Source organism: Onychomys torridus, chromosome 6, assembly GCF_903995425.1.
Source record: "Onychomys torridus chromosome 6, mOncTor1.1, whole genome shotgun sequence".
NCBI lineage: Eukaryota > Metazoa > Chordata > Mammalia > Rodentia > Cricetidae > Onychomys > Onychomys torridus.
This window is the reverse complement of record NC_050448.1, coordinates 59,075,842-59,143,733: the sequence shown is the minus strand read 5'-3', so window position 1 is coordinate 59,143,733 and position 67,892 is coordinate 59,075,842. Positions and strand designations below refer to the sequence as shown.

The following is a 67,892-nucleotide window of genomic DNA, read 5'->3' as shown; positions in this document are numbered from 1 at the left end:
TAGAAAGTCAGCATCTGGTTTTGTGATGGTGGTGTTCCCTTTAAATGTTTCTTTTATTACACCAATGATGTGACTCATTTGATATTTTGATCTGAGACCACTTCAAATACTGTGCATGTTATTAATCATTGTATTTCCTAGCCACATGCACATCTATTGTGAGCAATCCGCATGGCCCACATAACTTTTGTTTAAATCTTTACTTACTTGTTCGTGTCCAGTTCTTCAAATTTGATGTTCCTATAAGAAAATAGAAAAGTCTTCATAAATGGACAGATTTTTTTTTTAATTTGAAAATTTAAGTAAAAGGGAAAATGTGATAATCTCAAATCCACATTTCTTCCATTATCAGGGCAGATTCGTTGCCATCATAATTAAGTTACTTTCATGATGTATTACTGTGCTAGTCTTAAACATAGCAGTTAAAATCAAGACAAAATTTAAATGGCAGATGTAGGACTTAATCTAAGATATTCCTTAAAAAGACTGCAGAAAGAAGTGTTTTCAAGCTTTACAATTTTTTTAAACATATGATGCCAGAAAAAGAAATTGTAAGTGAATCTCATGGAGTTTGAAGAAAATTGCTTAGCAGAAAATGTCTGTATGTTGCCCAAGTCCTAAAAAGTCTGCTAAGATGTTTGTTTACTCTGAAATGCTGCCAAGCCCTTCTCTATGGTAGAAAGAATTATGAGGTAACTTCAGAATAAACTAAAACAAAACAAAGCAGAAAACTTCACTATAATAGAAACCGAGCAGAACAATGTGCTGGGCAATGCACATGGTAGAAGAAAAAAATGCAGCTCACAGAATAGTTATGGTGACAGTGGTTGTGGATCCTGTGCCTTTATAAATATTTTATTAACATTATAATATAATATAATATAATATAATATAATATAATATAATATAATATAATATAAATACTGTAGTAATTGCCAGTGACTAAGGCAGTGTTCCAGGCAGTGTTTATTCACAACAGCTACCCACAATTCCCAAGTATGCAATACATTGTTACTTATTTTGGAAACTATTGGTCCCTAATCCTTAGGCTAATACAGAGAGACACATTTATGTTGAGGCTGCCCACTATGCGAAGAAACCAGACATGTCAACCACCTTCGCTAGGTCATTTGAGTCGCAAGTGTATAAGACGTATCTGTGTCTAGCAGAATCTGAGACCCCACAATTTCTCCTTTCCTGTCTATATGTCTGTCATTACTCACTTGATGACTCTCTAAGATGCTCCATCTCTTCCCTACTCATCATTCACACCCCACATCACACTCTTCTAGAACGCTCTGCATACAACATTCTCGGCTTCTACTAACCTGTTCCTCCAAATTCTTTCATTCACCAATCCAAGTCTCTGAATTACCTCTGTATTTCCAGGTACACTTAAAGTAACTGTTCCAAGACTTGGTTCCTGACATCATCACAACCAAGGAGGACACAATGAAGAGAAAAAGTTAGTTAGCTCAGTTCAAAAGCTGAAGATCAAAGAACACAATGCTGACTGTGCTGTGGCCTCATGGTGAACATGGAATGTTTTTAGGGACAAGAGGACACACAAAAGTTAGGAAGCTCTTTGTAAAATTTTATTGATTTCACCTGTATGGGTATTTTGTCTGCATGTATGTCTGTACACCATATATGTGCCTGATGCCTAGGGAGGGCAGAGAAGAGTGTCAGATTCTGTTGGACTGGAGTTACAGATGGTTGTGAGCAGCTATGACATGACCTTCATAGAACTGAACCCAGGTAATTTAGCAGAGCACTCAGTGCTCTTCTCTACTGGGCAAGCTCTCCAATCTCTAAGATTTCTCTTTTGAAAACAGCTCTTTCTAAGAATCAGCTACAGGTTCAATAAGATCATTCTTTGTCTTCCAAAGGCTTCATCCCCAAGCCCTAAGGATCTCCCACTTGTCTCTACCTCTTAAGAGTACCATCTCCTCTCACATCACCACACTGAGGCCCAAGTGTCCAAAACATGAATCAGTTTGAGGACCACCAAACTACACACTGTCTAAATCTATTGACCATTCCACTTGGTCAAAAGCATCGTTACCAGAGCAGCATGATGTATTGTCAAATACAGACTATCTTAATCAGCAAGAGGAAAATCTAGTCTGATTTTTGTTCATTGGGTATTTAACATCTCTCTTAATTCCTGAAGTTTTCACACTTCCTTTCTGTTCGCATTCTACAAGCTTAGACTAAGTGAAATGAGCACCTTTACTGTGTAAAATGATAAAAAGAAATGGGGCCTATACAGTCTGCATCATAAATATTTATCGAAAGCTTACTCTTTGCCAGACATTGTTCTACACTTTGTACATTATTTCAGTGGTCCACATGTTCTTGAGATTGATGGGCTTTGTTCAGACGAGGTCCAGTTGCAGCCAAGATAATATACATACATATATATGTGCTGTCTTACTTATATACATATATAATATACATATACAATACACATATATACATACATGTTCATGCAATACAATATTATACATTATTTATGTATCATTGCCTTCAAACCTCTACAGAGAGAGACAGAAGTTCTTTCTTCTCAAATCAGGCAAACAACTTATATGCTCTCTGGTTTGTGTCTGTTAGTTGGTGCACGTATTTCACACAGCATGGAATCCATTAGCTCCAGGGAAAGAAGACACACACCCAAGTGAAGAGCAAAATGTACCCTCCTTCTAATTCACTTGAGTTGTTTACAATGAGGGTGGAAGTGCATCTCTGAAAAGGCACACAGAAAAAAAAAATGCTATCTCTTTGCAAAAGCAGGGACACATTTCTTTCCAACAGACGTAGACAGGGTTGTCACCCATCATTGGCTTCAGCATGAGTTAAGAAGGGACTGTGGGGTTTCCTCCCCCACTTCCCATCTGCTTAATGGAGAATGAACCTGCTTTTAGACAACCAGCTCTTGAAGTCTGGCTGCCTCACCTTCCTAAATGCACACTGAAAGTAACTTCTTTTCAGGAGGAATTTGGCATACAGAATGGGAGTGTGACCAAGCACATTTTAAGAGGTTCTCATATGCAAGAACTGAAAATACTCTGTAGAATCTTCTTGTAGCTGATCCAGCATACCTAAGAAACTAGGAGAATCTCACCAAAATCTCCCTGTGTATTGGATGATACTCACTTTTCATTATTGACATCAAGTGAGAGGAAGACAGGAGTGTGAAGGACAGGATGTTACATGAAAATTAGACAGTTACCTTACATTTGATCCATTTGCTTGGAAGTCATTGCCAGAAGAGGTATGGCTGTTAAAGCAGCCAATTTTTAAAACCCATTACCTACCTCATAATGAAAACCTGAGTGGCTCACAGAAGTCTGCCTTTTAAATCATATTCTAAAGGAGTTTATAAAATCAGTTTTAGATCTCAGGAGTCCATTTTAGTGTCTCTTATCATGGAGGAGCACTCATCTACTGGATGGCAAGCATGTTGACTGCTGATAGTTCCATAACTATGTGTATTGCCCAGAAACTTAGACTGTGAGTGTATTAAGTGGGGCATGGGACATCAAGCTCCTTAGGTGCTTTCTGTCTTGCTTACCCACTCACAGACTTTGTAGGTTATGATAAAGATAATCAAAGGTCAATATGCAGAGGGTAGAGTAGAAGAGATAAATATGCCTCCCAATGCCATACCAGACCCATAGAGCTACTCTGGGATAAAGCTCAAGAGTCTGTGCTTAGCTAATTGTTGAGCTATAGGCTTTAAGAGGAATAATAGCGGTGGCATCTAGAAAAGGCAATTGATTGATTGCTCATTTTCTGCATTTATACTAATCTGTTAAATGTTCAGTGTCACACAGAACAAGTGACAATTCTCATTTTCATTCACAGGTTTATATCTTGGAAACATACCTCATCACCCCAGGATGATTTCCTGTCCCAGAAAGGACTCCTTACACATGACTGCCACTTTCCCCCCAGCCTTTCACTTCATTATTGGTGTTTGTTCAAACCTAATTCTCAATTCTGGATGAGATATTTTCCTATATTCTTAACATTCACATGTAATGAGAAAAATAATGAATTCTAAGGAAACAGACAAGTAATTTTGGTGCTGAAAAGATGGCGGAGAAAACCTTTAGACTCTATAATCTACCTACTGTCACAAGAGAGATGTGTTTATAAAGTCCCCAAGTCAAAAAGTAACTATTAAATGATATAGATATAATAGGATGAAAGGGTAGATTAAGGATCTTACTTCTAAAGAGCAACAACTTGTTTAAAATGTTTTACATTGGTATAGATTTTAGTCTATTGATACAAACTTAAAGTTAATTTTGTTATACTGTGTGTATATTTCTACCCTTGTTTAAGGTATTATGTTTGTATAGCCCATTTTAAATTAAAATGGATAATTAAAAATAGATTAATACTTAGTCATCTATGATAATCATACTCATAGCCATGTTAGTTAAGTCTTCCAGATATACATAGAGATATTTCAGATATCTAGGTAATCTTCAAATACTTCAAAGACCTACAGAATATGGCATTTAAAATACTTTTAAAATTTAGACTTTCTGGACAGTGAGACATGTCTGCTCCTGGCAGCACCAGATTTATTTCAGAGAGGAGGATGGGCATCGAAGACACTTCATATGGAATTTATCTTCACCTTGGCAAAAATAGCCATTTGGGCAAGAAACTGTTCTTGCCTGGACTGCTTGATCTACTGGGCATGCAGGACCCATAGAAAGGTGACCACTGAACTTTGCTTGACAAAATGGTCCTTCAGGTTCCTGCTTCACAGAGGAAACTGCCAGACATTCTACAGGACACTGAAAAAAGTGACCAAGAGACTCTAGCCCTGCGGGCTGAAGACAAATGCCCCAACTTTACAAAGGAACATTAGGTGACTATCCAGGCTGCCAGCTATCTCTGTCTACCCTGCAAGACTCCCAAAAGTTGCTTGCATCCTTCTCCTGGTTCTCAGGTAATATTATATCCTTCTGGGGTCTTTGATATGGTTGAAGACTAGATAGTTATAATTTTCTCAGTTATGATAAAAGATAAGTTAGATATAAAACCTTGGACTCACAAATATAAGATAGATAGGATATCTTCTTTAATATTGTAACTATAATTCTTGCTTGATAATTGTTTTGTTATATATAATTTTACTATGTAAAAGTTAAAACCTTCCTTAAAAAAAAAAAAAAAGAAAGAAAAGGGGAAGTGCTGTGGATATCGCTCTGTGTAAATAAAATTCTGATTGGCCAGTGGCCAGGCAGGAAGTAGGTGGGACAAGAGAGAAGAGAATTCTGGGAGGTGGAGGCTGGGACAAAGAGACACTGCCAGCCACCACCAGGACAATAAAGATATAAAGGTACAGGTAAGCCACAAACCAAGTGGCAAAGTATAGATTAATAGAAATGGGTTAATTTAAGATAGAAGAACTAGATAACAAGAAGCCTGCCACGGCCATACAGTTTGTAAACAATGTAAGTTTCTGTGTGTTTACTTGGTTGGGTCTGAGCGTCTATGGGCCTGGCAGATGAGAGAGATTTGTCCTGACTGGGCCAGGCAGGAAAATTCTAACTACAATTAAATATTACTGTCTCCTCATAAAATGTCACTCCCTATTGTAATCCACATAACACGTTGACCTGATTTTTTTATTTTTATAATTTTCATTGAGAGAAGTAGAATTTATATACAGTTTATACTTCTCTCACTGTCTTTTCAGTCTACCAGATGATTTTTTAAAGCTACCTAATAATGTTAATAATTTCTAGTTGTTGTTCTATTTTATTTGGTTTTCTTTATGTTTAAGTTAGCCACTGTTGGTTTCTGTCTATTGCCATGTAGAACTATCATGGAGAAACCAAAAACTTCTCTGATTATCCTGGGGAGACACACAAACTTTAAAAAATAAAATAAAATAAACTTTGTTTCTCTATGACAAAAATGGCCTGTGGTAGACCCAAGCTACTGTTGGCATGGTCATTTCCTCAGGAAAACACAAGAAGACAAACAAGAGATCAAGAATTTAATATGACTATAGACTTATGCATGGAGAATTTCTGCTGCTACTGACATTTCTGAAAGATTTAGCTTAAATATAATCTGGACACTGGTCTTTGCCAGCTTAGACTGTAGCTACAAATCATATCATCTATAGACACCCTCTTTCTCACTAGGCTTAAGGCTGGAAGTCCAGGACCATGCTGGCAAATTCAGTTCTTAGTGAGGGCCCTCTTCCTGACCCAATGTGCTGCTGGTTTAAGAAATATCCACCATAGGCTCACATTGTGAACATTGATTCCCTGATTGGTGGCACTGTTTGGGAAGGTTACAGTGTATTCTTGCTGGAGGAAATACATCCCGGGGAGGGGGGAGACAGGTTTGTGTTGAGAGTTTATAGCCCCACTTTCAGTTCACTCTTCCTGCTGCAAGTTTATGATTGATCTGTCTGCTTATTGGTCCAGCTACCTCCTGCCACGCCTTCCCTGCCTGCCATCATGGACTCTTGCTCTGCAACCATATACATTCTTACCTCTATAAATTGTCTTGATTATAATATTTGTCACAGCAACGGAAAAGTAACAAATATACCTGCTTGTTCATGTATCTTCCCTCACACACAGGGAAGAGAGAATTCAGCCATTCTTGTCTTGTGCAAACTCTTGCTTCTCCTTGTAAGCCCTACTTTCACACCTTTCTTTTAATCAAGTTACCTGCCAAGGGCTGTGGAGATGAGGATGTGAACATTTTATCAGGATAGAGTGTATGCTTTCTCCCATACAATGTGTTGACTCAGTATTGCCCAACTCATTTCTGTCAACACTGCTATTTTTCTACAGGAGAAACTCCTTGCTTCCCTGAAGTTAGTTCTACCTTGATTCAGATGGAAGAAACCACTGGTTACCCAGTCTGCCTAAAGAGTAATTCTGCTTTTAAAGATGTGTTATTTGTGGATATTTCAAATAGTCTCTTGGCAAGAATAAAAACTGAAAGTAATCAATTCCAAAGAAAAAAGAAGTAAGAGCAGTTCCATGAACTGAATACATTTAACTTGGAAGATAATGAATTAAGAACTCAGAACTCAGAATGGACTATCTTTATTTCACATGAATTAATGGATTAACACACTTCTGGGGCCATTTTATTCTGATGACTGGCTATTGTCTGTTGAGCTCAAGTGAGAATAAAGGAACAGACTAGGAATCTGGCTTATAGACACTCTATAATATGGGTATGAGATTTAAGTAAGTAGTTTAAACTCAAATGCAGCATGTGTGAACAATAACTATTTGTATTTTTAAGACTCACATAGCTTAAATGGATTATAAAGCTCATATTTGATGAGTTTGCCACATGTCAAGTGCTATATGTCTTTTAAAAATATTGTTACATTAAATACCCTGGACTGTCTTGTGTTTAGAAGAGGAAACTGGGATTTAGAGAAGTTCATAGTTGAGCCAAAGAATAGGAATCCTATGGATATCATTCTCCTATCTCCTTCATGAATGTTTCTCACGGGGAAAATGCTTAATATCCAAGGAATTCAGGCAGTGATATAATAATAATTTTAAAAAGCCTGAAATCACCTACAGGAAGCTACATGAAGCCTAAGATTACAATTAGTACTCTATATGACCTTTAATATGAAAACAGAAACTTTAAATTTTGAAATAATATTTACACCTTAAGGAAAGTTTTAAAGAGTCACAATAAATTGCAGGGATATTTTACATAGATAGGTGACCTGGTCAGATTGGTCTCCTCTTGTAGCATTTACTGCTTTCTCAGTCAGATTTACTTGCCTTCAGAGTCCCATGAGCCTCCCCTTCCCTTCTGGGAGGACTGTTTTGATCTGGAGGAACTTGGCACATAAAAGAAGATGACAACAGAAAAGCTGAGTGTTTGAGCCCTCCAGTCATAGGACTATAATTCCATCAGTGCTTTCTAAAGCTTCTCCCTGCAGATTGTGCTTGTATGGTGTGTGGCAGCCACGATCATCTGACTCATGCTGCTCCCCGCTCTATATAATCAGGTACTGACTGAGGATGATTTCATTTCCGACTTTTGTTTACCCTGCCCTTATCATTGAGTATCGGATCTTCCTCGTGCCTTTTCATAGTTAGTTGTATAATGTGCAGTTTTCAAAGTTCAAAAACGGTTTCATATTTAAATAGCTGTATACAGTTGGATGTTCCATTGTTGGAAAGACTCATTGGTTCAGTCATAGCATCCTTGATGGAAGCGTTTGGGTTGCCTGATGTCCTTTTTATTGTCTCATTTCCTTATCACCTGTTCTTAAGCCTGTGTTTGGGTGCTGGTGGCAGTGGAATGTTCTTGCTTTGACACGTCCCATCTCCAAACTGAGGTGATTCTGACAGACTTAATCACCAACAAAGATTCTCAGGTCTACCTAAGACTGATGGCTGCACTTTGCCCTTTCCCTGTGCTGACTGAAAACCATGCACCCACAACAGCCACGTTTAGTCCACAAATAGCTCTACTCTTGCTCCTTGTGCCTAATGAGGTTTCCACAATTAAATAACTCATCTGCATGTCAGAAGGTATACAGGGAGACTAATTAAATGTCCACATAGTTGTACCAGCCCATTTCCATTCATATTATTTTTTGAACACAGGAACATGGAACAATTCTAGAGAGTTAAAATTTTTGAAATCCTGGGTTGGAATACAATGTGTCCTGTGAAGTTCATAAAAGGACAGAGATGGTTTAACATTCTGCTTACAGTTATGTTCCCACATGAAGTTTCCCCCAAGAAGCTCAGGTACTAGAAGTTTAGTCTTCAGCTGTTAGCATTATTTTAAAAAACTTCTCTATGTTTTGGGAGTTTGAGCCTAGTGGAGGACATAGACCACGTGGGTGTCCTTGGGAACTATAGTCTCTCTCAGGCCTACCTGTGTGTCTCTGTTATGAACTAGGCAGCCTCTGCCACTTACTTAGTCAACATGGGGCTGTGCCTCCCCACAAGCCCCAAAGCAATGGTAGTCAAGGACAATGAACCACTGAAATCATGGGCCCAAAAGAATTCAGCTGGTTAATGCCGGGTATTTTGTCTCAATGACAAAAAGTCTAATACACTTGTTAAACCTCTTACATATTACAGAACATCCTTGGTTTGTACACTTAATTACTGGCTAAAAGTAAAATGTGCTTAGTTCTGTAGGATTAGCTGTAAGTTTGCCAGCTGGTGTGAGGTAAAGTCACAGAGGACTACATAAAACTACAAAAAGCATGAGGATGCTGGTCACCACTGGACGGACACACACACACACACACACACACACACACACACACACACACACACACACAACAAGCCAAAGAGCAGACCTCTGGATTAGAACACGTGTACTAGGACCACAACGCCCCCATCTACTACTTGGATGAGTGCAGCTGGCTCTGCTCCATCTTCCTTAAGACCTCAAAGGAAGAACTTGTAACCAGACTAGGGCGGGAAAAGACTGGAGCCTAGAAGCACTGAGCACGGCTCAATTCCCTCCTCTGTCTCTGATTGGTTGAGATATGGGAAGCAACAGCGACCGGCCTCCCGTGGTTCTACTCGCCATTGGCTGGGAAGAGGTGGCAATCAGGGCTGGCTCAGCCTGATGCTCTAGCTGCAGCTCTGTGCTGGGTCTGGGTGCGCTGTCGCCACCGCTGTAGTCGCTGTCTGGGTCTCTTCCGCAGCACCCTTGCGCCGAGGCTGCCTCCCGGGCTCAGGGCGCAGACACCATGGTGAGTGCTGTCAGGACGGTCAGCGGGAACCTCACACCTGGGCTAGGTGGACCTTAACTGACTAGAGAGGGGACTGCGCTGCGGGAGCAAGACCAGGGGGCACAGAGAGGAAGGCTGCGAGGAACAGCGCCTTTGGTGGGAGGTGGGGACACATGATCTGCTGGAGCGTTCCGACAGTGGGTCCCCACCGCGAAACCCCAGTCTCCGACTTCGGGAGATTCTCTGTTCCTCGGACCGGGTCAGGTGGGAGGCTCGGGCTCAGGTCCCCTTGCTGTCCCTGTTGCACCATGGTGACAGGTGAGCAGGGGTAAGAAGATGGGGGAGGGGATCGATGGAGCAGAGAATCCTACGATCCCGCTGATCTCCCCCTTTTAAGATAGGGTACCCCGAAAGCACAGCCAGAGGGCGAGTGACAGGCCAGCGGAGCCGGGTGGGCAACTCGGTGGAAAGGAGCAGGTCCCTGACCTCAGTCTTTCCTTACCCTGCAGTACGGATTCGTGAACCATGCCCTGGAGCTGCTGGTGATCCGAAATTACGGTCCCGAGGTGTGGGAAGACATCAAGTAAGTGAGCAGCCCTGCTTCCAGGGCCGAGCATTGGCGCCGCGCCCACACCGGCTTCCCTAGCTGCTCCGGGCAGGGTCGTGGTGCGCATCCTCCGGTCTCCGCTCCCACGCTCTGGAGCCGGGACCAGAGGACAGGAGGGTAGGCCGGGGCGTGGCCCCTTGGGGTCACTGCAGCCTTCTCACCCCGCCTGAGCGTGGGAACACCCTGCCAGAGTCCTCTGGCTCCCAGGTCAGGTTAGGAGGGTTAGTCAGATCCCATGCAGAGGCCTTGGCAAGATCTTGGGACCAGAGGCAGGAAATGAATAGAAGACTTGCGCTCCTCTGAGATTTACACACCTGGTACACATAATATGGTTTAATCATTTGGGAATGCTACAGTACACTCCGAAATTATTTCTCCAGTAAGTCATGTGAAGCATGTATTTAATAAAGGGACTTCTCCCCTATAACTTCCCCCAAGTCATCCTTGGAAATGATGGTTTGCTGTGTGTTCTCCTAAGAGTCCTAGCAGGGCATTCTAGTTTCTATAGAGCTTTGAGCCGGGTACTCAGATGGGACTGGAAAATACACTTATCTGAGATTTTAATGCCCTGGTCACCTCTTAAGCTTTTGTGGGTCTTGTGAGGGAGGTTGCTGGTGACGGAAGTCAGAGCCTTGTGTGTGACAGGCAAACACGATACCACTAAGCTTCATGACTGACCTTTAGATTTCTGAGACAGACTTTCCCTATATACAGCGCAGGCTGCCCTGGAACTGCCAATCTTCCAGGCCTCTCAGAGTGCTGGCATTAGAGGAATGCGTCACCGTGCCCAGTGGAGCATTGCAGTCTAACAGAATTATCTTTCTCTCGCTCCCTTGTTGGAACTCACATTTAACTCTTGTATAGCTGAGTGTTGCTGCCAACTAACTATATTAAAATCATAGGTAGGCATTGCCACATTTCAACTGGGATAGTGGTGAGGATTAAGAAGGGCAGAGGGGAACACGTTTCTATTATTTTTTTAAGTTCATGTACTCACTGATGTCACATGAGCCCTTGCTATTTTTCGCAGCACATTCTTATTAGCAATCAATTCCAACAGGCTTTATTATTCAGTAATAGGATGATGATTTTCTATAATTATCTGTTTCCATAGAAATGACTACATCTATAAGTTAAGCCCTAGAACACAACACCTTCTTCCAGATCTCTTGGGTATGAGTGTTAATTGACGTTCCAGAAGACATTCATGTTATCCACATTTATGTTATCCACAGGGCACATCTGCATCCTATAAAAAGAGGTCCAGATGAGGCAGTTATAATTCCCTCAAACAAAACTTTAAGAAATAAGGCCACTTTGAGATTGTAATTTTCTTTCAACTTTATTTATTCCTTCATAGTTTTGATTTTCTGTGGAGCTAGACACCAGGGCAGACACTAACAACAAGCCCTTACAGCATAGCCTAACATAAGGATGAGGATAAGCCACTTTCTTTGTGAATGAATGGAGGCAGCATACACATCCCCCAAATATTAGCCTTTCATCTTAGGAAATGAAGTCCCCAAAGGTCATGGCAGATAATCTATAACAATGGATATGTTTAGGATTTCAAGAGTACAATAATAGACTATGATGAGTTAGTAATCACTATGGAAATTTAATCAAACTTAGAATACCCATCTGACCGTTATCAATGTAGGTAACTAGTAAATGTAGAGATCAAAATTTTTACTTCATGCTTCATAGAGGAATGTACCAACATGTTTATTTTTTAAATTAAATTATCAAGATATTTGTTTATGGTGATAATGATCTAAACATATATTCATTCTATTGATAATTTAACTTCCAAGTGATGGCTGAAAATAGTTACATGTTTCTTCAAGTAATTTGTACACACACACACACACACACACACACACACACACACACCACACCACACACACACAAAGATTGATTCTCACTATGTAGCTTTGAAATTACCATGTTGTTGAGGCATGTTCTCACAACAGTCTTTCCATCTCTGCTTCTCATGTGCCTGAACTACAGACATGTGTACTCATCTTGAAGTCTGGTTGGACAATATTCTTAAGTTGGTCAAATGATAATAATTCCACTCATCCAAAACACTTCTGTTATGTATGAAACAGGTCATATGGACGATTTTCCTCTGAAATTGCTGTAAGAATGGTGCCCTTGTAAGAGAGGAACAGAACCAGTGCTGGCCACCCAGTTGCTTGCCTTATCTTCTTAGGAAGACATCCCTTGGTGGTGATATGGGTGCAGTTTTGTGTATGTTCTGGGGAACCTGGCTTGGCTCTCTTCACTCAGGGGACTAATACTGTTCCTTGCTACCCTGCCTGGTTTCCCCAGATGTTGCTGAAGGCTTCCTGGAAGAGCATTTGCCTCATCAGCAGATGTTTACTGAGGGTGAGAGAAATGTAGCTGCCCAAGACTGTTGCCATGAAGGCACCCCTCCCCTCTCCTAGCACTCACTGCTGCCGTTGTCCAGGATGCTTTCAGTTTTAACCTTCTGTGGAAAACTGAATATATGAGAGAGCTTTTTATCCTTTTGCCCCCACAAGAAACAAACTTTTCTATCTTCTTTGATCTGTGAAGAACCGTCTAAATAAATATTTATAAAATGTTTTTTAATGTTCTTGTTTAGTTTAGTAGGAAGTGGACATCCATCTTTGTGAGAAAAGAAGCCAAATGTTCAATGACAAAATTCTAAGTAACAGATCCTAGACAGAAATTCTAGATGGCTATGAGGGAAAAAAACAAAACAAAACAAAAAAACAAAAATCAAAAAAAAAAAAAAAAACCCACCTCCTTGGAAACTCACTGTCAATGTACACTTTTATCATCAGCATCACCACCATTTCACAAGCACTTTGCCTCCTCTCTTCAGGAAAAAGAAAAATTACCCCACACCAAAGCCCAGGAAATGTCCCTTAAAACAACAGACAGAAAAAGTTTAGTGTCTACACCCAAAAGCAGCTTCAGGTGGTTGTGGATGTATCTGTAACTACTCAAATGGAACCATGTCAACGTCATTGTTATCTTCTGGACCAGGAAACATCCAGTGTTCTGGATCCAATGCCCTTACCCACTTCTGATCTACATAGTAACATAAAAGAGAAAGAGACATCCCTTGCTCTCAAATCTGCTTCAGATCTTGCTTTGTAAATTTATTTTGAGTTTTCAGATGATCCTCTTTAAGAAATCATGGTTCCTAAGTGATGAGAAAAATAAATATCCATCATTCACTTAGAAAATGTTGTCAGACTTTATGCATATTAAAATACCTTGTAAATGCTTGATAGGTCTGCCTCTGTTACACTGGCATCAGCCCTGGTTGACCTGACAATTGCATCACGTCAGTGAGTTTTGAGATTCTCCACCTACCCTGGAAAATATATGGATTCTAAAAATGGATTGAAAGGACTGGAAATGCTAAGATGATTAAAAGTCTATTAAAAACAAGTGACAGATGTAACTGAAAATGTAGCTCAGTGGTAGGATCCAACATACTACAAAACACAGTAACACACACACACACACACACACACACACACACACACACACACACACAAAAAAAAAAAAAAAATCAAAACCAAACCAAAACCAAAACACCTTTCAGAAAATTGTACTTATTTGCCTACATGTGAATAGGCCAGAATATTGATTACCTCATATCATATTTTCTGAGAGATTAGATATAAGCAATTAAATGCAAATGTTGGTGTGAAAGCTGTAAGTTCTATAATTATGTAATATCACCTTAGTTAACAGATACTGCTGTCAATTTGCTGTCAGTCACCTTCCATGTGCTGTATGGCTTTCCTCAAGTCCCTGTGTTTATGCATTGACTCTTCTTCTCTTTTGTTTATTGTTAAGCTTATCTTTAATGAACATAATTTAACTTTTTAGGCACTGAGGACTGAAAAGCAAATGATGTCATTCTTGCCTTGAAAAAGTCTAGAGATATCAGGATATTTTTAGTCTTAAACATTAAAAAAAAAAAAAAAACTTTCCTGTCTGTCACTCAAATAAGGAAATGGCTCGAATGCTGGATAGCATGTACTGATCTTCCAGTTTGACACTCATATGTATAGTTGAATTTGCTAATTATGAATGAGTATTAGGCCCCAAACAAGCAATTTTTCAAAAAATAAAATAGTTATATGGCTTCTTAACTTGCCTAAACTTTGTAAGTCTCAGTCGTATATGGGAAAAATGAATAACTGGTTGTTGCAGTACATTCAATATTACCTGAAAACATGCTTAATATGGTTCTTAAGCAGTGCCGAAGTAATAGTTTGTGTTGTTTTCCATTTCACTCTATCAACTAGGTTTTTCAACATTTTGCTTCTGCAGTACCCCTGAAAGATGGGAAGCTCCTTTAGAATAACAGTAGCTCTGGTCAAAGGGTGTGACTGAATGCTAGAGGGCTTGCCTAGCACTTTACACCCAAACAAAATACGAAGAATAATAGCCCATTGCATCTGCATGCTCTTCCGACCTAAACGTTTCCTCTCACTTTGGTGTAGGTCCTCAATTCATTTCTCATTTTCTTTCTCCTTTATCCTATTCGTACACTGGCTGCTGTAATTTGTTTTGGATTATCTCTTGGCCTTTCTTCTTTCCTCTTGGTCCTTATCAGCTTCCCTCACTCTGCACTCACACACTCACACAACCTCCTTGCCAGGTTTTCCTTGTCTGCCTTGTGCTCACCCTCTGCATCCTACAGACTGCAGGAAGAAGATTACTTCACTATGCCATCTACACTGGGATTCTGCGAGCCACTCACCTATCCCTAACCCCTTTTGCTGTTTCGAAAGTTTATATTTGCTCTTAACATTGATTTTATCATACCGAATCAAAGCAAGCAAACTAGGGCATCACCATAATCTGCCATGCTTTATGGGATTTTCACATTCCTGATGGAATGAAACACATTTCTATACCTTTCTGTACCTAAGTTCAAGTAGGAAAAGGTCTATGTGTTTTTTAAATGTGAATGGCACTTCATATTATAAAGCTGTTTAAATTTCCTAGAGCTGTTTCCTCTATGCGTGTCCAGCTGGGTATTATAACATCTATTTGAAATGACTTTCAAATGACAGGAAATGACTTTCTAGCTCAATGCGCTTGTCATTGTTGTCTTTTCTTTTTCTTACTATGAAGTTGCATTCTGAAGACATTAAATGACCATCTGTCAGGGGTGTTGTGTATAGGAAGCTGAAAAGTCCCAAGAGACTTTGGAACCATTCCTCTGATAGCAAGTTTCATGCTTCTAGATGTATTTACCCAAGAGGAGTTACCTAACATAAACACAACATATTCATTTTCTTCTGCAAACACAACCTCTGAAAAAATTAAACAAATTCCTTCAAAATCTAAAAAATAAGTAAATTAGTTCTATGTTATGAATAAGACCCTTTTCTGTAGAAAATTCTCCCAGGTAGCCTGAAAGCCAGAGGAAGACACACTATGTAGGTTTGCTTATGCTAGGAAATTAAATGTCTAACTATGAAACCCCTCACACAGCTGCTGGTGAGCTGTCCGACAGGGTCATCTAGAACCCAGACCACTATGGGAAAAACATAGCACCAGTATAAGGGGAGGCCATAACATTTTCTGCTTGTTTTATTTTTATGATCTGCAGCAACCTCCAGGCTGGTTTGGGGAAGTCTAAATTTCCTTATAATCATCCTTTTTTATGCATTAGGATATATACTGGAATCTTATTAGCTTGGTGTATGTTCCTGTGCATTACAAGTTACAATGAGGACTGGAAGAGAGACCAGAAATCCCATGCTTTCACTCTCACTATGTCAAAATTGGGTGATGGTAAACATTAACTAAACATGGCTGCTGTTTGCAAGAGAGATGTCCTTTGTATTCTCTTTTTTACCCTCCAGAATCAGGGTCCTGGCAAATGTTTCCTTGTAACTTGTTGGAAGGTGATAGTTAGGGCTTGATGCTGTGCAGATGTCTCCAGGAAAGTACACTTAAGGAAATGAGCACCATAAAGAGGAATCTCTCCAGTCCAGTTCCTGGGCGATAGTGCAGACTTGAAGCTTTCCAGCTTTTGCATTTACTGTTTTGCCTCTTTGTGCGTTAAAGAACAAACAGTAGGAAAATGGTGCCATTATTATTTGTATGCAGAAAAATGGAAGGTATTTTTCCCTTTATAAACGCTGTCAAAGATGGTAAGGTGTAAGGATTAGCTTTCTAGTCAAGGCAGAGGTCAATGTGCATCGACCCCTCTACCCTCAGCATCCAACCCTGTGGACTGATCTCAGTTACTTAATCATGCTGAGGTTTAGAGTCGGGCTCCTTTTATTCCACCACCCCTCCTTGTTCTATAAATGTCTACTTCTCCACTTTGCTGTACTACAGCAAATGTTACTGAAGGAACTGTTTCATATGTTCAGCATTGTGCACCCTTCTGAGTACATGAGTGAGTTGGTAAGTATGCTTTGTACCATTTGTCTAATATCTGACCTGCTTCACTAGAGTCTAACCTTCTTACTATTCTTAGGGAGAAACCTAAGGATTCTCTCTCTCTCTCTCTCTCTCTCTCTCTCTCTCTCTCTCTCCATTTCTTCCCATCCTACACATTTCTCTATTTTTCTCTTTCTCCATGAAAATTATACACACATATGTATGTGAATCATTTTTCACACTCTTAATTGCAGAAAATAGAGAGCATTTGTATAAAATACTCTCTCTCTCTCTCTCTCTCTCTCTCTCTCTCTCTCTCTCTCACACACACACACACACACACACACACACACACATACACACACACACACAGGATATATCTATTTGTGAGATTCTGGGTAAGGCCAATGTCCTACATTGTAGGGAAATGTATGTCAGGCTGAAGTTAGGTTTGAGAGGGGAATTTACAACATTCCATTCTATTTTGAATGCAATATCTCATTTACATTGCACAGTTGCCTTATAGTTCTACTATATCCTAATGTTTTCTACTCATGACATCACTAAATGGTCACATCTACTCCATTCATTCTATATTGTCACTTCATAAGTAAGAGAACAGGAGACACTAAAGGACCTCCCTCAAATACATAGCTATTCACAGGGTAGGGATTGGGACACAGATTGCTGTTCCTCCCACATTGGCTTTCTCCCAGTGAGAACCTGTACTCTACTTCCTAGGGAGGACTGACTTAGCCAAGACTCTAACCATCTACATGTGTGTCTTTGTGTTTTGTTCATTTGTTTTTGCTTTCCTGGAATGTTCCAGGATATGTACAGGTGACTTTGATTATTATGTTTTGAAGGTATTTGTATTTGCCAACCATCACATCTGTTGGAGAAAGTCGTATTCTCCAAAATTTTGAGCAGATTGCTTGCTTTGAGGGGAGCTGTGGCATCAGGTGCTCCCCAGGCAGTGTTGTTGGTCTCGCAGATCCATCTGTTTAATAAGGCTGTGGAAAGCGCTCATTTAAGACATTTGTGAGTGGCTATCAGAGCAGCAGCCATTGCTGTGACAGGTCTCCCATGTCAGGACAGCCACAGTGAAAACAAAAATTATACCAAGAGTGAAGGCATTGTTTTGCTTAAAACTGAGACCTAGTCACTCATCAGAGCATAGATGAATGACAGGTTAATTTACAAGAACCAACCTTCAAGGAAGGCCCAAAATGGAAGTTGACTTTAGATTTAAGTACGGCAAATTCTTCATGCGAAGTCTCAACTTGGGGGTTCAGAGACTTATTAAAATCATCACACTTAGATAATGAAAATAGAGCAACTATTTTTCCCAGCCACTTACAAAAAAAACAAAAAACAAAACAAAACAAAACAAAAAAACAAAAACAAAAAAGCCACATGCAGCTTCCATGCTGCCTACAGTTATTATCTTTGGCTTCTAACGGAACAGTTTAATTTTCATAATGACTAGATACAGCTCAGTGTTTTTAATATGCTTCCCTCCCTCTCTTCGGGGCATTCCTAGGATTTATTATAAAGACCAAATCCTGTATGCACTAATAACACTTCAGGATCAGTAGCTCTCAGGGATCTTGGGTGAAAATGACTGATTAAGTGTGGAGCTTTTCTGATTGGGAGCTGACCTTTGTTTTGAGATATAATTTCCACAGACCCCCCGGACTGCCCTACATCCCTTTTCATACCTCCTTGGGAAGCTTCTTTATCTACCAGCACAGACAGTCCCTAGAGTACACTTGCTGGGGAAGTGCACAGTAGGGGTAGCTCAGGGTGGGGAACAAAGTCAGTCTTTCTGTGTTCACACATGAAACCAAGGGGTAGCTCCTTAAACAGAGTTATGAAAAATGATACTTTGCCATGTTGGACACATTGTAGATCTAATAACTTTTTTCTTTAAGTCATACAAAATATTCTTAATATTAATCATGAGCTATGGACTGTGCAGTTATACTGAATAGCTTGTTTTTAAATAGAGTATATAAATTTATGAGGAAGTAGATATGATTAATTCATTCCCTTGTTTTAAAATGTGCACACCTGTATTTAGATGGTGATTATTTCAGACAATCCACAAAATAACTACTGATTACCTACCTTTTGGAAGTAATTAATAGATATGAAGATGGGTTTACAGTCCAATAACTACTGTCCCATTTCAGAACAAGGGTGAAAATGAGGGAAATGAATTGCTCTAGGGAGAATATGTCACCTATCCATAATGCATTACTGAGTCAGTGAACACAGAATATGATTCTATATCATTCTGTTACCATCAGAGAATTTAACCACTATTTTAAGTCACACAGGGAAGCAGAGCTTGCTTTTGTCTGTTATAATTCATACATTTTACCAGCAAATCAGCGACGTGCACACTTGCTTTCTTGGATGCTGCTTAAGGATTTCTGAGTTGCTGCTCCACTTGCTTTTCCCCTGCACCTTTCCTCTTCCTTCTTTTCACCTCTTCTCCTGGACATTGCCGCTCCCTCCCTGCTGGCCTCCTCATTTGTCTTTCTTCAGCGCTGTGCCTTGCCAGTCAGACGCTCTGGGTGTGGAGTGTGTGAGGCAAGGCTGATTGTGCTCTCTGTCCCAGTGGCTGCAGGAGAGTGCTTATGCTGTGCTCTGAGGAAGACGTGGAACGGAGCCCCAGGAGTGGACTCCCTGGGACTCTGCAGGGCTGCATACAACAGTGCTGTAGTTCCTTATTTTCCACATGCTGTGAAGGACACTGACTTATAATTTGGAGGGAACTAAGAGAGATTAACAAAACAAATCAGTAGATATAAGTATTTCCAATGGACTCAATTTTAGAGAAAATTTCAAATTACAAATCCCAGACAAAACAATGGCTCACTTTACCTGTAAACCAGAACTTTAGAGATACCAGGGCTGCTGCTTCCTGTGATGCAGAAGTTAAGCAAAGTTGATGCTCAAGCTGATTTTGAAACAGTGAATGAGTCTAGAAAAGCTGGTGAGCATACCTGGATTTAGGTGATTCAAGCTCTAAGGAAATGCTACATAAAAAAATGGTAAATTATTAGAAATGCTATATATAGTAGATATGGGTGGGTAGATATTCGGTATCGGTTTTAAGGAAAATGTGTAAATGTTATGGAGCAACAAAGAAAGAGATGGAGAACATTATAGCACTATGACTTGAATTATGTGTGTTGTTTATGTCATCTACCTACTAGCTTGTTTACTAAACCTTCTTATGTTTCCTAATCGCCTTCCATGGTTTCATCAGGTAGCAAGTGAAGGGGGAAAAAAACTCCCAAACAAGGGAGAGAGAGAATGTTTAGGAGAAATGACAGCAGGAGAGCCATACAACTTTTTAAGAGCACTGACTGAAGGTATTGGGGGTGTGTCAAGAAGAGCACTGACTGATGATGGTGTTGGGGTCTGTGATGAAGAGCACTGACTGATGGTGTTGGGGATGAAGAGCACTGACTGATGGTGTTGGGGATGAAGAGCACTGACTGATGGTGTTGGGGATGAAGAGCACTGACTGATGGTGTTGGGGTCTGTGATGAAGAGCTCTGACTGATGGTGTTGGGGATGAAGAGCACTGACTGATGGTGTTGGGGATGAAGAGCACTGACTGATGGTGTTGGGGTCTGTGATGAAGAGCTCTGACTGATGGTGTTGGGGATGAAGAGCACTGACTGATGGTGTTGGGGTCTGTGATGAAGAGCTCTGACTGATGGTGTTGGGGATGAAGAGCACTGACTGATGGTGTTGGGGATGAAGAGCACTGACTGATGGTGTTGGGGATGAAGAGCACTGACTGATGGTGTTGGGGATGAAGAGCACTGACTGATGGTGTTGGGGATGAAGAGCACTGACTGATGGTGTTGGGGTCTGTGATGAAGAGCACTGACTGATGATGTTGGGGTCTGTGATGAAGAGCACTGACTGATGATGTTGGGGTCTGTGATGAAGAGCACTGACTGATGATGTTGGGGATGAAGAGCACTGACTGATGGTGTTGGGGTCTGTGATGAAGAGCACTGACTGATGGTGTTGGGGTCTGTGATGAAGAGCACTGACTGATGATGTTGGGGGGCTGTGATGAAGAGCACTGACTGATGGTGCTGGGGCCTGTGATGAAGATTACTGACTGATGATATTGGGGGGCTGTGATGAAGAGCACCAGGAGTGGAGGTGTTAATCACCTCTTTGCACCACATGGAAGCTAAGACTTTAGTCAACATGAAGCCTGATCTCATATGAATTTGTCAGGAAGGTAGGCATGGTACCGGACTCTGACAGGGCATTTCTGGTGGCTCCTCCAGGCTGCATTGCCTGCCTCCCCTTCCTTATTGCTCCTCATGCCTGTTCCTGCTCAGGTTAATTTTTTAACCAACTATAATGGGGTTGGGGATGTGTCCCATGTTTCTCTAGTTAGCATTTCCCCTGATGTTAAAGGGAGATAATGAATGAGCTGCAGAGAGGAGAAAACTGGTTCTAGGAGGCTGGGTGACCAAGGACGGACAGCAATTGTGCCTGTTTAAGTCTCTCACAGCCCATCATCTCTGAAGACTCCAGCCTCACTCTAGGGAACGTGGTTTCTCACTGTTTCCTCCTGTATTCTATCTACCTTGTCTTCTTGCCTTGAAGCACTTATGCTATAACATAGTATGAAATTTAGCATTTTTTTTTTTTTAAATGTATTACCTCTTTCTACCAGCTACAATATGAGTCAGTGATGGCTGGTATCTTTGATAGGTTTTTGTTGTTGTTGTTGTTTTGTTGTTGTTGTTTTTTTTTTTATTGACATACCAAAATGCTTTGAAAAGGAGCCTGGAGCAAAAGAGGCATTGAATATGTGTGTGTGGGGTGGGGTGGGGGGAAACAACTTCTGGGGCAGGGAATAAAAAAGAAAACAAGCAACTGGATATTCCCCAAGGCTTCTGAGATAAATGCAAATAAGTGTATGAATAATTCAATGGAATTCAGCAGGACATCACCACAAGAAGACAGTTTCTAGTTAGCACTGCTGCTTCCTTTGACTTTAGCCCCCTCCAGAGAGCCTGTTCCAGGATCATCTTAGGAAGGAATACTTTCGAGATAAAGGAACTTGTTTCAATAAATAGAGAGGATGTTGGAACGGTTGGTGATTGGCCCTGGCTAGAGGATTTCTCTGGAAAAAAAGCTGCTTCTCCATTTTATGCACAGAGAGCATGGACTTTTCTCACTCATTTAAGGGTTACTATGGCTGGGTATGTGTTTCATTTAAACTAAGCTTATAAAAAATATATATTATTTGAGTTAATTCAGTTGGAAGAACAGAACACGGTGACTGGTGAATTAGCATACACTTTCTTGTAGACTTGATTAACATTTATGCATATTTTGGGTCAGATGTTTCTAAATTCCCATGTGAGCATTAGTGTTGGTTCACAATAAAAAATTAATGGGAAAATAATAAAATTAACATAGCCATGCCCTTTTAACCAGCAATTCTATTCCTAGGAATTCATTCTGTTTCTGTATAGAAATACAATTAGCTACCAATGTATTCATCATAACATTATTATTTGGACTTGTAGAAGAAAAGAAAAGCACTTTACCTGCCAAGACTTCAGTGTATTTAAACAATGAAAATTTATGCAGTCATGGTATCCATGAGTATTTGTTGAAATGAAAAGATAGCCATCAAATTTGACATTGAGATTGACAGCAGTAAAAAGCACTATATATCCAAATGTGAAAATCTTGATATAATATTGACAGTAGTTGTTGAGGACTAAGGGAAGCTTGTTATTTCCTTTTTAGTATTTTTTCTTTCCTGTGCTTTATGAATTCTTCCAATCAGCAATAAGAATACCTAACCCTGCATTATCAAAGGGTACACATCTGTACATTATATATTTAGACATTTTCCATATTGTCCCAGTGTATGCTATTAAGAAGATGTAAGTACTTTGGAGAACTAAGTTCCTTTCACTTGATAGCTATGTATTTTGGGGACATAGAATAAGGCTACACAACTTGTATCTCAATAACTGGGAATGCAAGTATATAAGGCTCTATCTTGATTAGCATGTACTGCTTTAATGATTTAGAACATAAACTCACATGATTTTGTGTCATTATTATCGTGGGAGGTGAGTTACATTCTCCTTCATGTTTTAGAAAAGCTAGTTTGTAATGCTCATGCTGTATATGTGATTTGCCTAACTTCACTCACCTAGTAAATTCTGAGCCCTGAAATCACATTTCCTTGGAGCTGGGAATGGGATTCAAGGCCTTGTGAAGACTAGGCAAACAACATCCCCATTATGTTATTGAAGCAAAATCATAAATTATGTGCTCTGATGAACATGGGATGTCTTCAGGGACATTCCCATGCTAAGTCGTGCATAAGACATGACACAGATAGGGAGATTTCCTTGAATAAACAGAGTGAGCAGTGGCAGTGACTGGACAGCTTCTGAGAGAAGAGTGCCCATGGCTGGCCTTGAAGGTGTCCTGGCAGCTGTCTGGGTAGAGGGCTCAGCTGAGGTGGGTGGAATCCACATGGTGAGTGAATTTCACATGGAGACAGCGTCTGGGAACCAGTCAGTGCTTTCTGCACCCAGCACTGTTTGAAGGATGACTTCCTCCTCTGCTTGGACACTTATTTGAGAAAAGCAATCCAAATCCTATCAAAATAAATGTATTTATAGAATCCTGATGACTGTTAAAAAATGATAACTGAGATTTCCTAGCACAAACTGTATATAATTTGAGCTACTGTGTTTAATATTTGAGAGATATATTAGAAGATTTGGCCAGTTCACTCGGCATCTCAAACCAGCTACTGATGACAGTTGCTTAGACCAGAAACCTCCTTGTCATCCTGGAGGCTTTTCTGTCCCTCAGTCCAGTACAACAGGCTATGTGTCGTTTACCTGAACAGTCACCTAGACTGAAGTCATTGCTCCCACACTCTGCTGCCTCTTCTGATCCACTCACTACATTTTCACTTCAACATGTCTGTCCCCCTAGAACGTATTTGTTCCAAGATAAGTGGGTTCCAGTCTGTTTTGCTAAAGTCTTTATCCCAGTTGCCAGGACAGTGCCCCACACTTGTAGGGAATCAATAAATACTTATTGAATTTTTCCCAATCCAAACATAATTCTTGATTATATTTATTGCTGGGTATTGCATTATGCATGAGAGTACTAAAATGTAGTTGAATGTATGTGGTGATATTGTGTTCTCCAAAATATTGTGCACCCTAATAAACTTAACTGGGGTCAGAGAACAGAACAGCCACTAGATGCAGAGGCCAGAAAATGGCACATACACCTTTAATCCTATCACTTGGGAGGCAGAGATCCATCTGGATCTCTGTGAGTTTAAAGCCACACTGGAAACAGCCAGGCATGGTGACTCACACCTTTAATCCCAGGAAGTGATGGCAAAAGCAGAAAGGTATATAAGGCATGAGGACCAGAACTAGAGCTGGTTAAGCTTTTAGGCTTTTGAGCAGCCGTTCAGCTGAGATTCATTTGGATAAGGACTCAGAGGCTTCCAGTGTGAGGAAACAGGATCAGCTGAGGAATTGTGAGGTAAGGAAGCTGTGGCTTGTTCTGCTTCTCTGATCTTCCAGTGTTGACCCAAGTACCTGGCTCCAGGTTTGTTTTTATTAATAAGGCCTGTTAAGATTCATGTTACAAATGTCTCCTTTTGATTTGGATAGAAGCATGTGGCAGTTTTTTCCTAAATCACTAGGTTTTTTTAGGTACACAGTGTCAATTTAAGCAATTTTGCCTCCACAAACTCTGTTCTAGAAATAGATCTATTATTCACACAGTCATTATGATTTTGACAGATCTTTCATTTTAACTTTGCTCTCCATCACACTTACATTTTCTTTCAGAAAAGAGGCACAGCTGGATGAAGAAGGCCAGTTTCTTGTCAGAATAATATATGATGATTCCAAGACCTACGACTTGGTGGCTGCAGCAAGCAAAGTCCTCAGTAGGTTCAATGAATCTCTGCTTCCCTTGATCAACCACACATAGGTCTGCAAAGGAATATGTGCTCCAAGTGTATGATTATGCAAGCTGTTCACTGAACAGCCGTGGTGCAGCGATCCTATGATGCTCAGCCGGGGCTATACTGAAACCTATTCTTCCCGTATAAGCTGTTTAGTGAGTAGAAAAGGGAACGTAGAAATTCCCCCTTCCCATTCAAGGCCTTGTATGGAGAAAATACAACTACTAATATTTCAGCCATAAAAACTTCTGTTACAGCACCAACCATAGAGTAAGCATTCAAATGGAGAGTGCAGAGAGCATTATTCTCAAATGTGTGTTGCAGTGATAAGCTATGTGAGGCACTGACAAGAAGAGAGAGGAAATTCATTGACAAATGAAATTCATAGCTAAGACCCATGGCTGTAAAAGATGTAATTCAAACAGGCTTCATGGAACGAAGTTATTGTGAGTATTAATTTTCTAGGGCCTCATATGCATCTCGACTGCATTCTGCACAGAAGACCATGAAACTTTCAGCTCTACTGGACAGGATTGATGAGTTAGAAATAAAACTACCAGATAAAAGAAAACAACAGAAATTATGAAAGAAAATATGGAGTAAACTTTCAAAATACTAATTTTCAAATTTGTGAAACTGAAATCTCTGTTCAGGTCAAGAGTAGAGCTAAAGCGGAAATAAGACATTTGCAATTTAATGATAAATTGAGGCAACTTTGGGAACTGATGTTTTTGATTACCAAGTCACTTAAAATCTGTTCAAACTCTGTTAAATAGTTTTAAATTCATTTTTGTATGTAAAGTGTATGTGTTTTGGGGGAGGGGTCATGCAAGTAAGATGTGAGTGTGTGTGTGTGTGTGTGTGTGTGTGTGTGTGTGTGTGTACATGCATGCATATGTGTGTATTTTGCGGCCAGAAATCAGAGTCAGATGTTTTTTGTCAATCATTCTTATTTTTTCAAATTATATTTTTAAAAGTCTTGTGATTTATAATGTGATTATATCATTTCCCTATTCCTTTTCCGCCCTCTAAACCCTCCTGTGTATAACCCCCACTCTTTGAGCATCCTGCATCCATCCACATTAGCATGTTTTTTAGTGTCATCCTTGTTCAGCTCCTGTTTCAGCAGCCATGATGGTAAGATGTCATGAGTTTAGTTTCTGACATATTTAGGAGACACAATATCACACACAGCAAACTCCCTAGTCCCCTGGATTTTACAGTCTTTCTGGTCCCTCTTCTGAAAGGATCCCTGAGCCTTAGGTAGAGTAATTGTGTTGTAGATGCATCAGTTAGGACTCCACCACAGTACATTTGGTCGATTACTTCACCTTATTTTCTGAGATAGGGTCTTTCACTGAACTTCGAGCTCATGATTTTGCTCAATGACTTGTTGGCAAGTAAGCTCCAGTGATCCACCTGTCTCCAACCCACCCATGCTGTAGTTACAGAATGCACCCCTATATCTGGCTATTGTATGAGGCTGGGGATGCAAACACAGCTTATCATACTTCTGAGACAGGCACTATGCCAAAGACTCCAGCCAGCCAGCCTCCTCACACTGTTAAGGAATTTTCACTGAAGACATATGATATCTGGTTCTTATGAAGATTTATGTGGTTTTCTTAGAATTATTTATATTATCAAATACAAAAGGTACACATTTTCAATAAGAGAAGAATGGTTGAATACATTATTACACTCATTAGTCCAATAAGATGTCAGTCAAAATCCATACTTTAAGTTTAGGAAATGTTAATGACTACCTATTAAGAAAAAAGCAGGATATTAGGGTATGTACTCTGGAAAGAAGTAATTATTTATGTTTATATAAAGAAAAGTTATTTTGTAGCAGAGGATCTTACTATATTTATTTGTAGTGTGTGTGTGTGTGTGTGTGTGTGTGTGTGTGTGTGTGTGTGTGTGTGTGGTATATAGATGCTTATGTCCCACAGTACATGTATGGAGATCAGAGAAGAACTTCTGGGAGTCCTTTCCTTTTTCCTCCACCATGTGGGACTTAGGCATCAAACTCTGATCACGAAGCTTGATAGAAAGCACCTTTACCAGCTGAGCCATTTTTCTGGGCCTGTGTCTTTGGCTTGAATAAACTGTTTCTCAAAAGAAACAATATGCTAAATAGATAATTATAAACTATTAAATGTCAGTGTGTTACTATGTAAGTTGAACAAATGGTTACCTTGCTAATAGTGTGAACTACTCTATTAATAGGTTAGCACATAGTCTTCTCCAGTCTCATTGCAGTATGCTGGTCAGAGATCCTTCATCTATGCTCATACTGCATCTAGGTTCATACTGCACAAAAATTGTGGGTATTTTAAGTCATTTTAATATGGACTTGTTTTTATTCCTCATATTGACAGTTTTCTTCCTGTTGTTCTTTCCTCTTTAACCGACAAAACAGACCTCAATGCTGGCGAAATTCTGCAGATGTTTGGGAAGATGTTTTTCGTCTTTTGTCAAGAGTCTGGCTATGATACCATCTTGCGTGTCCTGGGATCTAATGTCAGGGAGTTTTTGCAGGTGAGAAGTTTGAGGTCCTGAAGGCTCTCAGTGTCAGGTCTTAAATTTGAGCTCTTGAGTACTTCTGTTTAGCCAACTGGACAAGAGTGCCTTGCTCCTGAAGAGGAATCCTAGTGACCATCCCCACATGAAATCTTGTTATTTGATGATCCTGCATATATTCCAGCATTTTCTATCATAGTTTCATAGTCTCTACTTGTTAACTCTAAACATGCAAGCCGTTGATTAGCGTTCTCTTTAAGAATTATAGATAAGAATGAATAAGATAATGTGATCTTTTTTTTCTATATATGATATAGCTTTATTCTTTGTAATATGCTCCTAAATCTAAGGTCCCATTGAACAGTGTGTCAGTATTCAGGAAGTGCTGCTGGGCCTCCTTACTAGGAGAAAGGGGGTTTCGGAGCTGTGAGAGAATGGGTGGGTGGAGCAAGTGTTGTTTCAGGTATCCTACTTAGGGAAACTAATTCTTTGCCTTAGAGTTACAAATTAGTTGATCCATCACACACACACACACACACACACACACACACACACATGCACACACACTGATAAAAGGAAATCCAAAGCCCTTTCAGGTAATAAAACAAAACAAATACCATACTGACACCCAAGGCTTTTATCTTACAGCATTGAACAATTACTGTAGAAGTCTGTCCTAGTGAATTCCCCATTTGCCGAGACACTATTTCTGGACTGCCCATACTATTTTGAGCTCTGGTGTTTGTGAGACCCTCTGGATGAATGTGTGAATGCCCAGTGTCATGGGGTTGTTTGCAGAGAGTGTTCCTAACCTGACTGCTGTGAGTAGCTAGGCCTTGCTGGAAAATGATGTCAGTGCAGTACCAGCTGAACTGAAGCCCAGTTTGGGGGGAATGTAAACGACTCCAAGGCCAGCTGCATTATTGATTTAACAGCCAAAATAAGAACTTTTGTGTTTAATCAAAATGTCTGCTGTTTACACAGGGACATTTTTCTTATAAACTTAAAGCAGCATTAAATCAAGATGAACGCTGGCTGGTTTACAGTCTCCAGCTGTGGACTTACTAAAGTCCTGCTGTCCACAGAATGCTGTCCCTTCCGAATGAAATAGCTGCTAAAATTAAAGTCAACCTGATGGCCTTTAAATTGATTACTTCAAATGGATTGGAGTTTGATATCTCCAAGTATTAGAGGGATTTTATATTTTTTAATACAAAGTCCATTTTTTTATTTTGTTTTGTTTTGGTTTGTCGAGACAGGGTTTCTCTGTGTAGCTTTGCGCCCTTCCTGGAACTCATTCTCTAGCCCAGGCTGGCCTTGAACTCACAGAGACCCAAATGCCTCTGCTTCCCAAGTGCTGGGATTAAAAGTCTATTTTTAAAGTATTTTTGTTGGCCACTTTCACCTTACCAGAGCAGTTTTTTAAAAAATGTGGTGTGTGTGTGTGTGTGTGTGTGTGTGTGTGTGTGTGTGTGTGTACACAGAGGTCAGGAGAGGGCATATTGGAACTGGAGTTATAGGAATTTTTTGAACCACCCACCCATGTGGATGCTGGGATCTGAACTCTGGTCTTAGGACAGAACAGCAAATGCACACAACTGCTGAGCCATCTCCTCAGCCCCACTAATGAAGTTTTAACTTCCAGTATCACTCTATTTTAGTGAAACCCTGAATGGCCATGTCTATACAACAGCCCACACATTTAAGGAGATTTCCTAATTCCTCTATCCCACCTGAACTCATCTTGACCATCTGCTTCATGTATCATGGCAGAGTAATAAAGGGCCATGCCTCACTGTGTTTCTCTGTGCTCTCAAGTTGCCTTGCCCAGCTGTAGATGCCCTAACTGGAGAGGTCCCTCAACACTTTATAAAAGTTACTTATTATTTGACAATTTTGTGCATTATGTAGTGCACGCACCGTGGTTGCACTCACCTCCCCACCTTTCCTGTTGCCTCCATCTCTATCTATTCTCCACTCCTTGTTAACAGGTCTTCTTATCTTTCTGTTTGGCTTTGTTTGATGACCCACTAGTTTTAACCAAGACTGCCCCTGTGGGTATGGGTATGAGCTAGTAGCTACATCACTGAAGACAGTTTTCTCTTCTCCCTTAGCAACCACAACTACCAGTAGCCAATAACTCTCCTATGAGAGCCAGGGCCCCATAGTTCCCTCCAGAACCGATGCTGACAAGTTCAGTCTAGAAAAGGCAACCACGGCTTCTCTGAGGTCATGAGTGTGTTGGACATGGCATGCTTAGAAGACATGTTTCATGGTTATTTTCCCGACCCTGTGGCCCTTATATTTCTTTCTCCCTTCTCCCCAGATGTTTCTCCCTTCTCCCCAGATGTCCCTTGAGCTGTGGAAGCAGTGATATGGTTGTTACAGCAAGGGTTGAATAAAATGACTCAAGCATCATACTTTCAAAGCCACAAGTTTCCTCACTAACTACTATTTGCAACAAAAAGAAGATTCTCTGACTTAGGCTGAAGATAGAGATGGTCTATCAGTAGGAAGCCAGCAATTTAAGGCTGTCAGTATGCTTATTTAGCAAAACAGAAGTGGTAGGGTCACCTCTTAGCCTGTGGGCTCCCCAGCCATGGCCTTTAACCAGACCTCAGCACCATGTATAAACTTTCACATTGGAAATGAGCTAAGAAGTAAGTCACTCAAAAGATGTTGCAAAAGAATAGAAAATGGCAATTTAATTTTTGTTGTTGTTTTTGGTTTTTGGTTTTTTGAGACAGGGTTTCCTGAGGAACTTTGTGCCTTTCCTGGAACTTACTTGGTAGCCCAGGCTGGCCTCAGACTCACAGAGATCCACCTGCCTCTGCCTCCCGAGTGCTGGGATTACAGGCATGTGCCACCACCGCCCAGCTAAAAAAAATTTTTTTTCTCCAGAGCTGAGGACTGAACCCAGGGCCTTGCGCTTGCTAGGCAAGTGCTCTACCACTGAGCTAAATCCCCAACCCCTCAACTTAATATTAAACATGTATTAACATCTTTAAATTAGATATGGTTTTATTTTGTGGCCCCTTGAGTAAGACTGTGGGAAATTTTGGATACTGTAAAAATTTCATTTTTTCCTACTTTAGAACAAGTGAATTTTTGTCTTTCTAGTTTTGAAATTGTCTATTATCATGACAAATTTACTGTGCTAAGACAATACTTAGGAATAGGTGGTTTTGTTATGGTTAGGTTGGCAAATAAAAACGCAGTGGACATTTTCCTGTATTTGTCATTGTAAAGTAAAGCACCCTAGCTTATATATAACAATTTCCTTCTAGCATATATTAATAAAACACTCTTCAGTGTATGCTTTTGCCATTCAGGAAAGGGTAAGATGAACTGGGCTCAATCATTCAGAGCATCCAAAGGCTTTTCTTTCTTTTTCACTCCCCAGTTTTAATCAATAACCAGATATTTAGCCTATCCCAAATGCTATGTCTGGGGAACTCAGCCTTTTTGATGTTTGTCTGAAACTTTCCAGGAAGGGTCTTCCTTTGTTTAGAGATTGGATAATCTTCCTGACATCCCCAGTCTCCTATCTTTAACTCTGAAGATGTCTCTAAAATGCATAGACTCCATTGCTAGCTGGGAGTGTGGAGCTAATCGGGTTTAAAACAATGGAAATACTTCTCCCTTTATTCTCTTCCTCTCTTGTCACCCTCCATCTCCGTAGAATCTTTTATTAACCATGTTCCCTCTGTTGTCTGAGGTTCTGTGCATGCTCTTCCCTCTGCCCAGAACATGTCTTTGGCTCCTGTTCACACAGTAAAGTCAGCCCTCCAGGTCACATTGCTTCTTCCAGGAAGACTACACTCCTCTCCAAACTCTGCCCTACTTGAGATGGGGTCGCTGGCTTTTCTCACGCTTTCAAAGCACACTGGCCCCAGCCTCAGTCCCAGCACTGACTGCACCACCATTTCCTGTTTCTCCCACTGGAATGTAAACCACAGGAGGCCAGAGACCCTGCAGAGTAGCTCAGTGGCTGCAGTCTACAGTCGGAATCTGGGGACAAAAGAATATTCCCTGCAAGGAGGAAGACCCGGACTAAGTAAGGATTCCGGGAGTAATGATTCCACCCAGGACCACCCATTTGAAGTGAGACTGTGCAACTTCCAGAGCTCTTCAAGAAAATTCTACCTCCCATCTTCAAGGAGTTAGGAGAGTTTATTCTGAGGCAAATATGAGTGACTATGACCTGGGAACACAGATCCAGGTTGCCAGATATGATTACATGTTCCATCCTGGCGTAGGCTATACAAACTTTTATAGTAACAGAATAAAAGAAAACTATCAATCAAAGGTTAGAGCACAGTGAGGGAAACTATACTACAGGTTTTAGATGATATATGATGACAGGCCTCACTCTTGGATTGTGCAAATTAGTGGCAGGCTAAGGATGCATTTCAGAGGTTTTACACAAAGATATGAGGTCATAATTGAAAAAAAAAAAGGCTATTAAAGAATCTACAATAACTCAAGGTGATCTGGCTCCAGATCTGCAGCATTCCAACTCTACAATCACAAAGTTCTAACTGGTTAGTCAGCCTTATAGAATTTTTTATTTATCTGTGTTTTTTTTTCTTTTCCCAAGAATTTCAGTTGATAGAGATAAACCCAAATTGACCCATAAATGAAGACACATTAGATAAATTTTCCTTCTAGGTAGACATAAATTGATATTTATTATTTAATTTTTAGGCTATGATACTATATCTGTACATTTAAATACATTGGTGTGTCTGTACATTAAACATATTGATGTATTTTTAAATGGCAACTTTGATATTGACACTTAAATACTCCAGAGGACAATAACATTGTTGTGAACTCATAGGTCAGGACACTATTAGACCAGGCTTTGAGTGGGCATCTGCCACTTTCATCACACCAAAGAGGACTTGGGGATCTTCTTCCCTGTCTCTCTCTGGACATATTCACAAGAATGGCTATGTAACACACACACACACACACACACACACACACACACACACACAAGCATATACATGCATACACATGCACATGAGAACACATATATAGCTTGAAATTGTTTTTATATATTTCTGAATATCAAAAACTATGTATTAGGTAATAATTGGTCCTGCAGGAATTAATTCTAGAGTCACTGTTTTGAATATTTTCACACTTACTTATTTAGTTTGTGAGTTCACCCACACGTGTGTACATGCAAAGTCACATGTGTGGATGTCATGGGTCAGTCTTAAGAAGTTGGTTCTCTCCTTCCACCTTCTGGGTTTTGTAGAATGAAACCTGGGTCATCAGGCTTGCTGGCAGGTGCTTTTATGCTCTGAGCTGCTTTGTCAGCCTAATTTTGGAGTATTAGTAATTTTTTAAAAAATTGGTTTTTTCATTGGGATAATACCTGTTCCTTTATAAAAATGGTATATTATAGGTCACACAGTAATGGCAGTATCTATAATTTAGTTCTAGAAAACCTTGCCATTTCCTTTGATTATTTGGTTTAAATAATTGAAGGTACTTGTGTTCTCACGCAAAAGACTCTGCTTCCTTCACCAAACTTACAACCTTATACTATTTCTCCTGTGTTTCTAAGTTCAATGTTTAAAATTTTCTATTATGGTGACTTTGAAAATGAGACTTCCCAATGAACACACACACACACACACACACACACACACACACACACACACACACACACAAAGAAAAAAAAAAGAAACAACAAAAAAAAAAAAAACATAAGAAATACTTCTGGAGCTGTTTCCGTTTGTCTGTAGGGATTGCATACTTTGTAACCGATTGTTTTCTTAAGTCTGTGAAACCATCAGTTTTGGAGCTGTTGATAAAAGTCATCTTTGGAATTTATTCCTTAGTTGATTTTGTAATTGAGAACATAAACAGTGAGGTGAAGAATTAAAAGCATTTTTATTGTGATTGTTAGATTTCATATGCACTGAACTGGAAATGTTGTTAGAAGGACAAAGCTGTATTTTAGCAAGATTCTTTCGCTATTTTCTATTCTTACGTGAGGCATATGTAAATTTCTATTGGAGGCCTCTGCATACTAAGTGAAACACTGCTGTGTATGCATGCTTTGCTAGCTCCTGAGAACATCACTGGGAAGGAATGTCCAGCCAGTGCTGTTTCCACTGCAGTCCACTCTGCATTATGGCAGAAAACATTGTCCAGAGATCACTTTGACAGTATCCTTGTCTTTCCTGTGCCTGGCTTCCATCACAAGATGCAATTCTGTTTCCTTTGAATAGGGGTTGGCTTTAGTAATCATTTGACCAACAGATTATGGCAATGGAGACAATTTGAAGCATCCTAGGCCATAGCTTAAGATATTTTCATGTTGTCTCTTAGGTATCACAGAAAAATTTCACCTTAAGATGCTATCTCTAAGGATGCAGACACCTAACATGAGATGTTCAAGCCACACAGACTATAAAGATAGTCAGAACAAAAGTCTGCCTGATTTCCCCTGCAGAGACCTGCCCTTTTCACTGGTCTGTTTCTAGGGTCCATCGTAGAACATCAATCATCCTATTAATGTGCTGATGACTCCAATCCAGGAGTTGCCACACTCAGTCAGACAACACAGAGAACCATCGAAGATGACAATAAACTAGTATTTCAATCAGTAAATGTTGATGTGGCTTGCTCTATCACAAGGAAAATTGCAACAGGGCTTTATTATTTTTCCTTGTAGATTTTTTTTTTCTTTTAGTATGTGCATGTGTGTATTTGGACAATGAGTCAAGAACTTTGAGTAAGTCCTTAGTGAGCTGCTGTAGAGCCTTTGACATGGGACCCAAATGAGGCCAATGCAGGACTACCCATTCATTCCTAATGACATTGCATTATTACCTTTTCTGTTCTTTATGTCCCTAGCAATTTTATAGACAAAGTCATCATCAAAAGCTGCCAGGTTGACTTGAAAATTACACAGGGAAAAGACTGTTTTAGAGACCTGTTAAGGTTTGTATTTCTGAGCTTATTTTGATATCCAGAAGGACCTCATTTAAAAATTTAAATATTCTTTCATTTTTGGCTGGAGACTCGGTTCTCTCAGCTGGGTCTGTGACACGCTCAGTCACTCACTCCCTTCAGCTCTTCTTGGCTCTGTTTAGGCTTAAAAAACACAGCCCACCCGCAGCAACCTGGCACTCACAGTAGATCCAACTTCAAATTTCTTAAATGTTTGTGCAAGGGGCTATTTTGGGAAATACTAGGATTTTCCTAAACAGCTGTAAAACCCTAATACTTCCCTAAATTATTTATATTTTGGAGGAAAAGGCACTAGTCACTTTATTTTAACTTTTGGACTTCAAAAGAAACATCTAAACTCTAACGTCTACAATTAAAATGTGACTTACATTTATTTAAAACAGTAAAACAAAAGTGAAGGGAGATAAAAATGTTAAAAATTGGAAGATTCTTCTTTGAATAACTGCTTACATTCACGAAATAGAGATCAGTTTTTAAATTTGGTATTATCTGACAGAATTCTGTTTTTAACACGAGTTTTAAAGCACAGGAATATGTGTAATAGTCACAAAAGTATATTTTATTTATTTTTATCCTTAACTAAGATATTTCTTTTAAGAAGATGATGTGGTAAATACATACAATTTTCACCAATTTCTGTTTAATTAATTTTAATGGCTCAGATACATTTTCTTTTCAAATACAACTTTCCATTTTTTTTCTTCCTTCTATTCTATGATTTATTTCTTTTTAGCTTTATGTGTAAGGGTGAGTTCCTGTATGTATGTCTGTGCACCAGATTGATACCTAATATTCAGGAAGGCCAGAGGAGGATACTGGAACCCCTCTAAGGAGAGACAGAGGCAGATGTGAGCTGCTGTGTGGGTGTTGGGAACTGAACCTGGGTCCTGTGCAAATAAAGCAAGTGTTCTTAAAAACTAAACCATTTCTGCAGCCCACTTCATGCTTTTCTTTTAAAAGTACTAATTCTTTTCAGTTTTTGAAGGAGTAGCTCCCAAATTTCCTTGTTTCCCACCATCTTAGGGGTAGGCTCACCATTTCTTTCAGTGCTGCTGGGTCAAAATTTTCTTCTCCAACTTCCAAAATGGCTTATGTCTCATTAACCCCAGCAAGTGGTTTTTCAGGGTCTGCAGTCCATGTTGACCATGGTTAATGCTGACCCTGCCTCGCAGCGGTGTGAGCAAATGGAAAGGGAGAAAATGTTGGGTGGTGAGGAGGCCTTTTAAAAACATCATGAAGGTTTTTTCAGTGCTGACCCGCAGTGGATCATCAATACAACTTCAAGGTCAAGGATTATGGAGACTGAAAAAACAAACGAAATCAGTTTCCTTAAAATGTTCCAGGCGGAGTCTTTATCTCTATGTTTTTGTGTCCAGTGTACACATTTTGATGAGCTGAACTAGGAGCAGAGAAAGGAGGTCTTGGATTTCTTCGTATTTTGTCTCTGTCATTATGTATGAGCTTATTTTTGATATGCCTGGTACAATTAAAAAATGCATCATTTTGAAATAGTACAAAAATCTTAAAAAGTATGGAACTTAAAAGTATTTCTCAGAGGAACAGTTGTTTTCTACATGTACTGAGCACACCTCACCTGGAGCTGCAGCACTGTCCCAGGGTAATAGGACACATTTTCCTTTCTCTGGAAAGCACAAACACCAGACCAGTCAACTGGACTGACAGTTGGAGAATCCTTGCATAGGAAACATACATTCATTCTCTTTGTGTGTGGGGGGAGCCACAAGATATCAGCACAATTAGAAATTGAATTAAGATGGGCAGTAGTGGCCTTTAATCCCAGCACTTGGGAAGCAGAGCCAGGCGGATCTCTCTGAGTTGGCGGCCAGCCTGGTCTACAGAGCGAGATCCAGGACAGGCACCAAAACTACACAGAGAAACCCTGTCTGGAAAAAACAAAACAGACAAACAAACAAAAGAAATTGAATCAAACCCTCAGACTGAATTTTAGGTATTGGAGCAAAAACACCACCCTTTTAAATGATGCTAAGGAAAATGAGAAGTTTAAGCATACTTGACACTGCTTCATGGTTTTTTGGAGGTTGCTCACACTGAAGCATGTGTGTTTACATTTTCCCATGACTTTTGCCTATTTTACGAATGTGCATCCTCCTCCTAACTAGCCACGCAGCTGTTCTGTTCCTGTACTTACCTCCCTGGCTATATTTAGAAATAAAACAACTCCAGTTATGTGAAGAAAGTTTTATTGCCCAGAATGCATCAAAATAGCTGTGTTCATGAATTGTCAAGTCTGTTTAGATAGTGCTATCAAATGTGGATAAGCTTCTCTCTTGACAATGCAAGGGGTCCTTGTTTCTGGTTTCCTGAGGTTACTGTAACAATTGTAGTTCAAATATGAATACTGCACATCTCTTAGCAGTATAAGTGCAGTGAAAATAATTTAAATCTAATCACAATCCAATTTCTTAGAAGAGACAGGCTGTGGTAATCACTTGAATTTTGATGGAGTGAAACTGAGTAAGGAAAGCTGTAACTGAAGAAGTCCCAAGAGTGTATTTTATGCTGGGCACTAGCTAAAGAAAATCAATATTACATTAAGTGGTAAATCTTTTGTGCTCCAACAAAGCACTCTACTTGTCCTTTTAATTAATAGCAAATTCAGTGCAACAGCAAATCACTGGAGGGTTGGTTACCACAAAAAGGCTTGAATCACAACTATGGTCACTCAGCATTGGTAGTAACCCGCTTGCCTTTCATGAAACATGTGAGCGCTGCAGGGTTACCAATATTCAAACTTTTGCACTGTCCATACCTGCACAAATTCCGATGTCTGCACCAAAAAGAGAAAGGGTGCTATCTTTAATGACTTGTCCATTCTGGGGATGAGCAATTCCAGGGTCAGACCTGCTTTAACAACAAGGTAGCCACTAGCAGAAATGGTACCTTTGTCACTGCCAGGGACTGGGCTGAGTGCACATAGGAATGCACAAAGGGCACATCATGAACCAAAATGGAAATTGACAGTAAGCAAGTGACATGGGTATATTGACTAGGGAATATTAATATTTTGTTTAGAAAAATAAAATATTATTAAGTTGCCTATTTCACATGGTTTTCTTTCATTTTCAGGAGCACAGCACAGTACTTGGACTGTAATACGTAAAAAAAAAAAAAAATGTCCTTAGTGCAGCTGCAAACTCAGTTGAGACTTTGTGGAGAATGGAGATAAAAGTTAAACTCTTGACAATACATTTTCTTCTCAGGAGATTTTCTCTGCCAAGATTTTTACACAAAAAGATCTGCACGGATCTTAAGGGTTTTGTAGAAGAACCCCTTGTAGTATTCAACTCAATAGAAAGAAATGAGTTCTGGGACAGGTGGGTTCCAGGAACTACCCTGTGCAGGCTAGGAGGCTACCTGGTAACTTTTGCAAACGGCAACAGCGGCCCCTAAAGGCAAACAGGAAGAAGTCGTACTTGTTCAACACTAGCTTGACTTGATTTTTACGAGGGGATTATGAGAGGGAAGAAAACAGAATTCATTGTAGACTGAAGCACACAGAATGACACTGGATTTAGCCAGCTGACTGAAACAGCGTTATCTTTCATGACCCTCTGTGTCTGGGTGTGTCTCCCGAGTCCCCACAAGCCTGCATGAAGCATGTTGTCAACTAAATGCTATGATGTTGGACTGACTTAAAAGTGTAGCTTTCACAGTTCTTGTGTCAATCTGTGTATAAACCAGTCTTGAATTTAAGGGACTAATGGAAGATGCTGAGAAATGTAGCATGTTCTAAGCGACAAAGCTACAATAAAATAGAAAGCTTTAATTTTCCAAGACTTTAGTTTGAGACAGTCATGTGTCTGGTGCCTTGCTATCGGCTCTCATCTTGGTTGGGGACTGCTGATGAACAAGGAATTATACACCCTTTACTTTAAATAAACATGTCTTCAATTAAAATATCAATAATTAAAATAATATGCTTATGTTTCACTATCCTTGACTTTTTGCTTTTTTCATTAAATTCAGTTGGGGATGATAGAGCAAGCAGAAAGGTTGTGGGTGATTTAAACATTCTTTACTGCTTACTATAATGTGTATGAAGAGCAACCTCAGATGCCTGCTTTTGCCCTTAACTGTGTTCTTTTTCTGGTGAACGCCACTTTTTATTTTTTTATCATTTCTTGAAATGTCACAACATTTCAATATAGTCAAATTCTTCTCAGTTGTTCTGCTCTCTTTTCATTCTCTCTGTGGCACTTAACTTGGAGCTATCTCATGGATACCACAAAGGATCTCCTATGTAAATGTTTACCATAATGACCCACCCAGTAAACTCAGATTTGAACCTTGTTTCTGCTCCTTGTATTGCTAAACCCTCATAGAAGTATCTAGTCACTGTGCTTTCCTTTCCCCTACAGAACCTCGACGCCCTGCATGACCACCTTGCTACCATCTACCCGGGTATGCGTGCACCTTCCTTCAGGTGCACCGATGCAGAAAAAGGGAAAGGGCTCATTTTGCACTACTACTCAGAAAGAGAGGGGCTTCAGGACATTGTTATTGGGATTATCAAGACGGTTGCACAACAGATCCATGGCACTGAGATAGACATGAAGGTAATGTCCACCATCGAAGACATTTCTAAATACAAGTGACACTGGAACATTTGAACTGATACTACAGTGATTGCTGCTCGTGGGCTGCACTAGCAGTACCCGTGAACAGAAATGGTGTGAACCCCAGGAGTCTTCTCTATTTGGCCTGGGAATGCATTATACTGGGCAATTTTCTGCTTGCAACAGATTTTCTTTCTAATTATACATTGCTTAAGGCAAGAGGAAGTTCCGTTACTTTCTGTGAATACACCCCAGCTGGGGAAGGGGAGGGGTGCTGACTGACGCCAGCAAGATATCAGATTGTGGATAATGAAATGTAAAGAACATATTAAATTAGCTGATTTACAGATCCTGTTTTCTTTTCTTTTTTCTTTCTTTTTTTTTTTTTTTGTTTTTTTTTTGAGCTGAGGATCGCCAGGGCCTTGCGCTTGCTAGGCGAGCGCTCTACCACTGAGCTAAATCCCCAACCCCAGATCCTGTTTTCTATGCGAATTCTTTTATCTTTCCCAGAATGTACCTAGAACATTTTATTTTGTCAACTAAAAGTTCGTGTTTGTGTTCTTTGCTTCTTTTTTTTTTGTTCAAAGTCAAGTTGTGCTGGTGAACATAACCAAGCCAGCTCTGGTCTTTCCTGATGCTGTATGATGACAGCCATTGTTATTTTTGAGTGACAATTTCAAGGTACCAGCAGAGAAACTGCAACGAAGAAAATCGCCATTTTTCTCTGTCACTAACCTGGGTAGCTTCTCCTAGTCACGTGTTCTCTTGTGCCTATTCTGTGCAGGCTGAAGGACAATGTAGTCATGGATTTGCTCTACAAATGTGCCTGCTTGGGAGGCCTACCCTACAAGGCCAAGGGGGTACTCTCTTCCTAGGCCACCCAAAAGGCCATGTGTGCTAATCCTACCAGAATTATAATTAAAAATGATGTATTAGTAACTATGGGAGGTAGTTCAGCTGGTAGAATACTTGCCTACCATTCACAAGGTTCTGGATTAAATCACTAGCATGGAATAAACTTACCACAGTAGCACAAACCCATGATCTAAGTACTTAGGAGATAGAGGCAAGAGGTTCCGAAGTTCAAAGTTATTCTCATCTACCTAGCTGACTAGAAACTTTCCTGGTAGGAGCTTGTTTAAAATACATAAGACCTTGTTCCAAAAGAATACTGCCCTCACATTGCACAGATGTGAAAATATCCAGCAAGATTTTCAGCTTTACATGTGTATAGTATTTGCACATACTTTACTTTTTCTAATTTTCTAAACACAATGTTCAGAAACAGTCACTTAGATCATAGTTAAACTAAAACACCATCAGTTAACTGTGTTTTCTCCCATCAACATCCAGGTTATTCAGCAAAGAAATGAAGAATGTGACCACACTCAATTTTTAATCGAAGAGAAAGAGTCGAAAGAAGAGGATTTTTATGAAGACCTGGACAGGTTTGAAGAAAATGGTACCCAGGAATCACGCATCAGCCCGTACACCTTCTGCAAAGCATTTCCTTTCCACATAATATTTGACCGGGACCTGGTGGTCACTCAGTGTGGCAATGCCATCTACAGAGTGCTCCCCCAGGTAAACCGCACAGCTTCCCCACCCCCACCAGGGTCCCCGCGGGGCCTGACCCTGACACAGATTTTATTCCTCTTTGACAACGCTACAGGAAATACCCCACCACTTATAACCTAAGTCCGTTAGACTTACTTGTCTCTGATCACTGACAGAGAGAGGAGGGAGTTGTATGAGAACAGCAGACTTGCCTTGGGAAAAAAATGGGCAATGCAGGAACAGCAGTCAGATTTCACTCATGTTTTTGTTTATTGAATAAATATTCACTGCCTATCTGCCTTCCAAAAATAGTTTTCAAAGTCAGCTGTTGACAAGGGGAGGAAGGGAATTTACAGACACTCGGGATGAAAAGCACGGAAGTCACCATGGGTAAAATGGCAGAGCACTGGAAGACCACTGGGGGTTCAGCATATTTGCCCTTTCTCTCTAGTCCATGTAAGGGTTTGTGCATGGCATGCGTGTGTGGAGGTACCTTTGGCTCTAATTCAGGCCTGGAGTACAGAGGTCTTGTGCAAAGCTGTAGCTCTGGAAGCAGAAGAGGGTTTCGTGTGGTCTTCCTTCGTGGTGTGTTACTCCTGTTTCCTTCTGTCCTGACGTGACACCAGGTCCTTTTCATCCAGTTATTTGCTCCATCATAAGCAGCTGCTGAGTATTATTACTTCTATTATCATTATCTCTCTTTTGATGAATGTTAAGTAACTATTTACTGGTATTTTGATATTTAATTTCACTTTTTAGCCACAGGCATCTTACAGCTTAGAAATTATTATTTTATTTGCATCAGCTTATATTTGAATATTAGTTACCTAAATCCATATGAGGCTTGCTGTCTGCAAGTATTTGATGTTTGCTTAATCACTCAGTTGCATATTCAGGATAAATTTCCCAGATAATACTTAAGACTTTTTCATTTGTAAATGCAATTGATCTGGCTTATTATCAAGATTAATATCTAATAATAAAGTTAATTTCAAGTTGCTGAGTGTTCTTTTCTTTTTTTTTTTCTTTTTCTTTTTGCCTCTTAGCTCCAGCCTGGGAATTGCAGCCTTCTGTCTGTGTTTTCTCTGGTCCGCCCTCATATTGACATCAGTTTCCATGGGATTCTTTCACACATCAATACAGTCTTTGTACTAAGAAGCAAGGTAATCAGACACCCCTTCAACAGAACGTAAGCAAGACATGTTATCAATCAGCAGTAATGGAGAGGGGAAGTCATTTGTGAGCATAGTCTAAGCAATAGAGATAGAAGAACATAAAATACAATTTTCAAGAGAGCAATGTTGGCTGAGGAATGCATACCTCTGTCAGCTGATCAGAACCAGTGGGAAAAAAGTTTGAGAAAGTGTCTTGCTGGGAACATCTATGTCTCTTCAGTCTCACATAATAAAACCAACATCTACTCCTTTGAATTTATAATGCTTTTTTTTTTTTAAAGAAATCAGAAGACCTAACAAGAAGTCTTTGATAATGTCACCAAAGCCAGTGATTTATCCTTCTGTAAATTGTTTATAATTCTTGCTAACATTTTTTTTTCTGTAGGGAAATAAAAGGATTAAGAATCCATAAACTCATGTAGTTGGTAGTTTAGATGGTTTCCAGACTTCCTCATTTGTGTGCCTGGGATAATTGTAGCAAACACAATTTCCCTAGCATCCACATCTCTCACACTCCCCAAATGATGTTCCAAAGGCATAACCACATGTGCTTTATATGCTGACTGCTTTCAGTTGTTATATGAACACAGAGTTAGCTTGCCTTAGCTTTGGTACAATTCAGAAATGTGTGTGGCCATATGCAAAATTACAGGCACTTACAATGAATCCGGAGCTGCATCTCCAGTGCTGTCATCCTGTGTGCAAAGAAGGCCATCAAGCACTGACCATCTTACCTAGGGAACACCCCTCTGGTTCTAATGGGAGAGCTACCATTCCCTTAGGGTTGGTGAGAAGGGTATCTTTTCACTCCTTGATGCCTTGTCAGGCAGGGGAAAGGCAAAAGATAATGTTTTGTCTTTCCTGTTCAAGGAAGGATTGCTGGATGTTGAGAAACTTGAATGTGAGGATGAACTGACTGGGACAGAGATTAGCTGCTTACGTCTCAAGGGCCAAATGATCTACTTACCAGAAGCGGATAGCATCCTCTTCCTCTGTTCACCAAGGTAACAATTTTTAGCTTAATTGTAGTTGATAGAAGTTAAAAACAAATTCAATGAAACTTCATTAAAATTTTTGATCAGTATGTATTAGTTGTACATATGAATAGAATTTGGCATGCTATTTCAATGCATACATGTAGACTACATGGATCAAAACAGCTTCTCTTAATCCAACAGCATTTTAGTCCACAATGCTTATTTCTGCTGAAGTGTAAACTGGATTTTCAAACCCTTGTTATGTAATTCTTTATAACAAGAGTGATTGCATTGGGCATTTCTAAAGACTCAAAGTCTACCTTTTTTTATGTCATATCTTAATTTGTCTGTGAAGTTCTTATGACATGAGGTCATGGGATGAGAAATCTGCTGTTAGATAGTTCTATTTTTTCTACTCTCAAAAGGAGCATCACATAAGAGAGTAATTCTGGAAAGTATAAAATATGATGACATAAAGAACTTTTCTATAGTTAGCAACAATTATAAAAAAGACTAAGTTTTTTTGGTGGGTCTGGGCCACTTAAAATTAAATTAACTACTTTAATTAGGTTGTAGTATTCACAGTGGATTATTAAACTAAACTTTATGTTAAATATGTGATTTATAATAAACATCAGAAGAGACAAATCAAGGCTTGATATTTTATTAGTTTTAGCACTTTACTAAAAGATATAGTGGATTTGGAATATGCATCTATAGAGCAATAGGAAAAGATAATTGTGGGGCTTATTATTATATGATATTTTGTATATAATATTATATAACAGAAATTATGGTTTGTTTTCTGAGAATTATTTATCATGTGGGCAAAGGAGACAGACCTGTGAAATATAAAGCATCTTTAAAGCTAGCATGATCCAGGAAGCAAGTGACACCTGACCCTACCGTCAGTGCTTCTTGCTCTACATTTTCCAGATTGGGTGTCAGGAGAATGGACAGCTTCACTCCAGGGGAGAATTTCTATTCAAGGATAGAAAGGTTTACGTGGAGGGAGAATCACAAATTGCAAAGTGTATGTTTTAATATACAGAAATCAGTCCTATAAGTGATACATTTACCAATTGCCATGAAATCTATTTAAATGGAAGAAGTTTTGCCTATAAATAATTCTAAAATGATTAATTAAAACTAGGAAAAAGGAATAAGGATTTCAATTTTGAGACAGGATGTCATATAGCTCAGGCTGGCCTCAAACTAGATATATAGACTTGCATAACAGTGAGCATTGGATCCTCTGGCCCACCTCCTGAAGACTCACAGTAACAAGTGTGTATCACCACAGCCATTTGTATGATGCTGAGGAGTGAATATCAGGCTTTCTTGCATGCCAGGCAAACATTCTAACCAGTGACACATCAGGGGACCCCTACAGAATGCTCAGAAGAATAAGATGTTCATAATTTCATTAAGATTTCTACCGCAGTACAAATAATCTTTCACCTAGTATTCATTTCATTCTGATTATTATCATCCTTCTTTGAATCTCCCTTGCACTTCTTCCCCCTCCCCCTTCTCCTTACAAGTTCTATTCTTACATTCATGACTTTGTTGTTATTGTTTGTTTTGATTTGGGTTCTTTTGAGACTCACTGAGTTTATTGAAGATCATTGTGATCTGTTCACTAGTGGGACTACTCACTAGGGCCTGGCAGGCTCTTCAGTGGGTATACAAATGAAGACAATGGCTGCCTCTCCCACAGAATCTATCAGTACCAAGGGGGTTCATGAGGGAGAGGTAAGGCTCTTCAGCTCCTCAGGTCATAACTGACTGTTGGGGATCAGCCTTCTATAGGCCCACTGCAGGCAGGAGAGCAGCTGTGAGGTCATGGCTGCACTGGCTATGCCGTGCCAAGAACAGAACATTTCACAGCCCCTTTCCAGGGCTACATTCTTCCAGATCTTATAGTTATTCTGCCCTCGTTCAAGATGTTTCCCCTGCCTTATCAGGAATGATATATGTATTCTCTTTAAGACTGAATAATCAACTATCACTCCTAAGCACTCTGAGTAGGTATGTGTCTCTGCAGTCACCACTATTACAGGGAAGGTCTCTGATGAAAGCTGTGAATGGCATTTGTCTATAGGTATATAGGTATAACCATACATATTTTATCTAGAAGTCAGCCTGACTTCATGACAATTTAGTTAAACAATAGCATTACATCCCTCCTAGGGGGTTAGGACTCCCCTCAGCAATGAGCAGGTTAAAAGTGCTACTCTGGTAGAGTGGGCTTTAAATCCAATCAGAGAGCAGTTGGTTCTTCACATTACGGTTGCAGAACTATTTCATAGGTGGGCAAATCTTGCCTCACAGATTGGTTCTGTAGATATGGAGTTCAGCTGGGTAAGACCATTGATGCCTTTTCTCCCCGAGCAGAATGTCCTACACCTTCTGGAACTATGAAAGCTACCCAGCAGGAAGGAAGCTTCCAGCTCAGTTCCAGCTTGAATTCTCTACACCTTGCAGTCAAGGTGTGTGGTATCTCCAGCAACAGGGTTTTAGCAACTAGGTGAATGCAGCTAAGAAGAGTTGGTGCTGTCTCAAAAGGCTCTGTGGCCTCCCTGACTGAGAGGGCATATTACACTTGGCACTAGGGTATCCATTTCAATTTTAAGATTATCTGATTTTGTCTTTCCTCATGGGTAGATTTTGTTTGATCACATTTGGACAATTTGGCAGGTTATCTGTCACCTTTTCAGGTGGGTTTATTTTTGCGAGAGGACTTTAAAATACACAAAGCAGCTGTCTAATTTGTCAATACCACCCTTGATTAGTCTGTGTTTGCCTAGGGGCATGCTTACTTTGCTTTGACTTCTAGAAACTTCCATTGAGAACACTTTCTTCGGAACCTCTTCTTAATCCAAATTCCTTAGTAAAGTCATGACCCAAAAATTTGTTATTTTAGAAAAAATTGCTATCCTGAATAAATATCTAGAAACAATAACTTTACACTTTAAGAACTAATTCAAACCAAAAATAAATCGTTAGATGCTTAGCTAATGAATAATTTGTAACTGAACTTTTTACTTACCAGAATTTCAGTGACTCAGTCAAGATTATTATAGTAACACTATAAAACGGTAAGATTTAAGTTACAAAGGTGCATAGACTTTAGCAAGGTCGAATACATTTAAAAAATGAGGAAAGTCAACCAAAGAAAATAAGACTGGAGGAAGAGAAGAAAGCCTGAAGAAAGAATGGCATGAAAGCACAAGGCAGGGAGCCTTTAAAAGCCTTGCCAAGGAGGGATACTAAAGCTTAGAAACTCAATCATCGTTTCTGGCAGCAAAGCAATTAGTTTTAAGACTCTTAGAATCCTAAGGCAAATGAGATGGTTTCTCAATAGAAACATCTTTATTCCTGACTCATGCATGAGGATAGATTTTTGTTCTGGGATAAGGAAAAACATGATGATCTCGTAAAATGTGTACTAGCCTTGTATTAAATACAAGAGGAGATTTTTGTGGGGCAGTTTTCTGTGTTATCTTTCCATGAAAGCAGATGTGGATATCTCCAAAAATTACAACCCAACAAACACCTACCTCAAGTTTACCACTTGCTAGTGGGGTTTTAGATATTCAGAAAACAAAGCCTTTCTTGGTAGGCTCCTTCTCCTGTTTCTTCAGGCTGATCTTTTGAACAGTGAAGGTGGGGAAGGAGAAAGCTGCCTTAGGCCTCTGGCTGTAGGGAGGGCTGGTTCCATCATGTGGACCCGTGGTGCTGATTTTGCTCCATTGTGTGACAGTGTGATGAACCTGGATGATCTCACAAGACGAGGCCTGTACCTGAGTGACATCCCTCTTCATGATGCCACTAGAGACCTGGTCCTTTTGGGAGAACAGTTTCGGGAAGAGTATAAACTGACGCAAGAGCTGGAGATCCTCACGGATAGGCTGCAGCTCACCCTGAGAGCCCTGGAGGATGAGAAGAAGAAGACAGACACGTAAGAAGGGAGTGAAAAAAGGGCTGGCTTTTATTCACAATTTACCACTGGTGTGTAATGTTACAATTCAAGGGTCCGGGACCTCTTACATCCCTGAACACTGTCTCCACATGCTAACAAAAATTAGTGATTTCCTGATGCCCATAGGGTGTTTTCCTCAAGTTCTTGAATGTTCTTTTATTATTATTAGTGGTAGTAGTATTAGTATTAGTATTAGTATTAGTATTATTTTTGCCAGATAGGACGTTTTAGTTTTGATGAATTGAATGTAATGACTTGTGTCCCATCAGAACTATTTCACTCCACGTCAGCACCAGAAGATTGACAGCTGCAGCACATCCTGTGCTTCCTTAGCATCGATGCATGTGCCAGATGGCCATCCCCAGATGCTGGGCACACAAGCAAACACAAGAGTTAGCATTGGTAACACCATGAATGAAATAGAGGATTCATTGTAAATGCCTGTCTTTATCATTCACCTGTTCTCACCTTTACATTATTCCTCGGGAAGGTGTGTCTACTTGCTCTGAGACCATCTCACCTCCCCCCATGGTTGTAAGAGTACCTAGCTTAATTGGCTACATGTTCTGTAAATTTCATCAAGCACATGGGGATAGGCAGCTCAACATCTCCTACTGCTTGGAAAAAAAAATCTCAGAGTCCTTGTTATATCAGTAAATGGCACAACTACCCCCATGAAAAATATCACATATTTGCATGATGCACCAAGGATTCAGATTCACTGTCATACAGCTTGGTCGGTTCCAGTTGCCCAATATTCTGCATTGGCTATGATATCACAAAATGGTGCAGATCTCATTAATCTTTTAATATTGTGGTTCCATATATGCTGATATCTACACTTATGTCACTCAGCTTTCTGTTGCTATAAGAACTGCTGAGATAATACTCATGAAGACATCGGGAAAGTTTGGGTTTGTGACTTCAGAGGTTTCAGATTCTGTTGCTGGCCCTGTTGCTTTAGGCTGCAATGGGATCAGTTACCATAGCAGGGATGCATGACAGAGGAGGTTGCTCACATCATGCTGGCCAGGATGCTGAAGGGAAGGATGAGATCTGTGTGTCAGTCAAGGGTGTGCCCAAGTGACATAGCTTCCTCCCACTGGACCTTTCCTCTGCAACAGCACCACAGCCTGGGGATTAAGGCTTCAACACATGGGTCTTTAGGGGATGTCTCAGATCCAAACTACACCAGTAGGAAACAGACATTCAGTACTACAAAGATGCAGACTTTAAAGGATGGAAATATGTAGCAAGAGTCTTAAAAAGGTCTTATTAATAAAAACAAACCTGGAGCCAGATATTGAATGCTGGAAGATCAGAGAAGCAGAATAAGCCACAGCCACCTCACCTCACCAATTCCTCAGCTGATTCTGTTTCCTCAGACTTGAAGCCTCTGAGTCCTCATCCAAATGGATCTCAGCTGAACTGTCCTGCTCAAAAGCCTGAATGCTTAACCAGCTAAAAGCTTCTCATTTCTGGTCTTCATGCCTTATATACCTTTTGCTTTCTGCTATCACTTTCTGGGATTAAAGGCATGAGTCGCCATGGTTGGCTGTATCCTTGAACACACAGAGATCCAGGTAGATCTCTGCCTCTGGAATGCTAGGATTAAAGGCGTGTGCTACCACTACCTATCCACTATGTTTAATATTGTGACTGTTGTGTTCTCTGACCCCAGATATGTTTATTAGCATGCACAATATTTCGGGGAACACAATACCACCACAGAAATATCCTTACACTCTACATTCCATACTAAAAATGCTGTTGATTCACGTTGCCACTAAATTATTGGCTTGAGTGTTCACTTCTCCCACCTGTCTATGGTGCAGCCTTTGGAGTTGATACTTTTGTCACTAGAGAACCAGAACCAGAAAATAAGAATCCGTCACAGGGCCCCTTTCTTTGTTTCGTTTTCCCAAGGTTGAATGGATTTTCAAAGACCACTTTCACTATTTTCCTTGTTTTAGTTTGCCCAAGGTTGAATGGATTTTCAAAAACCACCTTCACTATTTAGGGACATTGTGCTTCATTAATTTTCATGACTGGTTTTTAGATTACTAGACCAGGATTTGATTTTATGGTAGAGACTTTATTTTAAGACAATTTCATTATAAACCATCTAGTTTTCTTTAAAGTTAAGCTCTTCTACTGTTCACATTCTATATTAAGATCTAATTTCAATGTTCTGTGAAATACTTTCTGTTTAGAAGCTAAAAGCAACCAATGAAGAAATTCTGCTGTGGCTAGGGAAAACATAGAGGGTTCAGTGTGTTTTTCATATTCGAACCTTGCCCATTGGCTAAAAGGGTGAACTAAGAGGGCCTGGTTTCTTCTTGTTTATTCAGGCTAGGAGCCCAAAGGTTTTTCTTCTAATTCACCAGCTCCCCTCCTGCTGTGTGTTAACCACACTCTCTCCTCAGCTCCTGGGTAGTGGTCTCAGCATTGCCTACAGAAATAAAATGTCTGTCCATCTCGGCCACTTTTCATCTTTTATCAGTTTCTTCCAGGACAGCGTGAAGTATACATAAGACTAGAAAGCAATTCTACCTTATCTTCTGTGACCTTGTAATATTTGAGATAGACTTTTTTACTGCGAAGTGAACATGTTTGTTATTGTACTGTTTGTGCAATATTTTAGATTCTCATACAGACAACGTCAAGCCTGTCACTGTCATAAGAACAGGGCGAGAAGCCAGGACTGTGAATGAAAACTGTGAGGTCCTATTGATGGTCTTTTGCTTTTCCTATCTATTTATTTGCTTGGCTTATTTTGAATTGGTTTGAAATGGTTCAGGATTAGGGATATATGTAATCACACAGACAAATGGTTGCTGTGTTTCTTTGTCTTGTATGTAGCTAATTTTTGATGCTGGTTTTAAAAGGTATCTTTCCAGGATCCACCAAAATGGTTTGATGCAGTATAGAGGCAAAGCCTGAGTGGTAAAGGCTTGCCAGCATGTCTTACGGTGCTTTCCCCTAATCCCCATAGGTTGCTGTATTCAGTCCTCCCTCCATCTGTTGCCAATGAGCTGAGACACAAGCGCCCAGTGCCTGCCAAAAGATACGACAATGTGACCATCCTCTTCAGTGGCATTGTGGGCTTCAATGCTTTCTGTAGCAAGCATGCATCTGGAGAAGGAGCCATGAAGATTGTCAATCTACTCAATGACCTCTACACCAGATTTGACACACTGACTGATTCACGGAAAAACCCATTTGTTTATAAGGCAAGTCCTCATGGGAGCCTGTTGTAGTAAAAGTCTGGGCTTCTGAGATTCCCCTGGTCACTGCACCAGGACTGTAGCTGCTTTGATAGTGTTATGAGGTCTATTGAGTCCCTGCAGGCCACTAGCTTGGACAATTTCCTCATTGTAAAGAAATGTGTGGTAATTTTACACATGTGGGTAATGCATTCTGATCATATTCACACCCATCTTCCCTTACCTCCCTCCCATCTCTCTTCCCAGCAAGTACTCCTCCCCTGTTGCCATTGTTCCTTGAAGAAACATTGTTTCTAGAAGTACCCTTTTTACAGTCCCTTTTCAAATGTCCTTGTTTTCCACATCCAAAACATCTGACATTCCTCAAACCTCTTGAAATTGCTTCTCCTACCCACATATTATCTTGATCATGAGCCTCAACTTTAACCGTGTCTCTAATCCAATCTTCCAAGGGTGCAGATTTTGCCTTTAACAGCCTGATTATTCTCTTACCTGCTGCATTTGTGTTCTCAAAAGCCAAAGATTCAATTATTATCTGGTGAGCTTCTGAATTTGGGACCATTCTCTTTACTGCGGAAGTCAGTCTTTGTAAGAAATCTGTGAAAGATTCTTTTGGGCCCTGTATAACCTTTGTAAATGATTCAGTTTTCTTTCCTGGTTCCTCAACTTTGTCCCATGTATTCAAGGCTGCCATTCGACATAGAATTAGAGTTAGGATATCATATAAACATTGTGTTTGTACTGCAGCATATTGGCCTTCTCCAACAAGCTGATCCTGGAAGATTTGTATACCTCTATCCCTACATTGTTTTGCTATGTTTTTAGCTTCCTCTTTGAACCACATTTGCCACTGGAGCCGCTGTCCAGGTTCCAGAACAGCCTGTGCCAACTCCCGCCACTCCTGTGGTATAATCCTATTATAAGTTGACCAGGAGTTTAACATTTGCTTTACATATGGAGAATGCATGCCATAAGATACTATTGCTTCCTTAAACCTTCATAAGTCTAACATTTCAACTGGAGTCCAAATATTTTGTGTATTTACTTTACCAGGTTGCTGTTGTATGGTTACCAGATAAATTAAGGGTGATTGTATGAAAACAGGCTTTCTTTCTGTAACCTTATAATTCAATCCTGAAACAACTTCACTGTTAATTTCTTCTGTCTGAATCTGAATTTCTCTATAATTCATTTTAACAGGTTTTTCTAAAATTTTTATCCTGGCACTTAAATTGACTATCTTTTTAAATAGTAAAATAAGGATAAGAAGATTAATAATGTACATAATTTGATCAACATTAATCTTCTCATATAGTTGTTCCATTATCAGACTGCCTAAAATTTCAAACAAAGCCCAATTTTCTTCCAATGTACACATAAAACCCATTTTTTTTAAATGTGGAAAAAAAATCTCTTTTAAATAGTTTCCTTTAAAATATCTGATATAAATGACTTACCAATTCTGCGTAGAACAGTAGAAATCCGAGGGAATTTCAAAACAGCTACTTAGCATCTGAGGTGGGAATCCAGAGAGAGAGAGCAAGAAAGCGTAGCCACGTTCTGGCTAAAAGCTTGAATCCAACAGCTTCAATGTTCCTGTTTGAGCCAAGTCGAGCCTAGGCTCTGGCTTCCTTAAGCTCCAACTGACCACGTGCGCTGGCGTTTCAGCAAAAAGCAGCCTATCTGCAGTTGCGTGTAGCTACTGCAATTAGCGGTAGCTCCCGCAGGCCTGAGTTGTTAGTAGCATAGGCTTTTTAAGCAAGTAACTCCAGCTGCGGCGGTAACCACTTGTAGCTAAGTTAGGTTGGGCCTGAGTCCTAAGCTAAGCTAGGCCCGGGTTAGGCCCGAGCTAGGGAGCCAGCCCTGCCCAGGTGGGAAGCCGGACCCTCTGCCAAAGCAAGCAGTTTTTTTAATGAATTCTTGCCCCACGTTGGGTGCCAAATGTAGATGTAACCGTCTTGTTAAATAAGAAACACAGAACCAATAGCAGAGTTAAAAACCACGAGGTCAGAGAAAGAGCAAAAAGAAAACCTTACCCTTCACTGCTTCTGCTGTCCTTTCTCTCCACAAGAGACCTACTGCTGTGTGTCCTGTCTATTTATAGACTTTCTGTTCTGTTTTCTCATTGGTTGTAAACCCAGCCACATGACCTCCTCATCACTGCCTGTTTGTGCAGACCTCCAGGTCTTCTATGGTTGGTGTTGAGATTAAAGGCATGTGTCTGCCATGCTGGCTGTGTCCTTGAACACACAATCTACCTAGCTCTGCCTCCCAAGTGCTGGGATTAAAAGCGTGTACCACTACCACCCAGCTTCTGCTCTGGCTTGCTGTGACCTCAAGGCAACTTTATTGACATACAAATAAAATCACATTTCAATACAAATAAAATATCACTATACTCCCCTGCCCCACTTCCATGTTTTGTTTGTTTGTTTGTGTTTGTTTGTTTTCTGAGCCATTGAGTTTAACCAGGGGTGCCTGCATGGGCATAGGTGTGGAGTTATCTACTCGAGTGTGGACAACTTAACAGTAGTTACACCACGAAGACAGAAGCAATCCCCCATCTATGATTTAATGTTGTCTCACCAGAGTCTTGGGAAGGCCCTGTGAAGACACCTGAAGCTGCTGTATGACTCTGAGTACAATAGCTATGACATTTCCAGAAGACATCATTTCATACCCTTCCTCCCTATCATCGGCTTTTACATTTTTTTCTGCCCCCCTCCCCTTCCTCCTGCCCCCGATGAATATTCCCAGTTGTCCACGGAGCCTTGGAGGAGATGATATAGATGTTGCACTTAGTGCTGTACACTCAATAGTCATTTTCAGCCCCTTGATCAGTCATGAGTCTCTGCATTAACCACTGCTCACTGTAGAGTGAAGCTTCTCTGCCCAAGGCTGAGGGCAGCATTAATCTATGGTATAAACTTCAATGCTGAGTACTTACCACTTAGGAAACTTTCTTTTCATTGCAACCATGATGATGTTTCATGGAGCAGGCAATCTCTGGCTGACATGAGGTATCCAGCAGTTTCTTTGCACTTAGGTTAACGAGTCTGTGCAGATTGTTTATTACATTTAGTATAAACACAGCATTCATTTTTGTGCTCAGCCAAAGACATTTTTTCCTAAAATACATAAATGCTTTATACTGTAAAGAAGTCATGGAGCTTTGAGAAGGGTCCTGGGCCTCAGGTTTACTTTTAGATACCATCAACTTGAAGATAAACATTTACAAGACATCTCTGCCCTTTGTTTTAAGTAGAAACAAATATAATATTGGAAAAATGAAGTCAGTGGAATATTACTTTATAAAGGCAAGAATGTTACTGACTGTGTCTACGCTCCCAGAGTAATATAACTTCACAAGAACTATTTATTTTGTGGTTCTTTTCTGAGGCACAGTGCTACACTTCATGAGCACATCACAGTAGTAGGTGGCTTAACTCAGCCTACTTTGCTTACTTTAAGTAAGAAGGTGGGTGGCATCTGCATAATGATACCCAAGGTCATCCCCTGGCCTCCATAAAGGCATGTTCACACAGACATGTACCTGTACAACATACGTACACCAAATCAACAATTCAACTTAGAAACTTAAAAAATAATTTAATGACAGATGAAAACATTGTGAGAAGCCAGGAGCAATCAATAAACTTCAGCCAACAGCTCCTGTGTTATTGAACCGGTGCTGCTCAAGGAAGAAATGAAGTCATAGAATATTCTACATGAGACTCTATGTTTGGGAAAGCTGAGATGCAGTGCACATTTGTAACCTCAGTGCTGGAGGCTTGCTTGCCAGCCAGTCCAGCTGAACACTAGGCTCCAGATTCTGTAAGAAACCCTGTCTCAAAAATAAGGTAGCAGGCTGGGTAGACAGCTCACTTGCACATACATGGGTAAGGGCCTTTTTACACATATGTGCATGCACACACAGATGTTCTGCTGAGTTGTAAGTGGATCTCAGAAGAAATTATTAAGAAGCTCTACCATGTAAGTTCCAAATAGTCAAAAGTTTCCATCCTGCTGGAGCTCACACTACTCTGGTTTTAAGGAATTTAAAAGGGAAGTCACTGTGAATTCTGGGAAATACTATGTATCATAACAATAATAATAATAATAAGTCACTTTATGTCAACCATTGAGCATGTGAATGTGTGTGTCACCTTAGGTGGAGACAGTTGGTGATAAGTATATGACAGTGAGTGGTTTACCAGAACCTTGTATCCACCATGCCCGGTCCATTTGCCACCTTGCCTTGGACATGATGGAAATCGCTGGCCAAGTTCAAGTAGATGGTGAATCTGTGCAGGTGAGTAAAGAAACTGAACATTAGGATGCTAACAGCAGAACTTGATCAACAACTGATTCATATTCCTAATCTGGAAATGGTTAACACGTACAAAGATGGGCATCGTGGAAGAAAAAATGCCCATTGTATTGCACTTTTCCATAGGCATGGGAAATAAATTAGTTCATTTGTTCTGTGGACAGAATCCCCTGAGTATACAGAAATTTCGCACTGTTTCTGTTTTATTGTTTCACCATGGAAGTTACCTACTTCATATCTTCAGATCTTTCTCTTTGGACAGAATACTTCTCTTCTCAGAGGGATATTGAGAATATTTCTATTCTCAGAGGGCATTTGAAATAGTCTGTTAATAACACGTATGTTATCCCTGAAGTGAGTGACCTTTGCAATCTGTAAAAGGTACCATGCCCTTTTCTTCGAAGGCAGCTGAACAGGGAGTGGGCCAATGGCTTCTGATGTGCAATGGAACAGCAGATGAAACAGTTATTCTTGAAGAATAACTAAACTCACCCCTCTCAATAGTACACTGGCATTTAATAGAGGGATATGGAGAAGAACAGGTTGCTGAGATGAAGCCACATATACACAGCCAAGAAAAATGGACAGCTGAATTAAAAAAAAAATCAACAATTTCCAGAATTTATAATCCCAAATCATGACACGACACTAATGGAATTCAGGTGTTTCTGGTACATGGACTGCTCTCACCAAATGTGAGGTCAAACTGTTGATCTTGTATATATCCTAGTTCACAAATGAGTCTGTCAGATACGCTAAGCCTATAGGCTGAAGATAATGCCCCAATACTATGGAGAAACCTTAGGTGACTGTCCAGGCAGCTGGCTGTTTCTGTCAACTCACATTTTTTTTTTTGGAAGCTGCTTGCATGCACTTCCTGTTTTTATTTTTTATTTAGGTAGTATTATTTCCTTCTTGGATCTCTGAGGGAGTTGAAGATCAATGAATTATAGTTATAATTTTCTTTGTTAAGGATTTCAGAAAAACTCACTAAGAGCTGTTAAGTGTATAAATTTGAAAGACTATAAGACAGTTTCATTAGTAATATAAGTTAGGATAGAAAGTGAATCAGGTACATTTTGGACTTACCAAAATAGGATAGATAATGGAATTATTTTCTCTGAATTTGTCAAATGCAAATGGACTAGACATTGTTTAGGTATTTATTGCTTGTATATATGGTATATAGTTACTGTACTTTTGTATATAGTTTTTCTTATGTTAGTTATAACTTTTTTCCTTTTTTCTATTTATTAAAATAGAAAAGGGGAAATATAGTGATATTTTATTTGTACTGAAATATGATTTTATTTGTAGGTTAATAAAGTTGCCTTGGGGTCAGAGCAAACCATAGCAGAAGCTGGGCAGTGGTGGTGCATGCCTTTAATCTCAGCACTTGGGAGGCAGAACTAGGCAGATCTCTGTGTGTTCAAGGACACAGCCAGCATGGCAGACACACACCTTTAATCTCACTACCAACCATAGAAGACCTGGAAGTCTGTACAGACAGGCAGTGATGAGGAGGTCATGTGGTTGGATTTACAACCAATGAGAAGGCAGAACAGAAAGCGTATAAAAAAAAGAGAAAAACACAGGAAGTAGGTTTTTTACAGACAGCAGAAGCTGTGAAGGGTAAGGTTTTCAGTTGTCAGCTATTGTTCTGACCTTTTGGCTTTTAACTCTGCAATTGGATCTGTGTTTCTTATTTAACAAGATGGTTACATCTACACTATGTATACCTAGAAAACTTAACTAACATGACTATTGATTATAATTTTGATCATCATGGAGACTATTAGTTTTTCTTAATTATACATTACAATTTCAAATGAGCTGCACAAACATGTCTTTTAAAAGAGTAGAAATATACATACAGCATAACAAAAATTAACTTTAAATTTGTATCAATAAAATAAAACCCATAGCATTGTAAAACATTTCAAACAAGTTGTTAGTCTTTAAAAGTAGATTCAATAATCTACCCTTTCATCCTATTATTATCTATAACACCATCCCTTTTCTTCTTTAGAAAGATTGTATTTATAATCAACCTGCTTTAAATAAAAATAAACATTCATAAACAATAAAAAAAATAACACGTATGTTAACAATGATGGCGATTGGAGTAAAACTTTGCTTTCTACAGATAACCATCGGCATCCACACCGGGGAAGTGGTGACGGGTGTCATTGGACAGCGGATGCCGCGGTATTGTCTTTTCGGAAATACTGTCAACCTCACAAGCAGAACAGAAACCACAGGAGAAAAGGGAAAGATAAATGTTTCTGAATATACATACAGGTGAGGAGGGACCATCATACTATTTACAGGGTAGTGTGTAGGTGAACTGTGTGGTTTTACTTCTTTTAAAGAGTTGCTACCCCTGTTCTGCCCCCTGCTGCTGGAATTACTTTTTATTTGAGAAGTGTTTCCATGGTAAACCACTCCACCTCACAGTGGGAATTTCTGATAAACACCATTACTAAAACCTTTAAGTGCCTTTACCTACAACTGCAGTGTGGGGGTCTGGCTGCCTTATTTCTCTACCCAACCTTTATCAACTTCCCTCTCTACTCCATCCACTGTCTTTCAGGTGTCTAATGTCTCCAGAAAATTCAGATCCACAGTTCCATCTGGAGCACAGAGGCCCAGTGTCCATGAAGGGCAAGAAAGAGCCAATGCAAGTTTGGTTCCTATCCAGAAAAAACACAGGTGTAGAGGTATGGCTCACCAGGGCGTTGCATTTGTTTCTGAGAGAGACTATGGAGTGGGAGTTCAAGCAGACACACCAGACTTGGAAAGAAAAGAATTCTTGCTTACAGAGAGGACACTTCGATAAAACGTGACTTCATGGCAGTACTGCTGAACCAGTTAGAACCAGATTTGCTCTAGAAGGGGGCTGTACGGCTTTTATGTGGTAATGAAGGTAGGAACCAAAGCCTCCGGCTGAGCAGAGCTGAGGTGTACTTCTTCCTCTGTGGTCCACTTCAAACACAGCCCAGGTTCTGGGACCTCAGGGACCCATGAGACCTTCTCAGCCCCTGCTACTCCCTCCAAGATCTCAGCAATCTATACAACGGCCATATTTCCTGGTGGTTTTGTCAGTCAGGAAGCTTAGAGTTCTCCCAAGGCCACCAGAAGTTCTTGTGCAGTTTTTTTTTTTTTTGGGGGGGGGGACCCTCGTTGATCTAGTCTCCTTGGAGTTTCTCCTACAGAGATGCCTGGTTTTTGATTTTAAAGAATCCAAACAATTCCTTAGGGGAGGTTTGGGTTCTCAAGTGCTAAGAGATTCCACTCCAGCCACATGATAAGGCAGGACATCACCGTCACAGCCACGCCTGGCCTGCTCAAGAGGTCAAGTCAGAAGCACAAGCATAGTTCGTTCCCTCTTTGGTGAATTAACTCTTCAGAGGGGGTGAGATGACCCGAACACACATCTTTTCCTCTGTGTATACATTCCCTAAACATGTTTTCATAAACTAGAACAAATGCTAAAGGGAACAGGATGCTAGCTTTTCAATACTTAGCCTCTTTCTTCAGTTTTTACTCCTTTAAGTACTTTGCTTCTGAGGGTGGCATGCTCATGGGTGCCCTTCTGAAGAAGCAAACTCTCCAGTGTCAGTCTTCTTGGTCAGACGGCCCTAAGAATAATTTCTTCTCAAACTGGGGTGGAGATGGCTTTATAGAAACTGTAGATATAAATGCATACCCCACTATCAAAGACAGGAAAATGTGTTTGGGGGAAATTGTAAGTTTCATTGTGTTGGAAGGTCAATAATATATTTCTTCCATCCATTTAAGGAAACAAACCAGGAAGAGAACTGAACCTCAGATGGTGGGACAGAGAAAACTGTCAAGTTGGCTTCTGGTGGCAGCCTCATAAGTGTCAAGCCCAGGAGCATTTCTTCCCTGTGGATACCGATTTCTACTGCCCTTTTTAGTGACCCAAGGCTTTCTGCTAGTTACAAATATCTGACACTATTCATTATCTGATGTTAGCTCTGCTTGTGATTATTTTTAAGGTCTTTGTATAGTTTCTAAAGTTTGGCTTTTGATGTGGATGATTTGAACTCCATGTTCATTAAATTCTGTTGCAATCATTACCTAAACTGGTGATCTAGAAGTGGTAGACACCCACTAAGTATTTGTTGAACTAGATTAACTGAGACTTAATAGTATCTAGCCATGTGTATATATATCATGGCTCAGCAGGTTTGTTTTATGCTCCACATATATGTACATGTATATTTTAATGACTATGACATAAAACAAAGTTTCTATCATGTTGGTGCATGTCATCTAGAAACCATTTTCTAAAGGAGTGAATCTAAGTTTTAGGAAAAATGCAATTTATTTCTAGACTTCTGAAGTAGGAATTAATATGCTGTACTAAGAAGACAGTGACTATTTTGAAATATGTTAATTCCCTTCTGGAAATATAATATATACCTTTTTATTATTGTAAGACTTGGTTGCTCATTCAAATCTCATGCCAATTACAGTTTACCTAGCATCTGACATGCCCTAATTCATATTGCACTCCTTGTAATGAGTTTCAGAAATCACTGGTGGCTATGATGGGACTGCATTGTTTCACACTGAAAGATTACATTTGCAACTGTTGGGGGTCAAACTATATATATCCAGAAATAAAGCTGGGAATACATAGTCAGGATACTGCTCTTAGAGCCAACTTTGGCCTATCTCCACACCTGTGCTTCCTTGATTAGTTTAGAAGAATATTAACTGACTGAGGACATCATATTCAGAACATTCAGAATGCATTTAATATGTTGGAATATTTGACCTATCATCCTTTAAATGTCTCTGATAATTTATTGATATCTATCTTTATAAAATATAGTGAAACTACTTTTGTGTAAAAATGTTTGTCTTTAAATTTAGTATTTCATATCAGCACATCAATATATGTATAAATGTTACATGTTAATTGTGTAAAAAACTCTACAATAAATTATTTTTTTCACTTGTCTACAGAGGGTTTTGATTTAAAAAATGATATTGGCACAACTTGCAATTTTTCTTAATTTCATATTTAAAAGCATTTTACAACTCTGTGAGCTATCAATTAATTCTGATTTTTCTACTTTCGTAATTTGTTTTCAGAGCTGGGTGCTGAACCCAGAGCATGACATATGATGGACAAATGCTTTAACAAGGGGCCATACCTACCACCCAGCTGTTACATAAAATTTGAGTATTTACTTTTATTAATAACTCTGTTTGTTTGTTCTTTAGCCAGGCTGTTCTTGAATTTAGGCTGCCCTCATGCTTTATTGTTGGGATCGTAGGCATGTGACACTAAACAATATTCTTCAGTCCTAAGGAAGAAACAGAATGGAAGATGAAACACAAGAGAAATACGCAGATGAATATGAAAATGACCTCAACTGAAATAGCTTAAGGTGGGAGAGGTGTACATAGGCATTCAACACATTTAATATTCATAACTATGAAAGATGATTAACATAAAGAAATGATACTAAATGGGTAACTTGAGAAAAAGGGTTAAAGAAAATAACAATTACATTAACATCTTCCTAATGTACAACACAGTGATTTATTGAGGGTTCCTTTTGGCCTACACTGGCTTAGGTGTTTGGGGCATGCTATAATTTGGATCTGACTGTCTCCCCCCAAACCCCAATGCATTGATGGCCTGCTTGGTCTTCATCTTGGTGCTATGTAGGAAGAAAGCTCCAGTGTAAGGAAGTTAGGTTATGGAGGTAGCACCCTTGGAAAAGCTTGAGAGATCCAATGCCCACCCCCATCCCCACTGGCTTCTTTGTTGCCATCAGGTGAGTAATTTCACTCCTTCTATGATGTGTGCTTCATAACAGGTGCAAAACTAATCACGATCATGGACTGACACTCCTATAATCACAATCACAATCCAAAGTAAAAGTTCCCCCACTACTTTTCCTAGGCATTCTGTTACATTATGAGATCTCTAACATGTGGTATGCTAATAAGCCTAATATTTCTGCCTTCACAGCATTTGCATGCAAAATTTCACATCTTGATTGTTAAGAAATGTCAAATAGGTACAAACCACCCAGTCTGAAAAGTTACTAAGTCTTCCTTTCAATGACCTGTTTCTCACTTTCCCCTCTCCATTTCACACTCTCCATTGCTTTCCTACCTGTACTCACTATTTCTAGCCATTGTTTCTATCCCTGAGAAAAGAACAGAGTGTCACCTTAGGCAATGTCACCTGATAGCTGCTGCATTCAAAAGATTGTACCTGCTCTGTCTGGAAGGCCTTTGTCCATGCTCTGACGGCAGACTTCTCCTGTCACCTCCATCAAAATCCTTTTGTTAAAGAAGAGAAGAGGACTTGTATGTTCCAGGGTCCTACAGTGCTTAACCAGAGCACATTATCTGTTTGTATACCTCTTGAGTTCACTGTAAATCTTACAGCCAAAATATTCCTTCTTTTCCTACATGTCACCCGAGCCCACCACAAATAAGCAGTTGGTAAATGCTAATTGAATGAAGGAACAGAGGGAGCAGTCTGTGGAGAAGGTAGAAACTAGATTTTCAGAAAGAGTGGGAAATGTATGAGGTTGGAGGAAAAATAAGGGCTACAGAAAAGCTGTTATTAAGCTATTATTAAACCGGTTTTTGATGGACGTCCTGCTTTCATTGGTGTGGGCTGAGTGAACAGCAGAGAGCTGGGGTGTGTGGTTTTAGGGAGTGGTTAGCCTTTGGCATGAGCCTTCTCCAAAGTGATGGAAGGGCTAAGGCCAATTAAGAACTCAAGGTTTGTAATAAGATATGGGGCAAAGGGGTTGAGGAGAAAGGTAAGCAGAAGAAATGAGAATACTAGACATGGGTTGTGGAGTGCCTATGGCTGCATTTAAGAGAGTAATGACATGATGAGTATGGCATGATGAGTGAGTGTAAAAATAACCTTGGCTCTCTACAGGTTCAGTTTCACAGTCTGTTAGCAGCCTGTGACCATGATGCATTCACCTAATCTGTACCCTGGTTCTCCCACTGTTAAAAATGAGAATATAATAAGTGTTGCTGAAATTGTTTGTTGATATATTAAGACATGAAGAACTCATAGAGTTAGAACATGAGCTCAGCATTTTGAGGATAGTAGAGACATAACCAAAGATGTGCAAATTCACAAATCATTGGTAATACATTGTGAATGCTAAACCACATGCCATGAGAAAACAATAGTGTCAACAAGCAGAACCTGGATAGTGTTTGAATATTCAAACACAGTGAACATTTCCTAAAGCATAAAAGTATAAAAATCAAGTATAAAAGATAGCAGTTTGTCAGTTTGGATCCAAAAGACATTTTCATAAATACATAAAAATATACATATGTATTATATTTCTTAATTATTTCATTTTGTTTGAATCAATAGTTGACTCGCCAAATGATGCGCTGTTTTCTTTGTCCTTGTAAGAAGAGAAGAGGGTTTTTTTGTTTTGTTTTGTTTTGTTTTTGCAGGCTTTACCTGTGTATTTCTTTACATGTCATCTGCAATAATGGCTGATGTACCTCTAGAGGGCAGCAGAGAATGCTATTGGGCATCAAGACCAAGGAGAGTAAAGAAAGGATGCAATTGCTCTCAAAGGATAGTTCTCCGTCTGTGGCTAAGATTCAAATTACTGTTGGCTCTCTTGTAAGACAACCAGTTATCCATGGAACCATTTTTTCCAGGTCCTCCTTGTCCATTCATGCAGGAGGGATCACAATTTCCCACCAGGTAGTTTTGGATGGATGAACGGAAGAGTCATATGAAAGTAAAATGTTAATATGTAAAACAAATCCCTCAAAACTCGTTAGTTTCCCTCTGTGGTTTTCTACCCCACATAAACAAGCCTCAGTGGAATCACCCATCTCCATAAAGAGAACAGCCCCAAACGTGCTTGACCGCAGTACCCGAGCTGGCATTGTGATGATGTAACATGCCATGAGTGAGTACAAATCACAGAATTGAGAGTTCTTCCATTTTCACCTCAGCATGTGCCATGCCTGCTACTGAGTCCTCTGTTCTCTGGCCATTGCTGGGGCATACACAGGAGGCCATGGTGAGTATGCACCCTAAATTCTGAGACAAGGTGTGGACAAGGTCAGGAGAAAATGCCAATCTGAGGAAATGTATAAAATTTGAGTTCAGAATCTGACAGGAGACTTAACTGGCCTCTTTTTTATTGTTTAAAAATTTCATACATGATACAATTTATCTTGGTCATATTCCCCCCTCCCACTCCCTCACTCTAGCTCCCACATCACCTCAACATACCTTTTTCCAAACTTCATGTCTTATTTCATTTTAAATGTGCTATGAGTGTTTACCCAGATGGATATATGTGCACCAAATGCTTGTTTGGAGTCCATGGAGGTCAGAAAAGTGTTTCTGATTCCCTAGACCTGGAGTTACAAACAGACAGACAGATGTAGACCTCCATGTTTGCTGGGGAGCAAACCTAGGTAATCTGCAAGAGAAGTATTTATTCATAACCACTTAGTCCTCTCTCCACTTTATCATCATCATCATCATCATCATCATCATCATCATCATTATCATCATTATCAGTTTACAATCTACTAAAGGGCTAGTAACCTTGAGAGTTGTAAAATCCTTTTCAGAGTTTGAGTGTGCAATAGTATTTTAAGAAATCATACATTCACTGGTTTTGTTAGATTATAAGTATAGAGCAAAATTTAAATAATAAGTGGGCATTATGCTTTGAAATATTCTATTTCTTATCCAAATAACAACGTTTTTGTTTAGTTAGAAAACTGCAAGGGTATTCCTTACAAATAAAGTCTCCTGGACATAGAATGTATGATACAAAGCCAGTCATCTAGGTCATGTGAATTTTAAAATTCAAAAATCCCTAATAGTTATTCAAAAAATTAAAACAGGATTAACAGTTAAATAATATATTTTTATCAAACCCAGCAGAATCAAAACATTGTCATTCCAATGTGTAACATCTTTAAAATTCTTAGCTCCAGAAGCTGTGTTCCAGAGGTAGCCAAGGTTGTACCTTGCATTGGCAGCCCAACTTGGTAGTGTAAGAGTTGCCCAGATGGTACTGGTTTTGCAAGCATGAAGGGGTCATGGAAAGAAACAGAGGCTTGGCACTGTGAGAGGCCAGGAGAGGCACTGGTGAAGGTGCAGCCCAAAAGCAGTTGAAGACCCAGTGTTGAATTGGTCATACAGAGAAGTTGAGGCTAGGCACCATGAAGAAAGCCTAGGATAAGCTATTGGGGAAAGTGTAGCCCAGCTGCAGCAGAAGACCCCAGCATTATAGAGATCCCAGCACGATGGGATAACTACCCAGAACAGCAGCAGCCATGGAGTGGAACCTGCTTTGAGCTTAGAAGACAAGTTGTGCATGCTGCAGAGGGTGGAGCCAGAGAACTAACCCAGGCTCTATGGAGCAGCCCGGAAGATCTTGAGTGAATCTCAGATAATCAAACATCAAGGTATTTTCAGTTTCGAGTTTGGTTTTGCTTTGTTCAGGTTGTGACTGTGTCCTGGTTCTTCACTTTTGAAGTGAGAAGGTATTTAATTTAATTTTGATTTTTAAGGGAGCCCACAGCTGAGAAAGTCTGAATTTTTTTGAAGGTATTTTGGATTTTTAAAGAGATTGGATATTTTGAAGAGACTGAAGTTTTAATGTGTTTGAATTTGTAAGGAGTGTGGGATTTTTAAAACCATTTATGTTTTACATTATGATATCAATATCAATGTGCCATCTTGTGGATAAATGAGAAAGGAAAGGTTCTAAATGAAAAGTATTGTGTTTGTGTGTCAAGTTGACAAGGGGTCCGTTGTATTGGCTAGTTCTATGTCAATTTGACACAGGTGAGAGTCCTGAGATAGAAAAGAGCCTCAACTAAAAAAAAAAAAAAAGCCTCCATAAGATCTGGTTGTAGGCAAGCCTGTAGGGCAATTTTTTAATTAGTGTTTGATGGAAGAGGCTGAGCCCACTGTGGGTGGTACCACTCTTGGGCTGGTGATCTTGGGTTCTATAAGAAAGCAGGCTGAGCAAGCCACAATGAACAAGCCAGTAAGCAGTACTCCTTCATGGCCTCTGCATCAGCTCCTGCCTCCAGGTTCTTGCCCTGTCTTCCTTTAAGGATGGACTGTGATGTGGAAGTGTAAGCCAAATAAACCCTTTCCTCCCCAAGTTTCTGTGGTCATGATGTTTCATCACAGCAATAGTAACCCTATCTGAGACAAACCAACAGCATCAGAAAAGCTTTCAGTTCTTAAAGCATCGTATTAGTATTTCACTGCTTAGATAAAATTGTATTTATTTACCTAAAGCACTATTCAGAGCATATTCCTATTATAATGAAAAATTCTGTTTAATCTCATGTTCTCAACACTAATTTTTAATCTGGAAATGATTTTGAAATTCTAGAGGAAATAATGAGATAATGTTTTAGTTGTATTAAACATTGTTTTTAACTGATAGTAAGGAAAAGAAAACCAATCATGATTAAATGGGAACATTGCTTATAAAATAGTAAGAGATTTACAGCTCTTTAAACATACTTCATTAAAAAATTGGGAACAGGGAAGGAAAGAGTTCACACAAGCTAAATTAATAAAATTGCTTCTATAAATTCCCACTGGAAAAAAATTGTTAGCTCTTTTATGTAACTGAAAGTTTTCCTGTGCTTACCCGGCTCCTGCATCCTCATGGTCCTGCAACATAATATACAAAATATCAGCAACTTAGCAACTTAATGTTTTGAGATGACAAAGGAGATCTTATATTCCCACTTGACAATTCTTTTGTTATTTTTAATGAAGTGTAATTATGAGACACTAAGTGGCACCTATTGTCCAATGACAAAGTCAAAGCTTTTTGTAAAGATTTAGATCATCAGTCAGTCTGTACTCACACGGTGCTTTTTGTTTGTTTGTTTGTATATATATATATATATATATATATATATATATATATATATATATATATATATATATTTCTGTTAAGGATGTTTCCACTGTCAACTGAACATATCCTTTTCAACTTGACAGAAGTATTCCCAAGATGTGAACAGAAGGAGAAATCTGCAATGGTGACTACCAGAAGACTAGCGTACCTATGCACATACAAGCACATTTTTAATGAACTTGTGCTCAATCAAATGTTCCAGAAATACAAGTACCTTTCAAGCTTTGGGAAGCAAGTGTCTCTACCATACTAAGTATGTGCCCTTATCTGTGAACTTAGTAATATTTCTTCTCTGATTCATCAGCATTTGAAATCCAAACCTTCTTGTCTCCAGAACATTGCATATCTTGACATTTAATGCCCTTTTAATGATTATGTTCAAAACATAGTATCAAAATTTAAGTCATACCACTCCCCTTTGAAACTTGTGTTTCTCTAAACATTGTTCAGCATTGTAAGTAATAATTCAACTTAATAGGCATGAGAGTAGAGGGTACAAGGTCCTGGCACACACAGACATGCACTAGGGAAACCAGAAATGTTAAACATTCAGAATTATCTCTTCAGAGAAAGAAGATATTTACCTCTCTTCTACCCTGAATGCTGGAAAAGGCTGCAGTTGTCAACTTGGTGATCTTTTGCTATCTGTGGAGCCAGGCTTCACCAGAATCCCTCAGACTGTTATGTTTGTTTATCCCAGATTCCCCCTGCTACCCTGATAGATCTTGAGCATTGTGTCCCATCCCATCTTTATGAAGATGTCATGTGTGCCTTACAACAGCCTAGGTAACTTCTGTGTTATCATAGGGCCAGTTGACCCCGATTCATACAGGCATTATGCTTACCTCGGTCATTCTCCCCTGACTCTTGAGCAATGTTTCTGAGTCAATAGAACCCATCTTTTGGAAGAGCTTATGTGTACTTTGTAAAGAGTTTGAATGTAAACATGACTTAAGCTTTGTGTGCACACAGGATTGAATTAATTGTCATCAGGAAATGTTTTTCCAAAATTATGCTCTTCTTAGATATGATTAAAATGTCAGATTCTAGACATTTGAAGCAGCCTGGCTGATATGTCTGGCTGACTGGATTTTCTTCTCACCTCATGCGGCTCATTTCTGTGGTGGCAGGCGTGCTTGTGTGGAGTCCAGCACAGGAGACTAATGAATGATAAAGATCTTTGCTGCTCTTCAAACTCCCCACTCCCCAAGCATTTGGGAAATCCTGCACAAGCAAATGGTAGTTAGGAGTAAAGATACAGTCACTACTGTCACCATGTGGCCTGCATTCACAACATGACTTTATATACTTTGCAGGAATTTAATTCTTGTTTAATTGTTTAATTGTTCATGTATAAATCCTCATGATTTTACTTATGAGGGAACTGGAGTGCATGAACTTTGGTGGTTGCACCAAAGTCAAATAGAAAGTGAATGGTAAAACCAGTGTCTATACTCAGGCATCAGAATCCAGGCTCCCACCCAGTTTGCCAAAGCTCCACAATAAGAAATAAACCAACAGTGTCTTCAAGGTGTGCCAAATTGAGATGATTGTATGCGTGACAGATCTCTAGTCAGGCAAGCACAGGCTCTTAAGTAAACTTGGCAGGTGGATTTCCCCTAAGTGGCCACGGCTGCTGCCTCTGCCACCACCACCTTCTCCTGCTTCTCCTTCTCTTCCTCCTCCTTCCTTCTATCATTGCTTCCATCCTTTCCTCTTCTGCTGCTCCCTCCTCTCCCTCCCCTCCTCCTCTTCTCTCTTCTTCTTTTCATTGGTTAACATTTTCATTTTAGCTCACATCTCAAGGCACAGTCCACCATTGTGCTGTGAAATCATGGTGGCGGGAATTTAAAACATAGGGTCTAATTGCATCTTCACTCAGGAGTCAGAGAGATGTGAATGCTGTTCTTCAGCTGTTTGTTTTTTTAATTCTCAAAGTATGTTTCATTTATCCATTGACAATTTCATACGTGCCCACAACACTTAACCATATCTATTCCTGTTTCCCTTTCTCCCATACCACCCCAAACATATTCTCTCCAACTTCCATGTACTCTTTTATATTTATTTTGTTATAACCCACTCAGTCCAGTTAGTGCTGTCTGCTGGGATGTTGACTAATCTTGTTGACTTAGCTTTGTGTAGATCTTGTGCAAGTAATCATAACTCTAGTGAGTTCACACATGCCATGACCATGCCATGTGCAAAAGACAGAATTTCATGGAATTCCTGTCCTCTGGACCTTATGCTTCAGCCCCTTTCTCACACATCATTGTAGAGCAAGAGAGTTGAAATAGATGTCTTATTTAGTGCTGAGCTACCAACAATCAGTTATTCACAGCACGTTGACCTGAGCTATAAATCAACGTGTTGTTTCCCACAGCAAAAGTGGCTCTCAGGCCAAGACTGAAAGTGGCTCTAATCTATGGGCATGAACATTGTGTTAAGAACAGCATGTATACAGGACTCCATGAATGCAATGTCTGAAGGAAATAATCCAAATAATGCAGATTGGGTAAAAACTGAATAGTGAATACATGGCTGTTCATTTCGTTTAGTTCTTACCTGAAGTTTCCAGTTTTTGAAATATTGAATACTCAAAAGAGAAAGTGGAGATGGCATGCAGATACTTTTCTATGTTGTTTTTGCATAAAATATATTCAACTGTCTAGTGGAATTTACTGATTTATTGTAATATTGTAAGCAAATGTTTCCTATTGCTCAAATGTCTTACATTTAGATGGAAGAGATTTAAATTGTGATTCAAGAAAGTGGGGGACATT

General features: G+C 39.7%; 1 protein-coding gene across 1 annotated transcript; it reads left to right on the top strand.

The window, feature by feature from the left end:
* The first annotated feature begins 9,607 nt into the window (after positions 1-9,607).
* Gucy1b1 (guanylate cyclase 1 soluble subunit beta 1) lies at positions 9,608-59,135 on the top strand. The gene is made up of 14 exons (XM_036190826.1): positions 9,608-9,748; positions 10,237-10,310; positions 24,653-24,753; positions 27,197-27,315; positions 38,694-38,891; positions 40,245-40,475; positions 41,495-41,611; positions 42,494-42,627; positions 46,367-46,564; positions 49,581-49,818; positions 53,984-54,124; positions 56,289-56,443; positions 56,736-56,862; positions 57,944-59,135. Exons 1-14 carry the CDS (start codon positions 9,746-9,748, stop codon positions 57,965-57,967), a joined length of 1,860 nt encoding a protein of 619 aa, XP_036046719.1. The 5' UTR covers positions 9,608-9,745; the 3' UTR covers positions 57,968-59,135.
* Positions 59,136-67,892: the final 8,757 nt, after the last annotated feature.

Bases quoted from the DNA above. Each gene is read 5' to 3' on its own strand.
- Gucy1b1 (XM_036190826.1), top strand. The intron at 42,628-46,366 runs GTAACAATTTTT...ATTGTGTGACAG, and splicing joins CTCTTCCTCTGTTCACCAAG to TGTGATGAACCTGGATGATC. The intron at 56,863-57,943 runs GTATGGCTCACC...CATCCATTTAAG, and splicing joins GAAAAAACACAGGTGTAGAG to GAAACAAACCAGGAAGAGAA.